This window comes from Hetaerina americana, unplaced genomic scaffold, assembly GCF_022747635.1.
Source record: "Hetaerina americana unplaced genomic scaffold, ioHetAmer1.1.p SCAF_8, whole genome shotgun sequence".
NCBI lineage: Eukaryota > Metazoa > Arthropoda > Insecta > Odonata > Calopterygidae > Hetaerina > Hetaerina americana.
The window spans coordinates 33,571,834-33,643,922 of record NW_027287427.1 but is presented as its reverse complement, the minus strand read 5'-3'; the positions used below and the strand labels follow the sequence as shown (position 1 = coordinate 33,643,922).

General features: G+C 36.4%; 2 protein-coding genes and 1 long non-coding RNA gene across 3 annotated transcripts in view; all 3 read right to left on the bottom strand.

Annotated features, from left to right (window-relative positions):
- LOC139697981 (cytochrome P450 1A1-like) overlaps nt 1–2,463 on the bottom strand; it is a 3,903-nt gene extending 1,440 nt beyond the window's left edge. Inside the window, exons 1-2 of the mRNA XM_071596834.1 lie at nt 2,457–2,463; nt 1,843–2,023 (exon numbers count right to left, since the gene is read on the bottom strand). Of these exons, the coding sequence (XP_071452935.1) occupies nt 1,843–2,023; nt 2,457–2,463 (188 nt within the window). The remainder of the gene's footprint in view (nt 1–1,842; nt 2,024–2,456) is intronic.
- Nucleotides 2,464–2,594: 131 nt separating this feature from the next.
- LOC139697527 (uncharacterized) lies at nt 2,595–10,787 on the bottom strand. Its single transcript, XR_011702787.1, has 3 exons — nt 10,737–10,787; nt 6,227–6,475; nt 2,595–2,678 (listed from the first exon to the last, which is right to left on the bottom strand). It is a non-coding gene; the product is annotated as an uncharacterized lncRNA (long non-coding RNA).
- Nucleotides 10,788–26,841: 16,054 nt separating this feature from the next.
- On the bottom strand, nt 26,842–54,679 carry LOC139697823 (methyl farnesoate epoxidase-like). The gene is made up of 10 exons (XM_071596679.1): nt 54,628–54,679; nt 46,645–46,784; nt 43,392–43,628; nt 43,061–43,239; nt 37,228–37,476; nt 36,992–37,106; nt 31,955–32,135; nt 28,897–29,029; nt 27,755–27,896; nt 26,842–27,514 (listed from the first exon to the last, which is right to left on the bottom strand). The coding sequence occupies exons 2-10, from the start codon at nt 46,727–46,729 to the stop codon at nt 27,333–27,335; spliced, it is 1,503 nt and encodes a 500-aa protein (XP_071452780.1). The 5' UTR covers nt 46,730–46,784; nt 54,628–54,679; the 3' UTR covers nt 26,842–27,332.
- Between the last annotated feature and the right edge of the window lie 17,410 nt (nt 54,680–72,089).

Here is a 72,089-nt window from a genome sequence, read left to right as displayed (position 1 = left end):
CTACCCAGATGTGTGAAGTTTTCATTCCATTAGGCTCAGCATGATGTTAGTTTTGGCATCACATATCAAACCAACTTTCTGGTTCATATTGGAGATTTTATATGTGGATGATTCATGTATGTTAATGAAGTATCCTACTAAACAAAAATCCTTGTAAAATCAAGGAATTTCATTTTTTCAATGCTTCTCTTTTTAGCCATCAACAAGAAACATTTCTAATTATCCCCAACAATAATTGCTCAGGCTTTAATACAACTTTTTTTCACCTCAGCTTAGCATTTTTAGGAATGATCTTAAGAACTGTCTCCAAGTGCATTAGGCAGGCAACAAATATTACAATGAACTCCCCAGATATAATCGTGAGCCACCTGTAAAGTTTCTAGATTACCCTAGAATTGGGATGACCAGAGAACTCCTTCTATTCGGTATTTCTACAAGTATCCCATAATGTGCACCATCAAAATTTGAAAGCAACTAAATACTTGAGGTATGCTTTTCTATATATATTATTCTCACAAAGAATTCCAATTCCCTTCTTGTTTGATGTATTTGCATACCTATTGTTCATTTCTGTAAACTTTGAAGATAAAACACATCATTGATGCCTCCATAATAATTCCTTGCCACATTAGAATTGGAGCACTTAGAAACAGAATAATAAATGAATAAATAGTGGATAATGGAAAAATAAGTGAACCGTTGTAACAGAAATGTCTTCCTACATTAAGTAACACTCACTCCCATAGTAGTTAATACTGTTATATTTTATCTAAAATCATTATAAAATATACATTGGTGCATACTAATTAGTTATGTATCAATTAAGGTAAATTTTGGAGGCACACAATCTACCAAACAGTTCAATGAAAATTCCCTTGTCTCTCCTAAAAAAACACAACCTGACATCCAACATTAGAATAAACCCCTCATTAATACAACATATATTCCTCCTTCCACCCTTCACTCCATCAAGCATTCCTATCCTATTCTACCCTTCCTCATTTGCCTAACATTCTCCACTCTATCACAGTTCTTGATATCCCATTGCCAATCAAAATGCTCTGCATCCATCTTTCCTGCCTCCTTTGGATTTCTCCAGAAATTCTCCTTTCTTCCCCATCATACATTGCACTTCGTCATTTGATTTCCTTTCTGTCCACGTACACCTTTCCCATCCTTCTCCTCCCTCGCACTTCAAAAACCCTCATCCTGTATGTACATCTATCATCCTGCTTCAATCACCATGTTCCCATGGCATAATAATGCATGCTTCAAATCAAATTTTTTACAAGCCTTTTCTAAGCATACATTACTAAATGTTTCTGTCATCAGTGCCCTCCTAGTTTTGAAATTTTCTTTGATTAACTTCATATCATGTCTCTACCAAGGTTTTAGAGGTTAGATGGAAGGAAGAGACTATCTAGTCTCAATCCCATTACAATAATGATGTTTTATCATTATTTAAATTATTACTGCTTTGATCATTTTGGCTGAGAACACCTCTGAGAAAGGTAAAATATTCCACCTACTCTGATTTTTTCCCACCTATTGTAAGGTGCACTTAACCTTACTCTTTCTCAAAAACTGCATAACCTTTGTTTTATTTACATTTATTCTCATCCCATACATTTTGCATTTTCCTCAACATATAGCTTGAACAGCACAGATGATGATGAACACCCATTTCTTTTTATGTCAAAGTGATGCAAGAATGGGTAGAAAAAATCTCTACAGCTATGTTTCTGTTTTGTACTCAAGGGTGAATATAATTAGAGTTCTATTCATTAGTTGCAACAAAATATTTTGATAATTGGAAAATGTTTAATTTTAGATTATACAAACCTGTCTCTGTCCTGGAAAGATGGAAGCCTGTCTTTGCCAATGGCATCATCCAGCTCCTCCTGAACTTTAACTTGCACATCAGGGTTAAGTATCATGTATAGTATGGAAAACACAATTGTGTTGAACGTAGTGTCATATCCAGCAAAAAATAAATCTCTGCCAATCCCCAGAAGTTGCTTATCTGTTAACATAAAAGTAGGAGAATGTTACAAATTTGTCTGATTAGCAAGATATGGCCAGCTGAGAATTGTTGGTTGCATTTGCATGGGTATTCCATGGGATGACAGCTTTTTACTGCCATTCCATCGGTACAATGTTCCCAATTCAGTGATTACTCCAAAAACTAAGTGACGTTTGCATGGACATTTGGTTGCAGACTAGGGTTCAACAAAAAGGTATCCAATGCTCAAGAAAACAATAATTGTTTTTTGCTCTGGCCATGATTTCTCTGATTTTTATTATGAACCTGAAATATCAATTTTCCTTTGGAGTAATCCCTTTAAAGTCTCAATATATGTGTATGTAAGTTAAGAATAAAAGAATACTTGGTAAGTAAGGATAAGATTCTCATTAGCCACAAACCATTTGAGTTTCCTGATGTATTCACCATTTACCTGACATTCATCATAGTATTCAGGAGAAATAGAACCAAAGGAAACTCATGCAAAATCATTATTAGAATATTATATAAATTTAAGTTTGATTAAAAAATTATTCTTACCTGTGAAAGTTGAGTCTAAATCCCCCTTTCTTTTATTCATCTCAGCTATATAGATATCCATGAAATCTCTGGGATTATCAGGATCAATATCTTTTTTGTGTTCTTGAATATAGGACTGAAATAAAATGTAGAAGCCATATCACCCCAGCAATTTTTCAATACAGCAATAACAAATTTTCCTCTGTGTGTAAGTGTGTACAAGACACAGCTGTTCTGGATGGTTGCCTGAATAAATCAGTTCAATTTGAGGACCGCAAGACAATATGTATAAAGTCTTACAGTTGTCAAATTAGCAATTGTATATGAATATATATTTAACCTCCCGTGAAGAATTTCTGGTAATATTAAGAGTTTAAACAGATTTGGAGAACAAAATAAATTATGTTTTATGTGAGGATCAACTGTGATCAATAGAGGTGGAGGATTATGGTTAAGGATAGCCATGATGTCATTGTCAACATGAGAATACTAATGCATCAAATTTATGGAGCATAATTAATACTTATGTTTTCATTTATTTATCCAGTGTTTAGGAATAATGAAATAGTGCAGAGTGGGCTAAGTATTACAAAATAGATAATATTGAACAATGGATAATACTGAGGAGTAAATGGACATATGAAATGCCTGCCCCTGGTTAATCAGAAGGAGCATTTAAGTATATTGTCAGGGAATAAGACTGGCTGGTTTTAGGGATGGCATTCATTTCATTCAGAGGGATTATTTGATAAACTTGAATGAGCACTTAACCAATGTGTAAGATTCATTTACAATTCATTATGATTCATTTTTTGAAAGCATCCATTACAATGCACATTTAGCGGATGACTCCATTTAAAGTTACTGTCGCTGCATCTTCTGCATTTTCTTGGAATTTATATTTGTAAACTAACTAAACAAAGTAATCTAAAAATCATCCAAATTAATTATGTAACAAAAAGCATTCAGAATGGACGTGTTGCACAGAATTGTATAGATAAGAGGATGTAAGCTCACTAGAAAAAATATTGTAAAAATAGCAGATACACAGAGTATAATATATTGCATTAATCATTTAAAACTTGCAGCAATTACAACTATTTACCAGAAACTCAGGAATACTCTAGAATGATTTTCATTGAAAAAAGTATTTTAATTTTTTCTTTGAACTCGGGAGTGATGTGATTTGACTTTGTTGGAAGGAATTTTTATAGAAGAAAATATGCATTGATGCTGTAAGCTGAGGTCTTCATGCCACCATGAAACCATAGGGAGGAAGAAGTCAATAGGGTAAATGATCAATTAGAATAAATGATTACTGATGTTCCTGCAATGAAACATTTGATAGTAATGAGAGATTGAAACCCAATGTTGGCCATAAAAGAGGTAGTTAGTGAGGTAGGGGACTATGGTTTAGGAACAAGGAATGACTGTGAGAGGAAAGCAGTAGAGATCTGCAGGAGAGAGAATGTAGTCGTAACAAACACTTGGCTTACACACAACAATATACAGAGGCATTTAGAAAGATATCAGTTGAAATATATTATGATTAGGTACTGATTTAGGAATAGCATTATAAATTCACAAAATTCCCAGGAGTGGATACCAGTTTAGATGATATTTTAGTACTGATGAAGTGTAACATCTAACTCATGAGGATAAAATGGGGAAGACAGATGAGGAAATGGAATTTTGAAGCATCACTAGGGCAATATGAAAGTAGTGTCAGCTGGTTGTAGAAAAAAATTGGGTGAGGAAAGGGAAGTAGATACAATAAAATAAAATGGGAAAAACAAGAAAGAGATATCAAAAACCTCAAAATAAATCATTGTAACTATAAGTAGGAAAAGAACAAGGAAACCATGGTTTGCAGGTGAGATAAAGATAGTGAGAAGATAGAATATAAACACAGAATAAGATAGGAGGAAGTTCAGAGACATAAACTGAGGTGGAATACTAATAGGTTAGAAAAAGCAAGGAGGAAAATGAAGTGTAAGGGTATGGGCAGTTTACTAAGGAAGGGTGAAATTGGGGCTCAGTACAAGAAGTTGAAGGCACTGGTAGGAAGTAAGAAGGAAAAATCTATGCCAACACAAATAATGCTTCAGGAATCTATAAATTCAACCAGAAAAGGCCCAAGAGAGATGGAAGAAATATAAAGAGGAGCTATGTGGTATATATGTGTATGTAAGGGACCAGCAAGCTTGGACATGGAAAGAAAATATGACATGGATGGAAATAACTTGGGTCCAAATACACTTGATTGTGAGATAGAAAGGTTGTTAAGGAAAATGTATTCAAATAAGGATATGGAGATAGATAACACCCCTACATAGTTACTTATTGGTTTAGAAAAATTTGGAAGAAAGAGATTTTATGGATTAATTTCAACCATTTATGAGCGAAGAATTTGGCTGGAAGATTTCATCAGATCAGAGTAAGTTCTCATCTCTTATCAAAAAGGTGATGACATATCGACGGAATAGGCAACTTATGCTCAAACTGTATATGCCTCAGACTGCTTGGGTGTGGATCATGAGTAGAGATTCAAGATTGGCACTTTTAGGGAGAGAGGTAAGACAGAGTTACCCATATTACCCATACTTTTCAATCTATATGCAGAAGAAATGGTCAAGGAGACTTGGAAAGGGCTGGAAATATGAATTAAAGTCAGTGGGGAATTCATAAAACTAGTTGAGTTTGTCAATAATTAAGCTTTAGTTGATCAGTCAGTCAAGGGGTTACAAGGATTGCTAAGAGCAATAGAAAATCAGAGTGATGGGCATGGAATGAGAATCAATGCACACACATGTCATGAGGTCTTGGAGACAGAACAGGACTGAGTTGAAATATAAAACAGGATGTCAAAAACTAGTGGTGGTTGAACAGTTTACCTATCTTGGCAGAGTTTTGGACTGAGATGGTCAAAGTAGAGCATACTTGCAGGGACATAAAAAGAATTGCATTAGGCAAAAAAATTAATACTAGAAGGATGGAGTTCATAACAGGAAATTAGAGCAAGTATGAAATGAAAAGATTTGTTAAAACTTTGTGCCTGGTTCTGTAAAAGGCAAGCAAGGAAGGGATAAGAATGTTTGATAGAATGAATGGAGGCTAGAAGTAATTGGAATTGGAAAGGGTTTACTGAAGTGTCAGATTTCAGTTTGAGTTTTGTTAGGAGAAGCAGAGGAAAATATTGTTTTTCAGTCTTATGCATTCAAAACCACCTTCCTTTGTTTACTTCTTTTAGTTATATCATGTGAAATAACTCAATTAAAATGTTTTAGGAAGGATATCAGGTTTTTTTCACCAACTTCTTAAGTTAAACCCATGGTTAACCACAAGTACTAATGAAATGGTAGATACCAAGGAAGGCTAATGGCCACAACTCTAGACACTGCTACTTGAATTAATATTAGCACTTTTGATTTCTGACCTTATACCATCCCCCATATTTTTGCTCTATGTAGGTACTAGTCTGATCTTTCATGTCAAAATCCTTATGCCATTATCATGAAAAAATCCATTAATATTTTGCTCAGATATAATTCTGTGAATGATCTGCAACTTAAGACTCCTACTTAAGGACTAGTCTTTAGTTTTCTTATTCTTTTATCAGCCCCTGGTTGCCATTGCTAACTAATTTCATTGATTAAATTTATTATAAAAGCAATGGATACATACCATCATAAAATCGTCAATTTCCTTTCCTCTTTTGTGCCTTTTGTAAGTATCAGTCAGGAATGGAAGTAGCAGGGCTAAGTTTGGAAAAGCAAACTCTAGCTTGCCTCCAAGCTCATTTTGTGCAATATTTTCTTTGATAAAACCAAGCAGTTTACTGAGGTATGGGTCAGAAAAACTAAACCTTACTCCTGCCAGAATATGCCAGATTACATTTATATTTGCAGTCCCAAGAATGTCATGGACAACAATCTGGAATAAAAATCAAATTGAACATTGTATTTTCCTTCCTCAAAACAAAAATATTAGAATTTTTCCAATCTATGTAATTGAGAAAATTATAATTGTAAACACTCATATATATTATAGTTACAGATTACTTGAAAATTAAGTTTAATCCAATGCAATCTTCAATCTTACCTCACAATCTAATATGCCGTGAAAATGGATCTCTCATGTGTGATATATAAAATAAATCTATGTTTACCTTGGCACCAATTGCTCTTTGAAGCTTTTACATCAAAACATTCCATGCATAGCAAATAAAAAGCTGGAAGTTGAGATCCAATTAAAGGAAGAGAATCAGGATTTTCTTTGTAAAATGGAGCTTAGTCTAAAAGATAATGAAATAAATAGCCTAAAGCTGAGTGATTATTTTCTTGTTGATCATTTCTGTAGAGAAAAAATGAAGGTGGTGGTTTTGCTTGTTTCACCAAAACTCGTTTTGAATCAGTCACCAGAGCCAATGAAAACTTAAAAAATAGAAATGGTAAAGAAAAGGGTTGAAATAACCTTGTCTAAATGGCCCAAGGCAAGTGAAACATATTTTTTTATCGGTCTCTTCAGATCTTCATGTGCACCAGGCTTCCTCAAAAAATTAATAAATTACTTGAGAAAGTCGTCAAGAAAAAAATAAAATTATCATTACTGGGGACCTGAATATAGATGTCTCAAAAGATAACAGCTATAGTTAGAAGCTAAAAGAAATAATTCCCCGCTGTAGTATTTAGCCAACTATTTATACCCCAACCAGAGAGTAATCTCACTAAAAAACTGCTGTTGGCAACATAGCTTCAAATCTAGCTGAGCACAACTTCAAATCTCTAGTTTTAGAAACTACCATCTCAGACTGTCATGCCCAAGTTATTGAATTCAACCCAAACACTTCAACAGAAAGAAGTGAGGGAAACACAGATGCAGGCAATACATGTATATAATTACAGGAAAATATGAATTTATTTAAATGGGAGTTGAAGAATGTTGGCTGGGCAGCAAAACTACATCCAAATCTTGTTACAAGCAAGTTCAAAGAATTTCAATCAATTATTGAATAGTCCTGGGAGTTTCCCATTGATAAAGCTAGCAATAAAAAATAAATCAACATATAAAGAATATAACTGGATAACAACTTAGGCTCTGGCTAATAGAAATAGGCTTAAATAATTAACTAAGGCTGGTAAAGTGGATGCTAGTCTGATATACTAAAGAAATAAGCTGAAGTCTGGGTACAGAATGCTGTTTAGGAAAGCAAAAAATGGCCAAGTCAAACAAATTATTTCATATTCTATTCCTGAAGTAAGCGTTGTGGTCTGTAAAAAATAATGAAAATGTCAGTAAAAAAATATCAGAGCCCAGAAAAAATATTTGCTTATCAATGACCATTAATAGGAAAGAAATCAGTGATCCTCAAAGCATGGCAAATGAATTCAAGAATTTCTTTGTACACATCATTGGCAAAACTAAAAATGGACTAAATGATTGAATAAAAAAGTAATATGTAATGTGAAAAAGTAAAAGAATAAGTGAATTGCTTTACCATAATCATACCACAGAAAGTAAAGTTAGAAATGTAATCAATAAACTAAAGAACAAACAACCTAGTGGACATGATGGCATATCAAATTATCTAATGAAATGTTGTCAGTAATCTTTCATTTTATGTATTACAAATATAGCAAATTAATTGTTTATAACTGGGAAGTTTCCTGAAGAATTAAAAATGATAAAAGTTGTTCTACTACATAGAAGGGAGCCAAAGATGAACTGGATAATTTCAGAAAAATCTCACTAATTTCATGTATTTCAAAGATACTTTAAAATTGATGGAAGACAGACTATTTAAATTTCGTATAAAAAATAAACTTCTGTCTCAGTCGCAGCATGGTTTCACAAAAAATAAAAGTATAGAAACTGCATGCACTGATTATGTTACTAAAATTTCCTAAGCTTAAAATGATGAATAGTATGCAATAGGGATAAATATGGATCTACCAAAAGCCTTTGATACTGTAAAATCTTGCACTCTTTTGACTTAACAATGGCATTATTGTATAAGCGGAGTAGCTCATCTCTTGCTAAACTGCAAAATAAGATTTATAGACAACCAGGATAATTGAAAAAATTTGGTTTTTTAAAATCATTGACTATTTTCAAACAGCTCCTCACAAAGAATTTAAACTATGTATTTGGCATAAATATCTGATTTTTTTTCTTTCGGCTATTCATTAAACGCATTTGTTTACCTTGGGAAATGCAGGTCCAATGCATTGGAAGATAATGGTAACACATGTGACACTATCACTACAACATCATTAATGAAAATACTTTGGAAATATCTAAATGTTTGCTTGAAAATCATTCTCCACATGCTTGAATTCTAAAGCAAAGGAGAAAATGGAATGTACATACGAGGGTCATCCGGAAAGTAGTACCCGTTCGTGCCGCATGAAGTGCTGACGACGCGAGTAGCCGCTGGACGAGGTCAGATAGCTTCAGTGGCTTGTCTGCCTTCTCTGAGCCAAGTTGCGTGATGCTAGCATTGCCTGTGTTGTTTCTGTGATTGTTTACAATGTTTAAAAAAATTGAGAACGCCGCCAGTTGTGAAGTGAGGGCAGTGATTAAATTCCTCAATGCAAGAAACGTTCGCCCATGTGATATTCATCGCCAATTAAAGGAGGTGTATGGAGACAATGTAATGGACGAGTCGTCTGTTCGGCGGTGGTGTCGCAACTTCAACATGGGGAGGGGGAACACACACGACGATGAGCGTTCGGAGAGACCGTCTGTCATTACAGACCAACTGGTGAGCTCAGTTGACGAATTCGTGAGGAACGATCGGCGCGTCACAATTGATGACATCTGTGAGCATTTTCCCAATGTTTCTCGAACAATTGTTCATGAAATTGTTAAACACCATCTGCATTATGCAAAAATTTGTGCAAGATGGGTCCCTCGCGTATCTCAATGAGCTGGCGGCGAAGGACTATGCAGCAGGAATACAGAAACTTGTCACACGTTATGACAAATGCCTTAATTTGCTTGGAGATTATGTTGAGAAGTAGTTTAAAGTATCCTCTTTCAAATAAAATTTTTTATGTTTGTTAATATTTACTTTTGTGTCTTTATTTCACGAACGGGTACTACTTTCCGGATGACCCTCGTATTACGGTGAGATAAATGAATATTTTTGCATAAATTTGGAAGGTCAACTATTCAAATGCAGAGAAAATTTTTTTGAGCGTTTCATGCTATAAAACCTGATTTAGCAAATAAGGAAGTCATGGTAAAAATTGATCTTTTCAACATATTGATTATTAGTCACCTACTAAAGAGATAGTGGGAAGTGCATGAATATTTCTTTTTTTACCTCTTGGCTGTAACAATTATTGTCAGCTAGAATATTATTTTCTCTTACAGAACAGATGGAAGATTTTCATTATTGGATTGTCCTCTCAACTTGAGAAGAAAATAGTGTTTAAGTGTTAGACCTACAGGTATTCTCATGAAGATTCTTTCAGAGGAAACTGGCTATAGTGAACTCTAATTCATGGCTACTTCTAAATTCTGTTGGGGCAGAGTATTAATCACAGGAGAAAACTTTTCTCTCTGTAAAATAAAACATCATGATTGAGAAGGGAAGAAAGGAGATTTAATGATTTACATGGGTGAGAATTAAGGTTGTGCCACTCCTAGGCTAAAAAAAGAAAGTTTCACTCTCTCTAAAAAATTTCATTCGAAATAACTTATCTTCATATTTTTTTATTCTTTTCTTCCATCAAATTCTACATGGAAATATAGACTTTTCCCTAATAATCATTTTTGCAAGGCAATTGATGAGGAAAATGTGATAAATATATTTTCAACCTTATATTTATGGGAAATATTTCTGAAAGAACAATATACCTGCACTGCTAATTTAAAAATATTTATTTAAAAGTTCCTAAACTGATCAACCCTGTAAATTACCCTAAAATCTCACTATATCCATTTGACTAATGTGGATTTTATCTGCAATTCAGGTATAAGGGTCCCATGTTACATATATTTTTCAAAATCTGCATGCAAAATGCACAAATGTTTTCTTCATGGATAAATAAGCATTAGAACTGGAATTACTGGTTTAATTACCTTTAAATCCCACTATGGCAATTAATCTGCTTGGGAGTTTACTAATTGGCTGAAACAAAGTGGGCCAATAGAATCAATGACAATGTCAGAATTTGTAATTACTTACTGGATTTGACCATTCATCTGGTTTTTTTCCTTCAAGACTCTTGTCTATCTCTGAAAACACAGATTCTATTTCTTCAATTGTTATACTTTCCATACTTGATTTCCCGAATCCAAAGTCGCGCAGATGACGGAGGCTGAACCTCCTTTGTTCCTTCCATCTCTCTCCATAGGTGAACAAAATACCTTTAAGTAATAATGGAAGTAATTTTGGTACTAACTTTTGAAACTTACTAAAAATAGATTTAATTTCAGTAAAAATAACCGTTGGAAACTTATTTCAGTGCTATGCGAGGGGTCAATTAAGAGAATCTTACTTCACAATTAAGAGAATAGAGGCAGGAAATTATTATTTATTTTATGAAAACAACGATTTTGTAATTAACATTAAAAAACCTATTTTGGATTACATCTTGTCATGCATCTACTATCTCCATGCTGTCAACTATATACATGCATTTAACAATGTTAGGACCTCTTACTTACTAGAAAATTTTGAGAACTAGGTTGATGGTCAACATAAAGAATGAATCAATATTTGTAATCTTACAACCAAGTTGATAAACTTTTTAATTTAATCCCTTAAATTGAAGCCTCTTTATCCATGCATACCCACTTCATTTATCCAATTTGTCAAAGATGTAAATTATACTATGATTCTCAAGATAAATGTCAAACAAATAAGCTCTCATCCTTTAGGCCACGACTATACTGGACATGGATCTGACTTAATCAGACCAAATGATCTGACATTCAAAAATCAAGCACACTAATGTATTCTGGGTTTGATATAATGGGTTAAAATGACCCATACTCCTATCAAAAATAATTACTGTAAAGGTGCCACAAAATGTTAATATTATCAGGGGAATATAAAAAAAATGTTCAAACATCAGTGGGAAAATTATTAAGATAGATATGTAAAATCCTGAGAAAGCCAGAGCATGCTTTCCTGAAAGTTCTAAAAATGTCAGAGCCTCCGAAAAGCTGAGGCCTCTGTAGGTCAGCCTATTTGGGAATGTTAATGCTCATCTTGGCATCAGCGTGATTTCAATGAGCCAAGAGTGCTTCCAATATCTGCAGTACTAATGATAAAAGTGATGAAAAAATCAATCAAACTTGAATTATATGCTTCAAAATGGCTATACCTTAATGTTAAAACTATGTGTCTGTACTATTTAATTATCCCTGACTCATATTGAATACCCTTTCTTTCGAAATTGCAAATGTAGAAGGGAATTTGTTGGATGAAACAAGCATTCATTTATTGAGAAATGTGGACAATAATGAAAAGTTTACAAGTTCCACTATATTTCAATTAAAACAACCAGTTTCAGTGAGCCATCACTTTACATCAAATTCATTGGAACTTTCAGTTTTTATTTTCTAATTTCATCATGGAGTTAGTTCCATATAGTAGAGGCAAGTGTCATAGAATACTTAATTCCTTGCATATATTGTTGTAGTCAATTATTGTAGAAGGAATCATATTTTCTTAAATTTTACACTATCCTATTGTTTTTTAATTGGCCATTTGTACCTATAGCCAAACTGCCTTGAGAATTGAACCAAGTATCTACCTAGTTCAATTATTTTTTTTTCAAAAAATGTTTTGAGTTAAATTGGGATGATAGTTTGATAAAAATGTATACTTACCATTGACTTCTTTTGTAATTCTATGCAACAGTAACTTTGGTCTCCCTGAACAGTCATCACGGAAGGAAAGTTCTTTGATTGCATCCAATCCAGAGACAAGGACTACTGGAGTTGAGCCAAGGAAGATGCCGGCAACATCACCATATTTATGTCTCATCATTGCCATTGACTGGTGCAAATATGGGCCCCATTTACGCAGATAATAAAAACTTCCAACTATGGGCCATCTTGGTGGACCTTGAGTAATATATATTTTCCATTATTTCTTCAGTTTTGCCTTTCAGGAATGATGTACTTTAAATGCACATCTTATAACTGTGTGAATATGTGAATTTGTTCTCAAAAACAGCTTTAAGAGTTTTTATTAATCTTCATATATTTAGATTTTTTAGTGAGGGGCATTCATTGATTTGTATCATTAATGAAATATTCATACATGGGATGAAACTTGATGGTTAACAAAGCAGTAATTCTAAATATTTTAACCAGCATGGATTTAAGAGATTTCATGTAACTTTACATTTTTTTTTGTTTTTGGTATTCATTCAGAATCAATAATCTAGGTCTCTCTTTTTCAAAAATTTCATCAGGGAGCAGAAACTACCCCAAAGTACAAGTAAAATGCATCAAATGCTTTACAAAATCAAACCACTTTTGGAATATTGCATGTTCTTCATCCTGTCATGTGTGTTATATATATGTTTGCTAATCAAGAGTTTTGATTTTTTTTGTTATTTGTGACAAAGCCCATATTTTTTTTTTTAATTTTTGGAGATTTATCCTTTGTCCATAAGGATTTTGTTAAATTGGGGCAAATGTACTGTTTTATGGGTTGAAAATAACAATTTAGGTAAGTTTTGACTTTTGGAAAACACGTTAGCAGAAGATTGTTGGCCATCATCAAAAGTGAATCTTAATGATGTATTTTTGTCAATTAAATAAATAGAGGAATATCTTTGTTGTTTACAGTGGTGAGCAACATTTTAAATTTGCGAATTATAATGTAAAAATTGATTCTGTTTATTCCTAGTAGTCCCTAAGCACTTTGTTGATGGATTTATTGAAGTAAAAATTCAGAAAGAGATTTTTTTCATCTTCCTTTCAATGTTATTTTTCAATTTACCCCTGATTCATCTTATTTCGTTAATCTTAAGGATTTTAACCCATAATTATGCTAATTGGAAATATTCTTGGTAAATAAAACATTTTTTAAAAACAGATCTTAAACAGGTTCAATGAGTAAAGCTAAGCCATTTAGGTACAGTGGAACCTCATTTAATTAGCACCTCGCATAGTGACTAATTTAAACGACAAAAAAAAATATAGTGCCTGAAAATGACTCACTTAACAAGTGACTTTTCTCATAACAAGTAATGAAGGTAGGGTAATTGCTGGAATGATTGTGTACCTGCTGCCTGTATTCCACTAGCATATTTGGGTTGCTAGTAATCACACATTTTTACAAGCTTGTGTTCCCACATTATTTGAATATTTTTTTCCGCAAAGTTTAGTAATATTTTGTGCATAGATTTAAAAATATCTCAGATGAAAAAGCTGCAGGAAGACAGCCATAAGAGAAAAAGCATAATGGTGGAAAGGAAAAGTAAAATAATTGAAAGGCAAAAGCAAGGTGTGAGCATGGTTGATGTAGTGTGATGTACAATCAGTATACATCAGCAATCTGTGCTATCTGGAAGTACGTGAACAGATTTAAGAAGAAAAATTTTTCAAGTAGACTTATGAGAAAATTTATGCCATAGTTAAGTTTTCACAACGATTTTGGATGATTGTCTCTGCAAAACTAAAGCTTTATCATCCTCAAACCTTTTTGTTTTCATGAATAATCCAACAAATTTCATTACTATCTCCAGTTCATCCCATGTCTCTTTCACCATGTCCTCCACAAATTCATCAAAGAACATAGTCGATAATGGACACCCCTTAATTAATACTATTGCTAACTTATTGCCCAGCCTGACTTTCCATCTGCTGATAGAACCTGAGCAGTTTGATAAATATTTAGGATGAGGATAGGTCTACTATCATTCCAATCTACTCCTATTTATTGAAATACATTAATTCTGCTCAACTTACTCTATCAAATTCCTCTACCAAATAAACATATACATCTTGATTGTATACCCAATTCACTCTATATCAATATCTATGAAAATGATGTTCTGATTAGATTTCATGTTCACTCTATTATCAACTTGGTTAATGGCTGTGCAATCACACATGCCTCTCCCCTTTCTGAACCCCAAGTGATCTTCCACTAAATTTGCACTGCTCTTCATTCTCTTATTCTTGATCTGGAAAACTATTTTAGCTGTGTGCGAAATCAAACTTATTGTTCTGTGGTCCTCACATATGGCCGACTTTCCCTTTTTTGGGATAAAGCAAAAACTTCTAGTCAAACTCCTCCTTCATATATGCTATGAGTTAAGCCATAAAATATCTTCCTCCCATGTTTTTCTAAATTTTAAAGTGGCTATGTGGGAATTTCATCCATCCCCTTGATCTTATTTGATTTGTATTCCCTTACTGTCCTTTTAATCTTGCCATCAAGTATAATTGGGCCTAGGTTATCCTCATCCATGTCATATTCTCTTTCTATGTACAAGATCGTTGGCCTAATGTCTTACCACAGAGTTCCTCTATAATTTTTCCCTCTCTCTTGAATATTTTTTTATTCAATCAGTATTTTTCCTGACTTATCTTTGATAGCTTGCACTGATTCTCCCTTCTTCTTAATTCACAGTGCTTTCACCTTTCTCTTTAGCAAACCAATTTCACCATTCCTTTATAAAATTTCCATATCCTTGTGTTGATTCTTCCAACGCAGTTCTTTCACTCTTTCATTTTCCTCCATAGTTAATTATTCAGCTCTTTAAACTTCCTTATATATAACTCTGTGTCTTCAATCTTCCAAATCCTTCTCTCATCTAACTTTGTAATTATTTTGTCTGTAATTCATGGTTTTCTTGTCCTTTTCTAATCTACTCATCTTTTTATTTCATTTTTGGCATTTGTGATAGGATCCCATTTTTTTCTGTTGTCATCTTGCTTTCCTTATTCATAATTATCTCCACAACCTGCTGATACTAATCTCTTGTTGTGCAAAGTTAAATCTTCTACATTACATTTCCTCTACCATTTTCCCAGTTTTCTCTCCTTTAACCTGATGTCCTGCTTCATTTGTACTAAATTTAAGGATAGCAATAAACTGAACTACACTAAAATAAAAAAAGACCAACATGACTCATCTCTTATTGTTATCCTGGTAGAAAGAGAAAGTTCCCCAGTTTATGTCTTATTGCAGAGATTTATTTTTTGGGGATCAAAATGGTGCAGTGGCTATCATACTGGCTTCCCACCCAGAGGGCCTAGTGGTGTTGAAATTTTAACCTTCCTTCCACCCTTCATCCTTTTCTGTCCATCCTTAATGTCACAAATGATGTTAGCTGCCGGTTGCCTCTCCTAAATACTACTAATATTATTTTTTTAAGTTGAACTTGAAGATAGATTAGCACAGCAGTGTGGCATATATAGAGTAGGATAGGATTGCTAAAAGAAAAAAGTTTGGTGGGGAAAATGGTGATGACAAACCATTTTCAAAATGATAATATACCCTGTCTATCTTAGCTGTTAACCTTTCCAATTCACCTTCCTTGTTTCCTCTACCTGCCCTCTGCTTGTCCTTGTAGCCATAATCAGCAAATATGAGAATAAGTCAATAAATAAATTGCAAAACTGGATAGAGGCAATAATGATGAAAGCAACTTCCTGAATTTTATTTCACCTTTGCATATTCACCCTTAACATTCAGACACTTATTCCATCTCTTTACAAATCCTTGATAGCTGGCAGCAAATAAGTCTTGTTTTTTATCATAGCTAATAAGTAACCTCGTGGATTACATTTCATTTTAAAAATTTAACCACCCAAATGATTTTATAGGGCCTGAACATATGAAAATCACTGGGGGCAAAGTCAGGACTGTAGAGTGAAGGTTACAAGCATTCACAATGAATGAAATATTTGTGAAAGCTCTTGTGTTTGTCTTGGTAATGTTTGTAACATATTTATTGGCTTTCTCTAGTTACTGATGGGTTATATATTTTCCTGCCTACTATGCCCCTTAGATTAAAGTTGCACATTCATTTCATGACGATTTTTTTAAATTTTTTTATTGATAGATGTTACATGAGATGCGGATGATGCCAAAAATATCACTGTAATTTATTTGGTCCTGCTGGAATAAAAGAGGCCATTCCACCAGAAAATATTAAGTTAATAATTTATGGATACCCAGAGGTAGCTCTTACAGAAGAATATCAATCTTTTACTTCATAATTTGCTAGGTCAATATAAATGAATGTTCAATAACAATTCCAAGTATATTTAATCGATAAAATCAAGCACACCTTGACAAGTGGCTATATCAAGTTCCAAAGCAATAGGAACCTTTTGGAATGGATGTGCTGTTCAGTAAATAGTGTTTACTAGTCAGTGAACACTTTTTTGACTCACATTTTCTCCAAAGTGATGGTTTATTCAGATAGGCAGACTAAAATGAGCCCAGTCCTCTGGGAATTATGTTTTAATATATGATATATGGAAACACTAAGCAATGATCAGTAAAATTTTCTTGGTTGGGAGCGTAATAGGTGATCTTGATTTGAAAACAAATACAGTTACTGAAATGCAGCACTGAAAACCACCTTTCCTGCCGTTTTGATGCGTAGAGTCCTTCTAGGTACAAAGCATGATTATATCTCAATTATAAACAGATTTTAATAATTTTCACCTCATGGTTGTCATTGAAAACTGGATTAATGAATTCATAATATATAGTTGAAATGGTAAAGTATGGAATATAAAGTAGTTATCAGCAGTAGTGCAATGCCAAGGGTAAGTTTTCTGTGAACTGTGGTGTTATGCAAAGCTGCATTTCTAAGTCCAGTCTAACATAATGTTCAGTACCCTCAAACACAATATTAAGTACTAGAATATATCAATTTTCGCTCTATGTATTTTCCTCCTCCATTCATTCCATCCAACTAGCTTTAATCCATTCTTCCTTATATTCCAGTCATTAAGAATCCATTTCCAGTCAAAATACTCTGCCTTAACTTTTCTTGATCCCTTTTAATTTATTGCAACAACCCAATCTTCTTTCCTGGCATGCCTAGAATTACCTCATTTGTTTTCCAATTTTTTATCTCATGTGAAATCACTATCTAATAATATCAATATTTAATAATAAACATGCTTCAAAAATTGCCATTTTGAAAAAAAAAGAAATTCAAACAAATTAAGACATCTTTTTCAAAAAAATATTTGTAATTTTGAAAAAAAACTCTTGTTCGCAACAATGCATGGAAGTCACTCATGTGCAATGTGCAAGCTTAGAGAAATTTAGGGATTTTCATCACATTCTGACATTTCTTATATTGTGAATAGCCTTGACGCCAATCTTTACTTCTTGCACATCTATGACTTTGTCACTCTATTTATGGTTTGCCAGAACTATCTCTTAATAATCAATGGGTAGAAATAAGTTATATATATCAAAAGATATTTGTCCAAAAAATATTATTTCCCATGAATGTACAAAGTATATACTTACCGGGAGGAAATCTTGAGGGCTTAGCAAGCAGGAGCCACCACAGAAGGAAGAGGAGGATGATTAGAAGTATTGCTTCCACAATCATTCTCTCTTCTTTTTCATATATTGCAAGGATCCACCAGGTTATAAGTGCTTAGTTGGGAGCCCTGGCCTTAGGAAATATAAATATGAGGTATCGATTAGGGCAGTTTTTTCGCTTGCGTTATTTTCGTTACTGTGAGATCAGCAAGGTTTGTTTATTTTTGAAAGTTTCCAGCAAACTTTGACGATGACACAGCCGTTATTATTTGCATTTTTTCATTTTCGCCGTTAAAATTTTCTATTGAAATGTATAGGGTAATATATAAAGTTTGGTATCATTATTTTCAATTTTAGTGTCCTGTAAAAATAAACAATTGATCGCAATGCAAATATTGCCCCTTAAAATTTGAGAGGACAAGAAGGCCTTCCCTAACATCCCTAGAGCCAAAAGCACAGCGGTCCTGCTTGCTTGTATATTTACGTAGATAAGTCCATCTCTTCATAAGCGGCATTCTTAGAGGCAATAATTGTGGGTGACTCTCAACTGGAGCTTATTTTTGATCTTTTTGGAGTTTAGGAACAGCAGAAAAAGATGAAAAGAATGGACCCTTTTAGTGCGGAGGCGTAAATGATGTCAACCCTTAAGCACGTTTCCCGAAGAGCTGTATTCATAACTCGAAGCCATTACCCATGTCCTACCAACCCAATTACTGCTAATGTTCTAGCTACCACTTTCTATCACGATCAATGACTGTTCAGCAAGTTTTGGCACAGCCAGTGTTTTCGAACTCGGCCCATAATTATGAATAAACAGCCAAATATTGCGTCCGAAAAATGTAGAATTTCTAAGAAAAATTACTTAAAGAATAGAGCTTACAAGCAAATGTGATAATCAATAAATAAAATGCATGTACGTCCTAAAAAATTGGTAATTTTTTAAAAATAAGGATTGCGCGAAATAATACAGGGTTTATTAAAAGCATTTTGAAACAGAAAAATGTGTACCTGTTCACTCTCAGAAATTTTTTGCGTTTGAAGGAAAAACCCTTAAAATGTATACAGTCGCATCGAAACTCGCGGTACGGCTGGAATGTGACATAGCAAAACTGGAAGTCGGCCATGCTAGTGAGTGCAATCCGGTTCCCGGGCTACCGCTCCAGATTGTTGGAATTTCTACTAAGGTACACTTCGGTATAATTTAATTGGCATGGAAAGTAATTTTTGTAATTAACCGAACTTGGAACTGTTGTATTTGACTATACATATGCAATACCCTTTATGTTCTTACCTTAACATCCGCTCAGTTAACGGAAAAACTTGTCATATCTTTCACGGGTTGACGGTTATCTCTGAATCACTTCCCTCTTCGCCACTGCACTGGGTGAGACTCAAGTTGGTCTCATATAAACTGCGATCTTATCATGCGACTCCGAAATTCTTCCGATAAACAGAGCGATTACGTATCTCGGGCGAGAAAAATTTATTGCACAATAGCTGCTCTTCATGCATACTAACTCAAATCACCCCATTAATGAATGAAAAAAATGAATGAGATACTATCGTAAATGGTAGGCTCAGAGAGTAGCCAAAGAACTTGAAATAAACTCGTTTAATGATTTCCTTCATGAGCAGGCAGCTCTTTTGTTCTAAAATTAAAAGTGAATTTTGGCATTTTCAAGTTGAAGCACACCGCTCCAATTAACTATTAAAACCGAATGGGAGATCTGGGAGCCTCTTAATTCTCGTAATCTTATCCCATGTCTATTAGATCGAGGTTCTCATCTTTGAACCTTCTTTTCCACGTATCTCAATCTAGAGAGTCCTCTATTTTCTACCCTGTCACCCTTAGATCCTCTTCCTACTTATCTTCCTATTTTAGCTTGAGCTTTCTTTCCTCTTTTCTACTATTTATATGTTTTCTATTACTTTCCCCGCGTATTCTTCTCTTCCGCATCACTTGTTCAAACCATTTTAACCTTCTTTCCTGTAGCTTTTAATGAACAGGTCCGACCGTGACTGTTCCTCGAATATAATCGTTCGTTGTCTTGTCCCTCGCTTTAATTTCTCATATCCACCTCAACATCCATATCTCAGCGGACTCCATCTTCCTCCTCCGGGTTCATAAAACTGGCTAGGTAAATCTACTCCATAGAGCATCGTAGAACTTAGAAATATCGTTCTTCCACCGGTACGTATTTATTTTTCTCATTAAAAAAGAAAGTACGTAATTGAATTTTTAGTGTATCATTTGAACCATTATATAGCGAGGGATTGAATTTTCTGGTTCAGTTCAAATTTAATCTAGTACGATAAATTGATGAAACGTTCATTAGCGGATATTGAAGTGTTTTATGATCCTTTTGAAAGTGGCCACTTTCAAAAGGATCAATATTCCATAGTTGTCATCAGTTCATTTTTATCAGTAATGTAAATCAGCTCCATCCTGGAAGAAAAGATTTTTAATGAAACATGTTTTTATAAGCAACCTGCAATGGGAGATGATTCCGGGACTATTCTTTCATTTCACCTTTCAGAGGGCCAATAAAAAGCCTTTAATTGACCTCATTAACGCAATATGGTATTGCATGAAGTCCTTATCCTTGGTCATACAATAGAGAACTCGTATGAATAAAGTATCGTGTTAAAAATATTAATAAATTGAGAACCTATGCTCAGCACATTTGATTTGCCGCAACTGTGGCATCATTTGCCATGCAATGCGCAAGTTGACGCTAACGGCAATTACCGATTGCGTAAGATACCATTCTGTGCGAACGACCTTCAATTATCCTCTTTGCTAAGGCTTCTTTACCTAAATTCTTATAGCGTCCGATTACTTTTATCAACTTTGCCTTTTAACTTACTAAATAAATAAACTAACTACTCTCCGAATTTGTTGCTTAACCTAGTCTTTTTATTTCTCGAGAATATAATTTAATTTTCATACCTATACTTTCTTATTATTGATTCTCTCAGCATGCCTATCAGTTCTGTGAACAAATCCTTTGATGTGCTTGGCAACAACTTCAATCCCTTAACTGACTGACCAAGAAAAGTTTGATCCACCGCAAATTTTACTTAACGAGTTCCCTTCCTAATTATATTCCTACGAACCATTCCTACTTCGAATACCAATTCATGTGGAAACAAATTGAAAACACCGATGACTTCGGAAAGCTCTTTGTCACTGCCATCTCGGTTTTCCTTCCGCTAACTTCACTTCAGGCGACGGAAAATAAGCAGTTTTCGAGAAGTTGCGTCTTCTCCTATCCTCTACAATGTGTCCCATCGCCTCAATTCACTTTTTTGAACGCCTTCTAGAACTCCAAGAAGCAGAACATTACACCCTGGCTGTTTCCCATATTCCTGTCGAACAGCGATCTGATTACTTTTATGCCATTACCCTATCCTTGCCATTTTTAGCCCAAACTGAAGTTCTAATAGTTATCAATTTCCCCTCTTCTCCACCTTTTTTGAAGATGCCAAGTGCTACCTTTGTCGAGTGCGAAATCATGAACACTCATGGATTTATATACCTCACAGTCTGCTGCTTTGCCTTTTTTGTTGGAATAATTACTAATCAGACGAAGTCTGAAGTTAAAATTCTTCTTTAATAAATGCTAAGGATTAAGGCCCCTTGTAATTTACGTTTTCTGAACTCTCGGCTATGCTAGTTCTGAAGAGACATCTGCCCCCAAAACTTTGTCCGTGTTGATTTCCTATATTGTCTCTCCTATCTCAGATTGAAGTGTGACTTCACCTATGCTAACCTCATCAGCATTACCTACTTTATCCATTTCTATATTTGGTTGTCTAATATCTTCATCAGATAGTTCTTTAATATGATCTTACCGACTTGGCGAAATCCCTTCTGCTCTTAATATTCGTGTCGACAAACATATTTTTACCGTTGTGAAATAGAAGCATCCAGAGGAGTTTGAGAAGTAGGTATTTCATGACGCCCGTACGGGGAACGGTGTTTTAGATTAGTAGAATCGCCTCAGCCGTTGGGTGGCGTTACCTTAGGCGCCACCTCAAGTACCATAGTTTTTTTTACAATCTAGGTTTTTTGATGAAAAGTATGACCTGGGTTTTTGAACTAGAGAAATTAAAGCTGAAGAAATCTGTGTTTCAGGAAATGCTTATTAAGAACTTGCATACTAGCAGCAAAGTTGATTACGATTGTCAACTCAACCATCATCTTTCTGATTTCCGCTATAGGCCGTCGTCTTTGGTTGGAAAAGTTAAAAGGGACTGCGAAAAAGACGGGAACATAGTTGAGTAAATTGTTAAAAAACAAGTCGTTTTTTACGGGCATAGTGGCATATGTTGATGTTCATTGCACAAACAGCTTTGATAATGCTTTTGGTGCGATTTTTTAGAGATACATTCGTTCTCCCTTTTTGTGTACGAACTGTGATAAAAAGTGGAAGGACTCTCAATTCTCGAGCAATACTTTTATCATCCACCATCCATCGTGAGAATTCTCTCATTACATGAATTATATAATTTTAGGAACCAATACGTTTTTTTACGAAAAATGGCATTTTTGGTGTGTGTCGATTCATGGCAAAAATCCTAATGAATGTTCTTAGCAGCGAATAGTTGGTATGTAGACTTAGTGGATTCAGCGGAATGTCATAACCTACGCTAGCGGCTACTGAAGCTGTCATGCGTATCCTGTTGGGTACGTGAAATTTGTTTTTTAGAAAATGTTTAAACTGCAGTTTATTTTAATAGAAAGTGCTGTTAGGAAATGCTTGCTAAAATCTAGACTCTGGATAAGAAACTCTATAATAAATGTTACAATTATATTTAAAAGTTACATAATAAATCTAAAAATTTAAGTTTAGAAATCACATTATTGGTTATACATATATTCTAATTAAACGCTGCAAAATCCATTTTGCTAACTTTCAGGGAAAATATATATCGTTTTTAATGGTCCAGGTTGACGTTTTTTTACAAAATACTTGTTGCCTCCTATTTATTACGCCCTATCTCCTGGCGATAAAGCTGAACGTGCACGATGCGATCTCGGTATTCGGAACTTCGGGGTTCTCTTCATAGGTGAATATTTGAAAAAAAATCGTCATAAGAAAACTGCTGAGATAGTTTTATCCAAGGATGAATGATTATGGTGATTACGGCGATTGATCTCTTGGTCAGGATTGAGTTTCATTGACCCTTATACTCATTTACAAATTTCTCTCTCCACTTAAAATTTGTGTAAAATCATTTTGTAATCTGGTTACTGGATTCTCTTCATTGAACATCTCCGGGATATTTAGCATCCATTCTCTCGGGAAGACGAAAGAAAATCAAGAATGGCTTTTTCCATACCATATGCTTAGTAATGCCGATCGTTACCACAGACTAACTTTACAATACAAGTGCTCTCTCGGCATTTTTCGTTATCTTCTTCTGCGCGAACTTTGCCCGGCGTGGTTTTATTTACATTGATTCCGGATTGAGCTGGGGGAATTGCCTCTCCAAAACTCGCAAACAGGCCAGCTCATTTGATTCACTGACATTTATGGGGTGAAGTTGATCAGCCAGAACGTGCTACGAGGGTAGTTTTAAAAGTTCTCGGAATGGAATAGAAATAAAAGGCTTACCTCCGTGAAACTTCTAATCACACAGCTTGGGTATAGCTGGAGGTACACAGAGGCATGACCCTGAATCGAATCCAGGATCTCTAGTCTATAGTCCATCACTCTAACCACTGGACTACTACGTCCTGATGACATTATTATTATTGGTATTCTACTGGTTTTGGTAGGTTATGGATGGGCACAAAGTGTACAGTGGCACAACAATACATTTCTTTGCCTATCCTAATAAATCAAAACCTGATATCAGGCAATAGAATACTCCCCTCTTCAATTCCACATACTTGCTTCCTCCCTTAATTCTATTCAACATGCCTATCTTATTCCTAACCCTTCCTTGTTTGCCTAATTTGTTCCCCTCTAGTACAGTCTTCAACATTCCATCATTAATGAAAACATTCTGAATCCATCTTCTCTGTCTACTTTGGATATCTTCATACAAACCTCTTTTTTTCAAATGCGTATGCCTAGCACTTTTTTTCTTTTTCCTTTCTGTCCACTTCACCATTTCCATCCTTCTCAACACCAACATTTTAAATGCTTCCAATCTATGCCTATCATCATGTTCCAGCGATAATGTCTCCACACCATACAATGCTATTCTCCTTGTCAAAGTTTTGATGAGCCATATCTCACCATCCTTCCTCAATGTCTCTGTCATCAAGTCCCTCTTTTTTTGAAAGCTTCTTTGCTTAATGTATTCTTTTTTATTTCCCCACTACTCTGAGCATTTTTGTCAGAAGCACTTCCAGTGTCCAAGGACTTCCAATTAACTGTTACATATACACACTCAAATCCATGAACTCTCACTATAATTTTTGACTCAGCTTTCCTCTTTGTTGAGAACTGTGTAGCCTTTGTTTTTTCACAGCTCAGAATTTACAATTCACTCAGCAATGCTTTAAACTACTTGGCTGGCTGACAAACTAAAGCTTCATTTTCTTCAAACTTAACTTATTTTATGAATTATCCACCAAATTTTATTTCTGTTTCCAGTTCATCCCATACCTCTAATATTTACCCCACAAAAGTGTTGTAAGTGTTAATACACACCCCTGTCTTATTTCACTTTCTAGCACTGATCATCCTGACTTTCCATCAGCTGCTCATACCTGAACACTCTGATACATGGAGAGGATTAGGATAATTCTCCTATCCTTCCAATCTACTCCTATTTTCTGCAATCATATATTCATCAATTCTAAGCAATTTGCTTAATCAAATGCAATTTTGAAATCTGCAAAACACAAAAATACATCCTGATCTTATTTCATGTTCCTCCCTAATAGTGACCTCATTACTCATTAGTGACCTAATCACACAAGTCTCTCCCCTACCTGAACCCAAACTGATCATTCCCAAAACTAGTCATTTGCCCTACTCTCCATCCTCTTATTGGTGATCCAGACAACTTCACCTGTGTGGGAAATTTAACATATATTCTTAAGTACTCACATACTTGTATGGCTGCTTTTCCCTTTCACGGAATATAAACTAATCCTGATCTGATGAAAACACTTTATGATTCCTTCTACTTAACTCAGTACATAAAATCCTACAATTCCTAACATTATCTATCTTTCTAATCATCTCATCCATTATCTATTCTTTCTTTGTCCTTTGCCCATTTACTGTCCCTCTAGTTTTTTTGCAGCTTTTGATATTCATTTTTTGATATGCTCCCATTTTTTTCCTCTCTATTCCATTTCCTACAATATCTTCCATGTTTTATCTTTTAGAATTGGATGCTATACTTCATTATTATTAAATTCAGATCTAAATCTGCATCTGCTTCCAGGAAGCTTTAGGAATTGATCACACTGTTCCTTATTCTGTGCCTAATCATAATATAGCCAAACTGATATCTTTCTGAATCCCTGGGTATTTTCCATGTGTACCTATGCCTTTTTGTTGTGTTTAGACAAAGTATTCATAATGATTCACTCCTTTCCCCTCCAGAACTCCATAGCTTTTGAATAGGTTTCATTAAATCATTTCTCATCTATAAACCATACCCCCTTCCACATTGCTATCTCTTTCTTCACCGACTGTTGCATTCCAATCCCCCTTCAATATCAAATGTTTCCCTCCAGGAACACCCAAAATTATGTCCTCTACCTGATAATATATCCTATTGACCTCAACCTCCCTGTGATTGCTTCATGGTACCCAAGTTCCTGCCATGTTGTTGTTGGGAATCATACTTCTTAGACCTAAGTCCATCATTGTAGCATATGATAAATTATTGAGATGGTTGGTTCAGTTTTAACTTAAAATAAACAAGATTATCCATCACTTGCTCTATTTTTACCATGCTTCTCCCTACCTTTCTATTTGATTGCCACCCCTTGCTGGTTCTCTTCCTCTCTTCTGTGCATTACTCAATGAATGTCACTCCATTAATTCTCTTTATCCTTCTATCTCACTTTGCAAAGTATTTATCTTTCCTCTCTGCATTTCTCTCTTTATATTCTCTACTTTCCCTGTGTATAATATAGTCTGTGCATTCAAAGTCCCAATTGTAACTAGTAGACTACTTTTCTGTGCTGCTTCTGCATTATCTTTTCAAGGATTTCATGAGTTAATGACTACTGAAGACTTCCCTCTCCCATTGCCAGGTAAAACACATGACTAATTCGGCTGAGTCCCGTTGTTACCAAGACAGGATCTATGTCCATTATAGTAGCATGTAATAAATAATTGCGGTAGTTTCCCATTACCTTCCTTAATAGTTGTTTTTAGTGTGATACCAATTCTCAATGACCACTCCACCTGGGTTAGACACCCTTTGCAGCCATGTAACCAAGAAACAAATCTTGGGTGGACTACAATTGGTGTGTGCATGTACTTGTATATACTACATACATATTCCACCCACACATACATTAAAAAGATAAATTATAGTACACATACCTTTGCTATGTCTGAAATGAAACTTAAAGCTTTATATTCTTAAATTACAGCCAACCCATTTTCATTTTGGGATTGTTAGTACTAATCAGATGAAATATTCCAGCAAAGGCATTTTCTTGGTGGACTATTATAATGCAATTTAATGATGGCCATGCTAGAACATTTGCATTTTGGTAGAGATGATATTTCCTTTGACCATCCTCACATTCAGGGCATAGCTCTGCTGGATGAGTAATAGTCAATCCTTATTTCAAATTATATAATTTTATCACTCAATTACAAAAATATTGCACAACATAGTACCATATTAACATGCTAGAAACTAGAAAACAGCCCACATATCATGATTAATACTGAAATGGGGTTATTTCTCAAATCTGAACAAAAAGTGTGAGTAAGTGAAGAATTCTTTCTTCTAGTTTGACTGAAATAGCATGCGGAAAGTTTTTTGTGAATGTCTTTGAGGAATATATGGGCACAGGTTATACATACATCTTAGGTAATGTACGGCCCACTCTACAGTATAGCTCTGTGTCCAATATAAGATTGAATTGGCAGACTTTATTAAATAAACTCAGAAGGTAGTGTACAATATATCTCTGTGAGGGTTCAAACTCACAGTTATTTAAAACTGAATTTGTGATGAGGTACTGATGGTACATCAGATGCCTTGAAAAAGTGATAAATTTTATGGCCTTTTTTATATTTGTGAGTGTATGTACTGAATATGTAGATCATGCTATACATATATTCATAAAAAATTAATTTAATGTCTCTTCTTCACTTGCACTCTGAAGGGTTTTGGCATAATGGTAATATTTCCAATTGGATCATCAGATGGATTTGGCTCTCCTTCAGGTACTCGCAATGAATACCTTTGCATCAAGCATGCAAAGAATAAAAATACATTGTTACGTGCTAGGGATTCTCCAAGGCATGATCGCTTCCCTGAAAAATGATATATTTGATGAGTGCCTGGAAATTCACTTTTCTTATAAAATCATGGATATCAAGGTTCAGAATTTTGTATAAATTTATCCATGAAATGCTCATGGAACTATAAAAACTTATTCTTTAATTGGATATCATAAATTAAATGCCTAGTACTGTCATGTTCAGCTAAAATTATATTTTTTAAATTTACATAGACTTTACAATAAAATGAAACTTGTAACATGGATAACTTACCTATTCCAAATGGTATTAAAGCTTCATGCCGAATCAGCTTTCCCTCATCATTCAGAAACCTCTCAGGTCTGAAGTTTTGTGGATCACCCCATATATCAGGATCATGATGCAGCTCGTACAGGTTGAGGAAAATCTGTGCATTCTATGGAAAGAATTTATAATTTCGATGCATGTTTTAAATATCTGTCAGTTATGAATTATTTGTTAATTATTCATACATTTGTAGGTAGGTAATGGAGAGGAATTCATAAATTGAATCTATGTTTTTAACCATTGGCCCAGTTTTATTGACAAAAATTAGTAAACCAGATTTGGTGTGTTTGATTGCTCAGATGTAAAATTGAATTGTGGAATAATAATACTTTTGTCCTTAATTATGCTTAAAATTAATGAAAAAATATATTCAATTGAACATCTTAAGGGTTAATAAAGAAAAGTACACATATTAGCATTATATTTATGAGAGAGAAATCTTTTAACCAGTAAATACTGATCCCTTATTCATTTAGCATTCTTTGATTAATTATCCATTCATCAATACATCCATTGTTTTTCATCAACCTTGCAAATAATTTTGCTGCAGAGTTTGATGCCATTTACTGAAATAACATATGGAACATATGGGACTGAAATTTTCAAGTGAAATAATGGAATAATTTATTGTTTCTCTGATAACAAAATTGTGACATGGTCTGTTATGTATATAAAGATCCCATTATGCATCCATTTCTTATCTGTTTTTCAATACATAATAAATGAAACAAATTTAATGGATTCCAAGAAACTACGGGATATGCTGTGACAGTAGCTTTTCATGGAATCAACTGCTAAATATGTATTACAATGCAAAAATTTTAGAGTGTAGGAATCATTAGAATTGCTATGGATCACAATCAAGCTTTTTTTAAAGAGTTACTATAGTATTTCACTCCAAATCTAGATTTTCATTACCTCAGTCCAAATTCTAGTGTCACAAATCTCTCAATCTAATAAACTTAGAATAATATTTTTCAATGGAATTGGCATTATCATAAGAATAATCTTTTTTTAATTTCTATGATGACCATACTTTTTAAAATGGCATTCTTACAACATCAGACCCAATGATAAGTGAAAGAAATAAAATTAAAGAATAGATTTACCTTTGGAATAACATGGCCTCTAAACTCAGTATCCTTCATAAAATGTAGAGGTGCATGAGGAACAGACATTGGCACAACAGTGCTGCACCGAAGAATTTCCAGAACTGTTGCCTCAGTGTATGGAAGTCTATGACTGAAAAATTATTACATGTATAAATGTTATGCACAGATGTGATAAGTGACAAATTTTGTTTTGTTGTTGGTATTCTACTACATACAAGTAAAATAAGCTTTGGATGAACATAGTTTATGCAACCAGTACAATGATACATTTCTTTACTTCTCCTAACAAATAACAATGATATCTGGTAGCACAATAAAATTCAACATACTCTCTCTCTCCTTTCATTCTATCCAACATGCCTATTCAATTCCTACCACTTCCTTGCTTGCTTATGCTCTGCCATTTCTCACAGCCTTTAAAATCCCATTTCCTGACAAAATGCTTGGATTACATCTTTTCTGCCTCTTTGGAATTTCTCAGAACAACCCCAACCATGCCTGGAACTTATTTTGTTTGTTTTCCCTTTTGTCCAATTCACCTTTTTCATTTTTCTCCACTCCCAAGTATGAGAACATGATATTTCTACTAATTATCTTTCTACAATGATTATGATTATGTAATAAATAATTTTTTAATGTTAACTAGTCTCTTTTTATGGCCCATCAAAGGTTGAAAGAAAACTGTCCTTGTACTTGTAACTTGCTTTACATATTTTAGAATGGCTATTACTCTGGTCAAATCCATTGAATTTCAGTCTATCTCAAGTCTCTCACATGGAAAAGTGAGAGACTTGGGATATCCCAGTGTTAGAAAAAACTGGTGACCCCACTTTTTATTCCAAGGATGAAATTTGATTACTGTGATGATGTATGCTTGAACAAGCCATGCCACCATGGTGATCAAGTTCATTCCCAGCCTCTGCTTAGGCTGGGAAGCATAGTTTGATATAAGAGAGTATAATATTAATGCCTATTAGACATTTGTATCATACTATCTTATACCAAAATGTTTTTCAACCGATTGCCTTTAACTTAGAGAGGTGAACTAGGGCTAGCTTTTGATGTAGATATATGTTTAGTCAAAAATAAGCAAATTATATTATACTATTGTTACTAGTGTTGATTACTCTATTGCAGAATTCAAGGTAAACTTGAAAAAATTATCTTTCTTTTGTTCTACTTTCTATGTACTAATTGTAATGTACTGCATTTACATGGATGTAGACAATGGTTTAAGAACTTTATGATAAAGTAATTAGGCCAACAAGGTAACATATAAAAAGAGAACTTAATGTAGAGGAATATAGCCTACCTCCAGACTTACTTGATGATGAGATAGAAAGGGCATTAAGGGAGATGAAATCAAATAAGGCTGTGAGGGTGGACAACATTCCTGCAAGACTTCTGAAAAGGTTTAGGAAAATGGGGAAGATAAGTCTATATGGACTGATTCGTAGTATCTATGAGGAAGGAATCTGGCCGGAAGACTTAGTGAGATCACTGTTAGTACCTATTCCAAAAGAGGTATCATGTGAGGACTACAGAAAAATAAGTTTGATATTCTACGCAGCTTAAGTTATTGTCAGGATCATCAACAAAAGGATGGAGAGTAGAGCAAATCATTACTTAGGGGATGATCAGGTTGGGTTTAGGATGGGGAGAGGCACATGTGATGCCATTGCAGCGATGAGATCACCAATCGAGAGGAACATAAAATACAATCAGGATGTATTTGCCTGTTTCTTAGATTTACAAAAGGCATTTGATTGAGTGAAATGGGAAAAACTAATGAATATATTGCAGAAAATAGGAATAGATTGGAGAGATAAGAGGGTAATCCTTTAACCTGTACATGTCTCAGACTGTTCAAATGCAAGTGGGGGATGAAAAGTCCAGATGGGAAATGTTAGGCAAAGGTTGAAGGCAGGATTGTCTATTATCACTGTTGATATTCAATGTACATGTATATTTGGGGGAAGTGATTAAAGAGGGATGGGAAGAACTGAAGATAGGAATGAAAGTAGGAGGGGAATTCGTAAAATCAGTTAGGGTTGCTGATCACCAAGCTCTAGTTTGTCAGTCAGCCTAAGGGGTTGCAAGCATTGCTTAGTGAATTGGAAATTCAGTGTGACAGATATGGGATGAGAATCAATATTAATAAAACAAAGGTTATGCGATTTTATAGAAAGAAAAAGGCTAAGCTAAACATTAAAATAGGAGGCCAAAACCAAAGCAGGTAGAACAGTTTACGTATCTCGGAAGTGTTTTGGACCAACACGGTCCAAGTAGTAGGTACTTAAGGAGAAGAATTGCGCTAGGCAAAGAGGCTTTCACAAGGAGGAGGGAGTTGATGAGAGGAATGTTGAGTAAGGATGTTAAGAAGAGACTCGTAAAAACTTTGATATGGAATGTAACTATGTACAGCACGGAAACGTGGTAATTGAAGCAGGAGGGTAGACGTAGACTGGAGACTTTTGAAATGTGGGCGTGGAGAAGAATGGAGAAGGTGAAATGGACCAAGAAGAAAACAAATGAGGAAGTACTTGTTATGGTGGGTGAAGAGAGGGGTTTGTTAGGAGAAATCCTATAGAGGCAGGAAAAGTGGATGAAGGGCATATTGGTCGGTAGTGGGATGTTGAACACTGTAATAGAAGGGAGAGAGAATGTTAGACAAAAGAGGAAAGGGCAGGTAGAGGATAGGGATGTTGGATGGGATGTAGGGAGGAAGGAAGAACCCAGTGATGGAGAGGGACTTGATGTAGAGTAGGTTGCTGGATTGTGCTTTGTTAGGAGTCACAAAATATTTATTTGGTAGTTGTGTCCATCCAAAACCTACCTTAACCGGAGGATTACTTAATAATAGTAACACAATGGTTTGAAAGCATCATAAATTATATGATTTCATAATTACAGACTAATGGATTGCCTTACTTTCATCTCTCATAAAACCACGTTAGTGTTTGGGAGGAAGTACTCAGTTGAGCATAGGTACATCCCTTGTGAAAAAGTGTAACGGTAAATGTTGATAAAATAGTAGAGAAATAATCATACAGACCTGTCTCTGTCCTGAAAAGATGGGAGTCTATCATTACCAATGATGCTATCCATTTCCTCCTGAACTTTGCTTTGCACTTCTGGGTTGAGAATCATATATAGCAACGAAAATACAATAGTGTTGAAAGTTGTGTCATATCCAGCTGCAAACAAATCCAGGCCTACTCCAACTAGCTGATCATCTGTAAAGAAGAAGGTAGGCATTGTTGATAATTGGGCTGTCAGTGACAATTTGTGATAATAATAATTGACACTCAACAGAATGAACTGATCAAACAGTAAAATTTCCTAATTAGAGCTCTTAAGATAGGAAAACTACACAAAACAGGCTTTATTAAAAGGATATTAATTGTAAACTGGGCAATGGCAATAGAATTTCCTATCTGGATTCCCGCGCAGATTCTTGGTAAATAATTAGATCTCTAATACTCTACTTAACAATGTATTGCCAATTGTTATTGTGACCTCTGCTTGCAATTTGTTCAATGAATAGGATACCAATTTCAGTGGAGTACTTTGCAGATGTAGTTTTAATTTATTCAATACATATGAATTGAATATGATCAGGATGTCTTGTTGTGCTCCATGGATTTTTAGAAGATGTTTGACCATGTAGAGCAGTCACAGTTAGTGGTATTAGAACAGAATATGGGAGCAGACTGAAGGATTTGCCAACTTATTCAAAGCTTGTGTATGAATCAGATGACACAGGAACAAGTAATAGAGGGGGAATCAGCATGCACAGTGATAGGCAGGGAGATTAGGCAGGTTTTCTCATTATTACTAGTACTTTTCAACATATTTGCTGAGAAAGTTTTAAAGCATAGAATGGGAAAGCCTTGATGAGGAAATAAAATTGGGCAGTGAGATAATTAAGTCATTTAGGTTTGGAGATGATGAAGAAATAGTGAGCCAGACAGCTAGGATAGAAAATTAAATAAAATAATAATAACAGTATTATAGACTACTCTGGTGTATTTCTCAAATTTTAATGGCAACACAAAAAATCCTTTTAAATAAAAATTTTTCATTTGTATTGAGGTGTGATCTGGTAACATGTATTCTGTTAAAAAGAAAGACTATGCCAGACATTTACCAAGGCAGATATTTTGTGGTTTAAAAACGCAGCTGAATTCTATGAATTTGTTCCACCACAATAGCCATTTTCAGGCTTTGCTGTAGATCCATAGCAAAGTATTTTACATCACATGTTCCTTGGAAAAAAAATGATTTCTTGATCCAGCGCACCCTGAAGAAATGTACCATTTTTGTGAATCACGGTCAATTGAAAAGATCAGGTAATAATAGGCATCTCTTGTCTTACTTCCTTTTTCTACTTCCTTGCCTTGAGCTACACATATTGACCCTTTTTTGCTTTGAATTTGCTATCTGCATTTTTGCAGGATGTAGATAACTCATCTATCCCTTCAGTACACTCCTACCTTTTGTGGAACAGTCATTATTTGTGCCACTCTGTCAAATGCCTTCTCCTAATCCATGGAGCATACAGATATAACCTGGTTATACTCTGTTCCATTCTATTGTGGCTTCACTATTGCTTTGGCATCATGTGCGGCCATCCCCTTTCTAAATCTAAGCCTATTGTCCTGTAAGCAGTCATTTGCTTACAGGACATCTCCCTCCATCCCTTTGTTGCTGATCCTAAGCTGTTTGTGTCGTCAAACTAATTGTGCCATAATATTCACATAAGACTACTTTATCATTTTTTAGTATGGAAAGGTCTAACCTTTGATTAATTATTTTCACAGTCAAATCCAGGAAATTTAAGGCACCATCTCTTTCCAACTCATTTGTGAATTGTATACATACATCTTAAGAATTTCACTGAGTCAAAAAATGGTCTAATTGTCATGAGCACATGAGCATTGAACCAGTCATAACACAGAAGATGTCGTCTACACATTGGAACCAAGATAACACATTTTTTTGGATGGTTTAAAGCATAAAATCAAATTTAATCATAGGTTTGACCTTCCCATATACAGAAAAAAGTGTTATTCCAACTATATTATCCACTCCACATCCAAGTATCACCATTCACAAAAACGCGCTGCCTTTCATTCCCTGTTACACAGGGTATGTGATATTCCAATGTCACCACAGAAAAAACAAGAGGAACTCCAAATTATTAAACAAATTGCAGTCAACAACAGTTACAGGAAAATAATGATTGACAACAAATGCAACAGAAAACAAACACGATAGCCCAGAAATCCATATACCACACTTCTACACTTAACAAGCACCGATGGCAGAGAATTCCATTTATTGGCCACATTTCACTCAGGATTCAACATATAACTCTCCAAAAACAAAATCAACACAGCTCTTTACAACACACATACTTTAAAAAAACATATTAGGTTCACCAAAAGACAAAATTGACATAATGCAACAAAGCGGGGTTTATAAACTAAATTGTATGGACCGCAATGCCATCTATATTGAACAAACAGGGAGGAGATTTGATATTAGGATCAACGAACACCATTCATGCTTCATAAAGAAAGACAACATATCCCAATTTGCCGAATACCTCTTAGATAAAAATTGCAGCAGTAACTTCACAGCAGACATTCTTCACACTGAAATGAAAGGACGCTGGTTGAATGCTTTGGAGGAGTTGGAAATTTGGCAATCCCTTCAGTCTGACAGGTTTGAGGTGGTCAATGAAACATTATACCTCTCCCATTCCCCCCTCCTAAAATTCTTAAAAGACTCCAATATCTTTCCGTACCAACTTTACCCCCAACAAGGCAGTGATGATCATCGACCGTCCCTTAATAAAGGCCAAACCATTGCCGACAAACACCCCTTCTAATTTAGAACACAATGTGTTTGTTTTTTTTCTGCTACTATTTCTAAGAACGGTGGAGTGTTTCATTGTGTTTTTCATTTAATTATCACTTAATTAATATAAACTTTCACAAATTTGGGCCAGTAACCTTCCAATACATAGCCTCCCCTCCCCTTGACCATTAATAGGCTACTGCACCTGAGCTCAACTTACCCCATCTCCCTTACTCCCCTCTTGGAGCCAGACTATATAAGTTGAAAAATGTTGATGTATGTTACCTGATGATGATGCGCAGCATCCAAACTATGGTCATGAAATTTTAAATTTTTGTGGTGGAAATCTTAAGTTTCTTTTTACCCTCATAATGATTTTGATTGAATATTTAATTGAGTTACAGGAGTAAAAGAGGCTCTGAAGTGGGAATTTGCAAGTACTTAAAAGTTTTAGGCAACAGCATCATGTGCTTGGATTCATAACCTTGTCACTAGTTAGATATTTCCTGAAAAAGTTACATCTATTCTAAAATAATTATATTTTCCAAAAGTCATTCGTTTATTTGAAACCTGCCTATTTTCCTTTGGGAGAACTATGAAGTTGTTCCTAATATATGATAAAATTATTATTTTTAGTGAGATTATATGCCAATTTATTACATGTTAGTCCTTTCAAAAAATAAAATGATTAATGTGATGAGAAGTTTGTATTAATAGTGATTGTATGGGGAAATAGTGAAATTAATGAAGTGCTTTTTGCTGATTGGCATACTGCCAAATGGCAGCAAAGTGAGGACAATCTGGGTTATGATCATCTGAGCATTTGAATATACGATGATTATGCAATTCCATAGGGTCACTTCTCGTCATGGGACAAATTTATCCTTTCCAGAGGCATTTTTTAGATCTGCCGCTACACTCATGAAATACAAAAATAGTGAACCTACTGAATGAGTGAGGCCTGTATGGATAAAACTTATGAGAAAATATTCCATTAAGACGATTCCCTGGGAACTATTATATACCACCTACTCTGCCTAGCTCCACCAAGGAAAGAACGAAACCTGCTCTTATTAAAGTTGCTCAATTTCCCCTTCTGCGGCTGGCACTATCCCTCTTTGGGAGTAGAAATGCTTTAAGATAAAAGTCATTTGGGGTACTACTGACTGATATGCTTAAAGTTCCATTGTATTTTACTCTTTGTTGATCTTTTTACTACAGTTCCCTCTCTGGAACCCTACTTCTCACATGTGGCAAAAAAGGAGGGTGTCATGTCTCAGCCTTTATTGCTGCCAAGATATTAAAATGATTTAAATAATAAAATCATAGACATCATAGCAGTAATCTAGATTCACTATTTAATTAATTGGAAATATTATTATCAATTTATTGTGATGAACATATTTTTTATTAAATTTCAAAGTATGATAATGCACGACAGAGGGGGTGAAAAATATGTTCTCACCAGTCTACCATGCAAATATACTAGGTGCATCCACCGCAGCAAAAGGGTTTAATGATGATTCATTGAAATCGTGTCACTCAAACACGAATTAAGTTATATATAACAAAATAAACTTTATATTCCTATCTTTAACAACACTAATTAAATTAAGAAAATGGGCTAGAGGGACTTTACCCTTACCTTTACATCCTTACCCTTAAGAGTCCGGTTCATAATTAAATACCTATTATAATTTTTTCATTAACCTGCTTTGTGATGATTTCAAGGCACATAATTAAAACCATAGGGTTGTGGTAGTCCTGGGAGTAGAGCATTGGACTACTGACTGGAGGGCCCGGGTTGAATTCCTGGGCAAGTCACTCTGGGCACCTACTGCCCCACCCAAGCTATGTGATTTTTTTCCTGAGAAACCATAACCAGCACAGGGAAAGGAACTGGCCCCCCTACCCTGATGTGTGAATTTCACGTGCCATCGGGCTTAGTACTGGGTAAACTCTACCATCACCTACCTAATTAACCTTCGGGTTGATTATTTTGTTAATGGTTTTTTAATTAGATTTAATCCCTGAAATTTACATTTTGAAAATCATCCTAGCTTTGAACGGCATTTGAATATTTCAACATATTTATATATGTTTCCTAAATTAAACCTCACTTTTTTAAAGTAAAAGTACATATTTTCCAGTTTCATTGATTTATTTTAGACCATTTCCTCTAAATGTTAACATATGGTGTCCACATTATGATAAACAAGGTTTTTACCTGTGAATGTGGAGCCAGGATCATCCTTTCTCTTTTCCTTTTCTGCTAAATAAATATCAATGAAATCTCTAGGATTTTCAATATCAATATTCTTCTTGTGTTCCTGTACATCTTTCTGAAAGGAAATGGCAAAACCGAAGTTCATATTATTAAAGTTCAGTAATAGAAGATCTTTCAATTATGTACATAACTTATTCCAATTGCTTTCCATATCGGTTAAGGTAGCTTGCACATACCTTAATAAATGATTTTACTTTTTCTCTTTTTTCACAGTTTGCCATAGCATCTGACAGGAATGGAAACATGGCAACTATTTTAGGGAATGCCAGCTCCAATTTTCCTCCAATTTCATTCCCTGCAATTACTTCCTTGATGTAATTCAATAATTGGTTGAGGTATGGATCAGAAAAGCTATACCTTCTACCAGCCAAAATGTGCCATATTACATTTATGTTTGCTGTTCCTAGTATTTCATGGACAACTATCTGAAAAGGAAAAGAATAAATTATGATTAAATGAGACTGAATGGAAGAATATATATATATATATATATATATATATATATATATATATATATATATATATATATATATATATATATATATATATATATATAATATTTAATATTCTATGCTACAATATAATGGGCAGGACTAGGGTATAACTTGGAAATGAGGAAAGAGTAATTATTGAATTAAGGATTAGCCCCATGTTTGAGGGAGCAGGGATGTTTAAGTGTAATGAAAATTGTTGAGTCTTGGTTGGTAGAATGACTAACAACCAGAGTATTGGTAATGTCATATTTTATTGACTATGTGATATACACAACATGAGCTAGAAAGTAGTGGATAATAATGGTATAAAAATTATCAAATGAAAGATTGTGAGTGAGGTAATACTTTGGAACTTGAAACTGAGAAAGGTATTTGGTGGTTGTTAATGTGAATGGAAAGGAGAGTAGAAGCTTCACCTATGCATAAAGAGGGGCACTGGTGGCACTGTAATAAGTAGGTGACCTTTTTCGAATATTAGGTTCAGTGTGATGAAATTTAAAGTGAAATTTGATTGTTTGGACAGGTGAAAATGGAAAGTGGATAAGAAGAAGTGTTTTACAACATGACTTGGGTATGACCCTAGAGTTTTGGAGGAGGGAGCTGTGGGTGGAGGGCAGTGGTAAAGCAGAATGTTGTGAAGGCTGGCATTGTCTATAATAGACAGTGGAGCATTTAGAAACAAAGTTTAAGAGATGATGGGAAGGGATGGGAAAAAGTTTTCAAATAATTTGGTCACCTTATGTACTATATACCAGAGAAAAACAAGGAGCAGAGGTTCAATCATGTATCAGTTTTGGATTTAGGGCAGGGCCTGCATGAGGAAGAGGTAGGGATATTGGGGTGATTAAGAAGGGAAAGTCGATAGCCACATTTAAGGAGGGAGGATTTGAGGTTATCTAAACGATATTAGTGTGATGAATGATTAATGGAAATCTGATAGGCAAATCCTAAATGTGGCACAAATATGGATGGGTATTCGAAAATTAATAGGAATAATATGAATGGTTAGTGTATGAAGGGTGGGAGTTCATGAAATGGAGATACTGGTGGTACGCTTATTATAAACTGAGGCAAAGAACTGGTGTTTGGCAAGGGAGATTTCAGTGTCTAAAATGGTAATATAGGTGCCAGAGGCAAAGGAGGTGAATGATGTGGAGAAAGAGGAGTTGAATTGGGAAATGAATTTGGAGTAAGACTTGGAGTCAACGATTTGGATTAAAAATATCTCTATCATCAATGAAACAAACCCAAGAAAGTTGTTCCATAGCCTGGGAAAAGCAGAACTCTCCCTCAAGAAGGACCGTCAACAGGTGTGCATGTAAGGGAGCTGATATTACACCCATGGCAGTACCTTTTATTAGTAGGATTAATTTATCTTTGAAGGAGTATACATTTTTTCCTGATGCAAAACAGATCACGTTGAGGAAGAAATTGGTGGAGGGGATGAGGTGAGTCGAGCATTGAGAAAGGCAATGCCCAAGTGCAGAAATGCCTTCACTGTGGGGAATGTAAATGTGTAAGGAGGGTACATCCATAGCAGCCATTATTACATTGCTTTGCAGAGGGAGTTGGATACTGCAGAATTTGGTATTTGTTGACAAATACTGCAGAATTTGGTATGTGTTGCAAATGAAGGAAGAAAGTGCAGAGACTAGGGATTTAAGATGGAAAACAATGTAATCAGAAATGTATTCTGTGAATGAATTGATATTTGAAATAATAAGTTAGCCTGGGTCTTTAGGTTTTTTTATTTTGGGAAACAGGTAAAAATGGAAAGTATATGGGTTGGAGGCAGAAAGAATGGTGATATCAGCTTTCGTTAGCTATTTCTTGGGTCCATGGGTTTTGAGGTATGGGGATATTTGTGACTATAATACAGGATTCATGGGAAATAGGTTGATAAAATGAAGTATTATTTCACTCGGCCAGCAGGCTTACATTAGAAAGAGAATATAACATGGATAGAGATAGCTTATGCCCAGGCACATTCGATGGCAAGATAGAGAAGGTATTAAGTGTTTAAAATCAATAATGCTATGGGGGCAGATGACATAACCATGGAACTATGGATAGGCTTAGAAAAATGGGGTTGGAAGAGTTTTTATGGACTAATTCATTTATATGGACATTTATGAGGGATGTATTTGGCCCTAAGCTTCATTAGCTCATAATTTCAATCCCAAAACAGGAAATGATCCATGTTTGAGAATTATTGAACAATAAGTTTGATTTTGCTCGGAGATAAAGTAGTAATAAGAATCATCAATAAAGGGATGTAGTGTAGTATGAATAATAATTCAAGGGATGGCCAGTTTGGGTTCAGAAAAGGGGGAGACATGTGCCATAGCAGTAATGTCACCAATAGAGAGGAACATAGAATAAAATCAAGATGTATTTGTTTGTTTCATGATGAAATTCAATAGAATATATTCTGTCAAATTAATTAATGTATTGGAGAAAATAGGTGTAGATTGTAGATATTGGATGAAAGACTTTTCAGCCACCTCTACATGTCTCAAAGTGTTCAGGTGTCAGCGATGGGTGGAGAGTCGGGATGCTCAGTAATAGGAAAAGGGGTGAGAAATGGGTGTCCTTATCACCCGAGCTTATCAAAATATGTGTGAAGGAAATGTTAAAAGAAGCATGGGAACTACTGGAGGTAGGAATGAAAGTCAGTGAACAATGCATAAAATCAGTTAGGCTTGCTGATGGTCTAGGTTTATTTTTCCATTAAGCCATTGAGTTTCAAGCATTGCTGAGTGCCTTGCAAAGTCATTGTGATAAATATGGGAAGAGAATAAATATAAACTAAACAAAGGTTGTTCAGTTTTCCAAGAAGAAAAAGCTAAATTAAATATTAAAATTGACGTTCATGAACTACATTAAGTGGAACAGTTTACCTATTTCGAAAGTGTTTTGGACCAAAATGGTCAAAGTATTAGAGAAATAAGAACAAGAATCACATTATGTAAAGAAGATTTCAAAAGGAAAAGAGAATTCATGATAGTGATGCTAGTAAGTATGTTAAGAAAGACTTTTTAAAGATTTCATTTAGATCTTGGTTTTCACAGTGTGGAAACATTGCCTTTGAAGCAGGATAAGCATAAATGGAGGCTTTTGGTATGCAGAGAAAGATGGAAAAGGTGAAATGGATTGGAAGGAAAACAGACAAGGGAGTACTGGACAAGGTGGTTGAGGTGAATGGGTAATCTGGAAAAATCCATAGGAGGCTGGACAGATGGGTGCAGAGTATTTTGATTGGCAATCAGTTTTTGAAAACAGTAAATGAGGGGGGAAAATTAGGCAAGCAAGGAAGGGTTATATATAGGATATGCATGTCTATTGAATGAAAAAGAAAGTAACTAAGAGGAATTGAAGTGGGGCTTATGAAGAGGGTGTTGGGTGTCCGGATGTTTTTTAGGAGAGGAAAGGGGTGTTATTTTTGTACCATTGATTAGCCTTAGTCCATCAAAAATGCACTTAACACATATAACAACAATAAAAACTAAAGTTTTTACCAGTCCTTTCATAATATCTGTACTTAGTGTTTCTGGCATCAACTCCTGCTTCTTTGTGAAATTTTTTTTACAAGATGAAATTTTTCTTTTAATGCCTAATAGTTTGCACAATATCTTCTTAAACACTTCCTAAACAGTTGAACTCTTCTATCTGGTCTAGTTCAGCTCCCATGACTTCAATGTAAATTTTAGCCTTCATATATATTAAGAATGCTGTTACGTTTGTTTTCTTATGATTAATTCTCATCCCCAACCTAACAAAATGATTTTGCCACCAAGCATATGTTATAACCCTCTGCTGATTGGCTAAATGGCTTGGTCATTCCTTAATCTAACTAAATCTAAGACTTCCAACAACAACTTTCATAGTCTCCAGAACTCTGCTTACCTCCTTTACCATTTCCTCCCCAAAACACACAGTCACTTGGAAAGAGCAGTTGATAATGCACAGGCATGTTGTATTCCCCTGCCTAGCACTGCCCATCCCAGGTTATCATTCATTATCTGCACTTGTTTTTTCTGATTATTAATAGAACCGGTCATATCTCTCGCTGGAATTGTGTCCAAGAAAACAAAAAATAAACTACAGCATAATGGTCAGTTCTAACACACATTTTATGGAGGAAAATATATAAGAGCCTCTTGTTATCTCCTGCATACATTTGTCTTGCCATCTTTGACTTGCAAAAGTGGCAAAGTGTCATTTTCTTTTCTGTTTGTCACACATTTTTATCAAAATTTAATTCATTTATTAATTTAGAAGCATGTCAAGTAGCTAGTAGAGAGTATGATTATTTTAAATGTCTGTTTATTAGTGTTTTGTTTTATTATTTTATATGTCGATATTATATATTGTATTTTCTGGTCATGTGATGCACACTGAGATTTTTCAGGTCAGATTTTATAAAAAATACTTGGATCAGGCAGAAAAAATCAAAATGTTTTGATGCTAACATTTAATACGAAGAAAGTTGAACTCTTTCATTAAAAATTGGCAGCTACATGTGTATCAATGTTTATTCATTGTAAAATACCAAAACTTCATTATGAGTGGGCCAAAACATCTTTCGGCTGCATTGTTGCTGTGCTCTGAAACATAGCTGAGACATGAATTTGAGTTTAAATGTAACATTGTATCACAATTTTCTCTCTAAAGGTCCCATGAGATTATAAAAGTTTAAACTTTTTTATGCGATGCATACTTTCTGCTGATATTTTGATATAATCAAAATTTGTACTAAAAGCTACTATTACTATTACTACTATGTACTATTTTTTATGCCTATATGGGATCGTAGATTTTTGCGGCGTTCAGATGAAAGACTCTCCATTCTCGGGATGTCACGGCGTAGGTTGTTTTTCTGACAACAGTTTCGCCCGTGTTTCAACGGGCGTCTTCAGGTCGAGCTTCGACCTGAAGACGCCCGTTGAAACACGGGCAAAACTGTTGTCAGAAAAACAACCTACGTGGTGACATCCCGAGAATGGAGAGTCTTTCTATGCCTATATTACACTCACATGCTACTTAAGGTTGAATGCCTGTATACTCCAAGTTTATCAGGAGATATACTATGTATTAATGTATTAGCCAAGGGGCAACATCCCCTTTAGCCTTATGTGTGTCGTCATAAGTTTCACAGCAGCACCGTATGTGAGATGACATTAAACATGCTATGTTATATGCATTTTTGATTTATATGGGAATTTTTTTTAGGGCCCTCATTCAATGAAATATGAAAACTTTGTTGTATACTAATGACTTAAAACAGTGATGTTATTGAAATTTGTAATCAGGGTAACCATTTTCTACACCTGATGTGGGAAATTTACTTAATATTACGTATTTTTCCAGCAAATTGGTTTTTCCTTGTAGGCTGAAGTTGTACACATGTACCCTCGGCTCATATGAAGCAGACTGATTTTAGAGTACATTTTGGAGTTAAAAAAGTGTGCTTTATGGGTCAGGAAATAAAGTACTTTAATTTTATTTCACTCACTGGCTTTGACCAACTCTTTTCCATTCCTTCAAGACTCTTGTCTACTCCAGCAAACACAGCCTCTATTTCTTCAATAGTTATGTTTTCCATGCTTGTTTTTCCAAATCCAAAGTCACGCAAATGGCGGAGTGTAAACCTCCGCTGTTCTTTCCATCTTTCTCCAGTGGTGAACAATATACCTGTCAAAAATGATTGAAGACTTATATTCACTCAAATTTCAACATGTATTTTCTCTGTACCAGAGAATTATTTTTACCTGTTCTCTTGAACCAAGGATATTGAAAAATTATTGATGTACTGGGCATTTCAAGGTGGTTCAACGAATACGTACCATTAACTGCCTTATCCATTTTGTGGTGGAAAAATAATGGCCTTCCAGATAGATCCTCACGGAAGGAAATCTCCTTGATTGCATCCAATCCTGAGACAAGGATAATGGGATTTGGACCCACAAAGAAGCCTGCCACTTCGCCAAATCGCCTTTTCATCTCAGTCATTGACTTGTACAGGTATGGTCCCCATGTACGCAGTTGATATATATTTCCAATAAATGGCCATATTGGTGGACCTCAATTATTAAATTTGGTGTAATCATTATTTTTCATACTAAGGTATTTTATTTAATAATTTTATAGATTAAAAATGAGTATGTTAAGTACTAGTAACAAAAATTTTCCAATATGATCATTATTACTCAAATTCATGGTGAAAAATACCTGAAACAGGTTAATCCTAGGCAGTAGAGTTTTCAATGCTTAGATCTAGGAAATTTTTCTCAAACTAGATACATTTTTTTGCAGAATGTATTTTCTGAATATTCCTAACATTTTTTCAACTTCTATTATACAAACTTGTACAATACTAATATTGAATATATTAAAGACAGGGGTTGCTGAAAAATTGATACATTATGCCCCTTGTATTCTTGATTTTAATTTCTTGAATATCATTGCAATTCTACTATTGACCATGGTAATGATAAATGATATTCCTTCACCATTTTCATCAAATGTCTTGCAAATAAAACCTCATGAATAACATTTATTTTTCAAAGGAACATGGTGACAAATTATCTGTAAAAGATAGCATGAAATTTTATCCTTACTTTAAGACTAGATAAGTGCAAGATAACATTTTTATAGCATTCACATACTTACTTAAAAAACAATGTTCCATAGTGGCTTAATTTAATGAAAAATTAATCAAATGTATCATTGCAAAATATACAAATAATAAATATTTGAGGTAGATGAAGAAGTAGGCCATCGTATTTATTCTGATGCATAATTATATCTATCATTGGACAATTAAAATGATTTTAAGACACTGGACTGGTACATTAAAACAACAATTTAATGAATAATGCTCATATTCTTTTAGGGAAATTTCAGCCTAAAGCAAAAGGGAGAGAGTGATTAGGCTGTATGATGGAAAGGGGGGGGGTGAAATTTTGTTCAAATAGGACAGATGATCAATGACTACTCAAGTATTTAACCTGGTTTAGTGAGGCTCTGTGGGAGAGAAAAAAGATTTGCTGAATTCTTGTAACATTGCTGGATAACACTCGATGAACTCCTAACGTTATACGAGGGTCCCCAAATTAAGGTCTCCAATTTTAGAAATAGAAAAAAATCATTTATTTTCTATGATATATGCATCATTTTGAAGATTGATTAATTATCTATTTTTCTACCTAATTGGTATTTTGGTAAATCCATTTTTGTAAACCCTGTGACAGTTTTTGTATGTCCATGTTGCACCAGCTCGCCGCCATGAACGAATCAATTCTTCATGTGAATATCTTGAATGCTCTGCAGATGAAGAGGATAGATTTTTGGAGTCGATTGTCATGAGTGATGAAACTGGGGCATTCCATTTCACACTTGAGAACAAATGACAATCATGTGAGTGGCGGCATCCCTCTCCCCCAAGCCGCGAAAATTCAAACAAACACAGTCTGCCAGTAATTCATAATCATGGCAAGATAAGTCATGGCAACTGTGCTTTGGGATCAGAAGGGAGTATTGTTGGTCAACTTCATCCTAGCTGGGACCACAGTAAATGCTGGAAGGTACTGTGAAACATTGAAAAAACTCAGACAGGCAATTCAGAACTGAAGAAGAGGAATGTTGAGCAAGGGCATATGCAATCTCCATGACAATGATCACCCACATGTTGCCCGCCAAACCATTGCTCTCCTGCAAGACTTTGGTTGGGATATTGTCAATTTCCCACCCTATAATCCAGACTTGGCCCCCAGGGACTTTCACCTGTTCCCTAAGTTGAAAGAACATTTGGCCGGAAGGCAATTCAGCTCTGACGAAGAGGTTGGAGATGAAGTTCCAGTTCAACGTTTTCTCAAGGACATGGTGGCTAGCTTGTAGGGGCATACAAAAACTGTCACAGCATTTTCAAAAATGCATCAGTCAAAAATGCAATTATGAAGAAAATAGATAATTGATCAATCTTTAAAATGATGTGTATATCATAGAAAATAAATGGCTTTTTCTACTTCTAAAAAAATTGAAGCCTTACTTTTGGGATTACCCTCGTACTTTATGTCCTTACTTATATTCTGATAAGATCTATGTCATATATATGTAGCCTAATGGATCAATAAATAGTATCCTTACAATCATTTAGTAATCACCAAAATTGCTAATAAGAAAGAGTATTTCACAACTTGAATAGAAATGGAGAGCGAAGATGTATGCGATGTGGTAGTTTTTGATTCAATAATGAGGGACGTTGCTTATTGGACAAAGCTGGGAAGTTTTTACAGAGGAGGGGATAAATGACATTGCCAGATGAGCCAGAACAATTTGAGATGCTAATATATTTGCCTTTTGCACTATAAAGAGGCAATGGATTTTAATATATCAGATTTGATTACGAGAGACCTGTTTTAAGAGTATCTGGAAAGTCAATAGGGCACTTCCAAGACAGAGGTTGACAGTGATTTGTTTATATGACATGTTGAGGAGTGGACATTTTAGAGTTAGAGAGAAGCTATGTGTCAGAAAAATAAGCCACATGGAGACATTTTTGTTTTTAGATAACATATAGTTACATATCTGCATATTTATGTAAATGCATAAAAAACAGAAAACACTAGCATACAGATAAGTTTTTGAGGGAATAGGGTAAAGGAACTGAGGTTTGAAACTTGAAGGGTCATTTTGTCCATGTAAATCTACTTTAAACTTTGCATTTTTTTGTTAAAATATGTTTCCTCCAATCAATTACAAATATGTTTTCAAATGATTTAGTGTACTTGATTATTATTATAAGGAGCTCAAAGAAATTTTAATGAACACCGTAGTTAAGAAAACTTACATGAGTATTACATCAAAATTTGCTAAGGGTGAATTTTCCTTCCCAGGATATTGAAATATTTAGGTCTAAATATTTGCGTCACCCAATGACAATTGGTATTTTTCCTTGTAGATGAAAGTGTGAAATGATATTTTCCATTTGAAGAATATACTGTTTCAATTACATCTGTACTTCTCATTTCCAAAATAAATTCTTGGTGACCTTTTATTGCAAAGGTGCCAGCACCATTGTCATTGCTGCATATTTACCTGGTGGAAATCTTGAAGGTTTAGCCAGTAGTAAGAGCCAAAGGATGTATATCAGGATTCCTGTGAGTATCAAATCAACAATCATTCTGCACCCCAATTTTAGTTGCAGTGTTTACACTTAGTCCAGAAGAATTATAAACCTGTGTGAGAAATAAATGTAAAGTGTTAAAATGACTTCTGAGTTTAAAACTTATGCATAAAAGGTTATCCAAATTTAAAATTTAGGATATATCTAACACCCTGGAAAGTATAAATGCCTAGAAAAAGTCATATTTCTTTTTCCTGCTCCTGTCACTTTGTCTGTCAAAAATCCTGAAACTCATTTTCTATGGATAGCTGTTCCTTTTTACTATAAGAAATTTAAAATAAATTTAAGGTATTTAAGGGCCTATTTTATTTCATATATGGGTCATATTTGTTTATCCTTAGTGAAGTTAGAGGTATGTATCAGATGAAAATAGGCATCTTGGGAAATTCTAGAGTCCTTAAAATATTCAAAGATATGTGTTTTGTTCTATTTCGGGAAACTGACAAAGAGAAAAATTGGAAATTTAGATACATAAGTAATGTAAGTTTAATATACAAATAGAAAAAAGTGCTAAAAATCGATTATTATCGAGTAAAGGTGATTCTATGTTTTAGAATAATCTACTTTTTCCTGTAATTTTTCCATTTTTATTTCAAGTTTACTCATATTAATCATCCATTGACTGAAGAAAATCTGAAAAATCATTATGTTTTAGTCTTTATGGTGAAAACAATGTGAATAGAATTTTAACTTCCCAGTATGTGGGGCTGAATTGAATCCATTTTTATTTGAAATTATACAAATAATATTGAGTTTTTGTCTTACTATCAAATCAGCTCAATCATGCTGTTTTTGTTCCCTGATATGCTTCAATGAATGTCCATAATAAGCTGATTTGATTGTAATTCTTTGTTCTTCAAGTATTTTCTGAGATCACACAGTAATTAAGAGTCACGGGTGTAGCTATTAGTTTGAGACTGCTAATGAAGCAAGTTCTAGCAAATATAGCTTAAAAACACCAATGTATATGGTGGTATCAGTATAGCAATTTGCCAAATTTGATGCTTCTTTTTAAATCTATACTTGGTTTTTATAATTACTGCTTCAAATTCACCTACAATTATGTACCATAATTAGGAACATGAAAGATTGTACCTTTATGACGATCTTATTTGGAGAATTTTTAAAAATGTGAATTCAATTTAATTTCTGGTTTGAGCATCTCTACTTGTGACCAAAATGGATTTCGATGGAATTAATCAAATCTTTCTTGGAAATTTACTTAGCTAAACTTAACAAAAGATTTTTAATTGTTAAGTTAAATCTCTGGACAGTATGGTTATGTCATGTGTGTGAATTAATATTGCTCGCTTTACTGCGCTTACAGCTTCTGATTTCATAGGCATGTACTTAATTTCCCTCCCATAGACTACAAGCTTGACAAGGTGAAAGGGCTTGGACATTCCGATGACCTTGGAGCTGTACTGGCGAGAGTAATGATAATTACTCCTGGTACGGTCACCCATGCTAGATAGTTCGAAGGTTGGGATTCAGACGAAAGGTAGTCCATGCAGCGTCAGTTCTTCAGAGAGGCAACTGAAAGGGCGTCTGGCCCCAGTGTGACGGCCATTGAGTGATGGTGTCACGTTAAAAACACTATTGAGGAAGGCAACGGGATAAATCCTCAATTATCATTCCCAAGATTAAAATGATGGACCCTACAGAGAATATGAGTCCGGCCAACTACGGGACTCGCACCAATCGGCCATGTGTCGTGCCCGGCAGCGGTAGAGGGTAGGCTTCCGCGGTCGCTATCCTACGAGATCCATGCAAAGGAAAAACGGCAGCAGCAGATCAGAGGACGCAAGAGAAGAAGACCAAATTATTTAGAATAGGATCTTGGAATGTCAGGACAATGTTGAGGACAGGGAAATTGGAGAATGTTAAGCAAGAGATGGATAGGGGAAATATAGATATTTTAGGTCTATGCGAGGTGAGATGGAAGGATAGCGGGGATTACCCGAGTAATAGTTAAAGAATAATATACAGCGGCGGGGACGAGAGCTAACGAGGGGTAGCCTTAATATTAAATAAAGGGATAGAAAGAAGCGTAGTCAACATAGAACAAGCACGGGTAGAATATTAGTAGTAGAGACAAAAGCATAACTGAAGAATTTGGTCATTGTACAGGTAAACGTGCCACCGAGGAATCATAAGAAGGAAGAATTCGATAGGATGTACCATCAATAAGAGGACATAATGGCATGTGTTCCTGCAGGGAAGCATTTGATAGTTATAGGGAATCGGAATGCGACGGCAGGCGAAGGAAGAGATGGTGCTGAGGTGGGAGACTACGGTTTAGGCGCGAGGAATGACCGCAGGGAGAAAGCAGTTGAGTTCTGCAGGAGACAGGGGTTAGTCATCACCAGTACTTGGCTTGGACACCAAATGAGGCGTAGGTAAACATGGAAAATGCAAGGTAACTCAGAAAGGTATCAGTTAGATTATATTATTTTAGGCACAGGTTTAGGAACGGTGTGATAGATTCGCACAGCTTCCCGGGAGCTGTTGCGGACTCTGATCACAATTTAGTTGTTATGAAGTGTGGCGTTCGCTTCAAAAAGATAAGGCAGGGGCGGCGGGGTGGGAAATGGAATATTGAAGCATTCAATAGATTGACAAGGAAGAGGTATCAGCAGGCTGTAGAGAAAATCATGGATGGCTGTTAAGTACTTGGTAGTATCGAAGAAAAATGGAAATGTACCAAAAAGGGATATCGAAAGCTGTAACAGACACTAAGGAACCGCCAACGCGAAAATGACCAGGAAACCATGGATCGCGGATGAGATTATTACAAAGATGGATGAGAGGAGAAAATGGAAGAATATAAACACAGAGTTAGGCAAAATGAAGTACAAAGAGTTAAACAATAATTTGAGGCGGGCAACAAATGAGGCCATATAAGCATGGTGGAGGACGCAGTGCGAGGATGTGGAATGTTTGCAGAGGAAGGGTGAAATTGGTGCGCTCTATAGCAAGGTTAAATCACTATCGGGAAGCTAGAAGGGAAGATCTATGCTGACAGTAAGAGATAAGGTGGTTAAGGTAAAAGTAACAAAGAAAAGATCCAAGAGAGATGGAAGGAATATCCAGAAGATCTGTGCGGCAAAGATCTTAGGCCAATAAGGTTGAACACAAAAGAAGAACATGACGTAAAGGCACATAGCTTACCTCCAGACATGCTTGATGATGAGATAGATAGGGCATTGAGGGAGATGAAACTATGTAAGGCCCTGGGGGTGGATAACATTCCTGCGGAACTACTAAAAGGTGTCAGGAAATGCGGGAGGAAGAGACTATATGGCCTGATTCGTAGTACCTATGAGGAGGGAATCTGGCCGGAGGACTTTGTGAGATCAGTTTTCGTTCCTTTTCCGAAAGAGGTATCATGTGAGGACTACAGAAAAATAAGTTTGATATCCTACGCAGCTAAAGTTATTCTCAGGATCATCAACAAAACGATGGAGAGTAGAGCAAATGGTTACTTAGGGGATGATTAGTTTGGGTTTAGGAAGGGGAGGGGTACGCGTGATTCCATTGCAGCAATGAGATCACCAATCGAGAGGAACATAAAATACAATCAGGATGTATTTGCCTGTTTCTTAGATTTACAAAAGGCTTTTGATAGAGTGAATTGTGAAAAAATAATGAATATATTGCAGAAAATAGGAATAAATTGGAGACAGTAGGGTAATCCGTTAACATGTACTTATCTCAGGCTGCTCAGATGCGAGTGGGGGGCGGAAAGTCCGGATGGACAATGTTAGGAAGAGGTGGAAGGTAGGGATCTTCGTTATCACCGTGGATGTTCAACGCACAGGTATATGTGGAGGAAATGATTAAATAGGCATGGGAAGAACTGGAGATAGGAATGAAAATAGGAGGGGAATCCGTAAAATCAGTTATGTTTGCTGATCACCAAGATCTAGTCTGTCAGTCAATCAAGGGGTTGCAAGCATCGCTTAGTGATTGGAAATTCAGTGCGACAGGTATGGGATGAGAATCAATATTAATAAAACAAGGGTTATGCGATTTTCTAGAAAGAAAAAGGCCAAGCTTAACATTATAATAGGAGGGCAAAAACTAGAGCAGGTAGAACAGTTTACGTATCTCGGAAGTGTTTTGGACCAATACGGTCAAAGTAGTAGGGACGTAAGGAGAAGAATTGCGCTGGGCAAAGAGGCTTTCACTAGTAGGAGGGAGTTGATGAGAGGGACGTTGAGTAAGGATGTTATGAAAAGACTCGTAAAAACTTTGATATGGTGTAGTTATGTGCGGCGCGGAAACGTGGTCATTGAAGCAGGAGGATAGACGTTGACTGGAGGCTTTTGAAATGTGGGTGTGGAGAAGAATGGAGAAGGTGAAAGGGACAGAGAAGAAAACAAATGAGGAAGTACTGGGTATGGTGGGCGAAGAGAGGGGTTTGTTGGGAGAAATCCTATGGAGGCAGGGAAAGTGGATGAAGGGGGTATTGACCGGCAGTGTGATGTTGAAGACTGTGATTGAGGGGAGAATGTTAGGCAAACGAGGAAAGGGAAGGAACAGGGTTGGGATGTTGGACGGGATGAAGGGAGGAAGAAAGTAATCAGAGATGAAGAGGGACCTGATGTAGACTAGGTTGCTGGATTTTGAGTTGTTAGGAGTCACAAAATATTTATTTGGTGGCTGTGCCCATCTAAAACCTACCTTAAACGGTAGATTACTTTATGATAATAATATTTAATTTTTCATGGGATATCTTGGGCGTAGCTAACTCTGTTACCAATAGCTATGGCTTTATTATGATTGAGGTATCCACAAAGTGTGACGTGAATTAGAGGCATACTTAAGGGTTTCGATTTTATATTGTTTTAAATGGTAGTATCATTAAAATAAAAAAGATATGGACAAATTAGTATATTATAGACTAAAACAGATAATTAATGACTCATTAGAAAATTAATACATTTTCTAATGCTATTTTTAAAAACAAACTTTTCAGCATTTTACCCCATGGGAATCAAATGCAAAGAAATGAACATCAAATAAATTAAATTAAATGGGGATCAGGTTGGTACAGTGGCTGGTGCCACTGCACCAGCGAAGATATCCACTGTTAGGGTCCTGGTTTGATAATGGCAGAATTTTTCAAAATTATTACAATTCCTATTTGGGTACAATTTGGACAGTAGCTGAAGTAAAGTACCTTGTCCATAAGGTGGCACATTAAACTTTGATGTAGACTTTGTTAGGAGTAGACTAATGGCAAAATCATCTCTTGATCCTTCCTAAGATCAGGAGTATTGCCGTATTGCCTGAATGTCCATTCTCTACCAAAACACCCCTAATCAAATATGGTGGAAATAATTTCAGTTGTTTTTCTCCTCCCATTATTACTATAGCTTATAATTAAATATCTCAATGCCCTTTGCATGTCGATAGGAGGTGTAATTATCTAAAGGAAATTCTGAAACAGGAGGCATGATGTAGCAATGCATTGCTTTTTGTAAATAGGTTCAAAAGGAGACGCATTTGTAATCAGCAGCGTCATTAATCTGATTGATACTTTGGATGAAGGGGAGAAGTTAATTACTTTAACTTCTAAAAAATTACTTCTAGTTAATATTTTAACTTACATAATATTTTTCAACCCGCTATGTATTTTTTATAGGCACTAGACTGAAATATGCATATCATATTTTACTAAACACAAGTTATTGATACTTCCTTATCGCTATTTGAATTGAAAATATCGCTTTGGTTCTCTCTTTTATTAATATTACTTGCATTAATTGTCTTGAGAAATCTCTGCACATTATATTTTAAGTTTAACAGTATAAGACTCGAATTTTCTCAATTCGTTACTCGGTAGTTTTTTCCCCTTGATATCTGTTTGATCTTTGGTAAATATCGTATTTCGAAGCTATCTGGATTCGCAAGTATCTAGCGCTCTTTCGTGTGATAACGAAATTGATTTGTTGGCATTAGAGAAGAGCACACAAGCGCCGCACCCCAATAACTTCTGGTATTGATGTAAAACCTAAATATGTACATATTGGACATATGTGTGACGTTGGACCTGTGGTAAAAAAAATTATTTTAACTCTAGAGGTTTTAATGCTGAAGTTGTGTCTGCTCAGCTTGCGGGAAGTCATCAAGTGTAAAGGAAATAAATAATATTCAATAAACCTTTCTTATGCCAAAAATTTAGTTAAACCAAGTTAAATAAAATCAACCTTAGTTGAATCAGCCAAAAGGGTTGAAAGCATTGGTTTAAACATAACCTGTGTGGTAGGTATGGGATAAGAATTAATTATAAGAAAACATGACGTTCGCTTGAAATGAGAAGCCTAAGCTACCATTAAAATAAACAATGCGAGGCATATTATGGTGATTCTGATCAGTTCTCGCAAGTTTTAATCGATTTGTTTTTCTATTATATTCGCTTAATTAATATGATGCTTCCTTCTAAGTCAATCATGATATATTCTACAAAAGGTTTGTCTAATTCAGAATAAAACCTCTCCCTACCTATTTTTTCTAAAAAAACCTAAGGGTCATTTGTGTAGTTTGTGTAGTTTTGTAATGAAGTTTCATTTGTGTATCGCCACAAATATTCCTTAAATAGCAAGCCTCGGGGTTAGGGACAAAACATTTAAACACCCTTTATCCCAAACGTAGACATAAGGGGATCGTTTCAAAGAAAATACTCCATCATCTAGCCCAAAAGCCTAATTCTCTTTGATTTTCCTTCAATTATTTTTCATCTTCCCGATGAACACCGGACCCTCTAGGTTATCGAAAAATATTTTTACTGGAAATGAACCGTTCCTTAATCACATCTGGCCCGTCTGCAAAAAAAGGATGCTCTCACACCGCCCTATTTTTCCCATTTCTGCGTTTATATAGCTACCAATACAGGTTTAAAAGCCTAGTGAACGCGTTCAAAATTAAGAAAAAGATTATCATGCTATATTTTTACAATGACATTAATATGCAGCAATCTTTTTGTCACTTGATTCATGCCTAAGATATTATTATTTTATTATTAGGTAATCTACCGGTTTAGGTAGGTTTTTGGATGGACACAGCTACCAAATACATATTTTGTGACTCCTAACAAAACAAAATCCAGCAACCTAGTCTACATCAGGTCCCTCTTCATCTCGGAGTACTTCCTTCCTCCCTTCTTCCCGTGCAAGATCACTATCCTGTTCCTTCCCTTTCCTCTTTTGCCTAACATTCTCCCCTCTATTACGGTTTTCAGCATCCCACTACCAGTCAATGCGCCCTTCATCCATTTTTCCTGCCTCCATCGGATTTCTCCCTACAAACCCCTCTCTTCACCCACCATAACAAGCACTTCCTCATTCATTTTCCTTTCGGTTCATTTCACCTTCTCCATTCTTCTCCACGCCCACATTTCAAAAGTCTCCAGTCTACGTCTACCCTCCTGCTTCAATTACCACGTTTCCGTGCTGTACATAGTTACATTCCATATCAAAGTTTTTACGAGTCTCTTCTTAACATCCTTACTCAACATTCCTCTCATCAACTCCCTCCTCCTTGTGAAAGCCCCTTTGACAAGCTCTTACTTAGAAACTATCTACTGATTTTTACCTGATTAACATGCGTAAACGCATTATTTTGGATATTCCTTGTTGTAATAAAGGGCGGATGTCACAAAATTTAATGCACTAAGTTGGGCTCTCATCCGAGTTTTATACGTTCTCCAGGAATCTACATAAAGGTTTCTTTGTCTAATTACAATTTCACACGTTTATGTATGTAGATTTTATTTCTATATCGGGCTTTCGCTTCTCCCCTAAGGAAAATTCAACATGCTTCCACTCGTGTAAGGTAGCTTTAACTAAAACATACTCGTAATAAACTAAGCTATTCGAATGAGTACTCACCGCCTTTCTGTTGCGTCAGAGATGCCCGACTCTTTCCTCTGTGAGAGCTCAGCTGCTACTGTCCGCGCGCTTCCTTCGCAGTCGTCATTTCTTGGTAGTACGTGACCGCCATAGGTTCATCGACCTTGCGAGTAGGCTGTGACTACCTCCACTATCTCCCAAATGCGCTTTAGTACGGCTGTACTTACCCTGATTCATGCATGACATCACCAAAAACGGCTTAGTTTCGATAGCGAAATTTTCGGAGTATCCAGCGTAATGATTGTCTACGATAAATTCTATTTTCTTCCATGCCTGTGAAGAAGAGCCACCACAGCAGATGGCGCAAGATTAGCAAAATCATGGTAGTCTCAAGGTCATCAAGAGCATGGAAACAGTTTAAATAGGAGGGACTTCTACGTTGATAGAATGTGAGTGATTATTTTTCTCCAGATCAAGGGAAGAGAGTCATCTACTCGTAGAGTATTCTGAAAGCGGATGTGAATTCAAATGACAACTTCATGATAATGAGGTGAAACGTCAAATTCAAGAAAATGTCAGAGGGATGAAGGATGAGAAAAAGAAATAAAAAGCTTTCACCGATGAAAAAATCGTGAGTGATAGAAGAGGCTGGGCACAATAGAAGAAAAGTGGGAATATCTTTGAAGAGGGATCCCAAAATGTCCAACAAAAGGATGTAAACAGAAAAAAGGAGAAGGACTCAAGGAATATGTGATTTTTCAACCTCAGCTAAAATACAGGTAGTACTCTTAAGATCATCAAAAAAAGATGGAGAAAAACGAGTACTCAGAATAGGATCAGTTTGGATTTAGAAATGGTAGGTGATAGTGCCATAGCAGTAAAGAACTCGCCTATATAAAGGAATACCTGTAAGTGTGTTTATGAAATACCACCACGTTATATTTCATGACGACAGAGTAAAATAACTGGGAAAGGTATCTAGAAATGTTAATGTATCGTTTTAAACGTAAAATATTGCCATTAGGTAACAATTGATGCAATTTTAAATGCATGTAAGTATATTTAGTGTGTGTTTGTTTACTTAGTGGTTTTCGAGGAGGCTAGTGGCATGGTAAATTGAACTAAATTATAAATATATGATAGAGGTTAACCGGATATATATATATACATATATATATATATATATATATATATATATATATATATATATATATATATATACTCGTATGTGGGTCGCGGTAGTCCAGTGGGTAGAGCGTTGGACTGCTGACCAGAGGGTCGAGTTCGATTCCCGGGCAAGGCACTCTGGGCACCTGCAGCTCCACCCAAGCTATGTGATTTTTCGGGTACCAGATCTTCCTGGGAAACCATAACCGGTGTAGGGAAAGGAACTGGCCCCCCTACCCTACCCTAATGTGTGAATTTTCACATGCCGTATAGGGGTTAGTACTGGGTGATCTCTACCATCACCTACTAAACCGACCTTCGGGTTGATTACTGTGCTTATATATATACATATATATATATAGATACATATATATATATATATATATATATATATATATATATATATATATGGTAATACAGAGACCTTGGAGTTTCTCAGGCTTCACAAAAGCGATGAGGGGTCAAAGAATCAGTTTGGGTCATGATAGGCAACGGATTAAGAGGCTTGTTGATTATCACCATTACTATCAATGTTTACGCTGAGGAAATGGTAAAGAAATCCATAATATGGGATAGAGTAAGGACTGAAAGTAGTAGGGTAACTCAACAAATCAGGTTTGCAGATGATCAAGATTTAGTTGACGAAGCAGCCAAAGAATTGCAATTAATTCTGAGGACATTTAAGAATGTTTATGATATTTATCGAGTTTGTGTCAATTACGAGTACAAGAAAATTAATTCAATGAGGTTCTCCATAGATAAAAGGCTGACTCAAACATTACAATTTAAGGGTATAATCCAGAATAGGTAAAACAGGTCATCTCCCTTGGAAAGTGCTTGGGTAAACATAGGCAAAGTAGTAGGTAGGAGGAGAAGAGGGAAGCAGTAGAGCAGTAGGAAAAGAAGAATAATTCAACTAATTAAGGAAGCTTTTATGAAGACGAAGTTGATGACAATGATCTTGAGTAAAAAGGCAAAAAAAAGATAAGTGAAAATTTTGAACTGAAACGGGTAAAATAGGTTTAGAACAGGTAAGAAACTTGGTTTTTGGGGCAAGAAGATAAGCTTTGATTGGATGCTTCTTAGATGTAGTTGTACTGGCAAGGTAATAGCCTCTCCCCTCTCCTTTTGAGTTGCAGACCATATGTTCTTAAGTGTTCTTCCTACGCGCGTAATGCGAATTTATTCCGGGCGTGTTTGCTGTATCATACCAAAAGAGATACAGGTTTTTGTAATGAAAGTAATCAGGTTTGCAGATTTTGAAAAATTTGTAAGCCAGGCTGCGGGTAGATTGCAGTTATTCATCAGTTTGTTACGGATTGGATGCGGGAGAGTAAGGCTGAAGATTAATCACAAGAAAATGACGGCAATGAGATTTTTAAGAAGTTCGCAAATAACTTAGACAGTAGGGAATACAATGGACCAGTTCATCTATTCTGGCAGCATTTTAAATTATAAGTGACTTTGTCGTGGACACCTTAGTGAAAAAATTCGTTGGCGAGAATAGTATTTGTAAAGATGAGTTATATAACGAAAAGAAAGTTAAGTAAATACGAAAAGAATAAGATTAATACTTCAAAATGGAGTGACTTGAATGCAGTTCGGAAATCTGGTCTCTGAGTCAAGTGGATGAACTTAGTTTAGAGAATTTCGAGAGGTAGGCGTTGTGAAGAATATACCAAAAACATATATTGAGGAAGACAGACGACGAAGTTTTAAATATGTTAAAGCAGAGGAGGTTAATAAATGAAATCCGAGAAAGGCTGAATAGGTGAATGGAGGAATCAGTAAATAGTAATGAGATCCTGAAGGAGGTGTCATTAGAGATGACTAGACAAGCGAGTAAAGAATTAAAGAAGATTTAAAGAAGACAACCATTTTTGGGTTGTACGGAAGCTAAAAGAATGTATAAACTTTAGAGGAAAATACCGAGGAAAACTAGACTTTTGCCTGAGAGACACAATATAATATAGTTGATAGGGACTGTCCAAAACTTTACTTTTGTGATTTATCTTTGATGATGATTGCTCCGCTATTATTATGAAAGATCATTCTGAAGACATACTTGGAGTGGATAAGTCTTGATTTTGAAAAGTGGGAAAGCCCCCGTTCGGTTCTGCAATGGAGGTAACCTATTCGTTGACGGCATATAAAGGGAACTTAAAAATTGATGTGGGTACATTAATTGCTCATTATTACTAATTTATTATTTAGCGTAATGTGCCTTAAGTGGCAAAAAGCTCTTAACCTACTGACACATCGGACGAATCACATATCATGCCACGGAGAAAAATGTATTTCAACCATAATTTTCTCAAATAACTCACAGGATATCGCTTTCTGGTGAGAATTTTGTTGATTAATCGAATCTTATCACTCTCAGAAAGTTTTATCTTAACGGTTAGTCATATTAAAATTCTTTCAGACGAATTCTGCCGCGAACATCCTTCTCATGCGCTTTTTCTAGCATTCACTTAAACGATAAAGCTGGCTGTTATTGCTGCAACACTGATAACTATCTAAAATATGCTGGGCACGCTCTTCGTGGCACCACGACCTAGGTTTTATACACTTGGTGCACGCACACGTGGCCCAAGTGAGATCGGCGGCGTAGCTTGGTGTTCGGATGGCAGATGGCAGGAGCATCCAGCTGTTGCCTAATTGATATCTGCAGATGACTGGCGGCGCTTTTATGGATTTAATCCGAACTGATGCTGCGAGCTTTCCGTTATTTTGAAGCCCATTATAAATTACATCTTTTGAAAAACCTACTCGTTCGTATCAAAAGTGAGCGGAGGAAATACTGTACAGTAGTGGGATGTTAATACTGAAAGAGAAAGCGAAGAAGGAAATAATGTAGGGCAAATGAGAAAAAGTCCATGGTCTAAGTGGTACTTTTACGTATAATTTAGTATTATCAGATGATCCTAATCCATTCAATACAACGTCTGTGCGACGCATTGTAGCTAGAATCAAACTTTAAAAAAGGTACGAAAAGTGAAGAGTCAGGCGTGATATTGTGGAATCGAGACATAATAAGAACTTCGTTGCAATTTTCCACAGTTAACCGTGGAAAATTGCAACGAAGTTCTTATTTAAAAAAGGTATAGTGATAAATTTTTGGAATGGAAATAGTTGCCTCCCGTACGCCTACTGCATAAAAAATACCGAACTAGGTAGTGCAAACTCTATTTAGTACCTACCATCGCTACCCTTAATTGAACATTTACCGCACAACAGCTGTCGATTACCTCCATTAATAACTACTACTGCTGCTAAAAAAGCCAACAATAATATTTTAACGTTCAGTAAAATTTGGAAAATCATAGAAGTCCACTTACGTCATTTTGTTTTCTCGCTTACGGATTTTATTTCCTTCTTGTTGATGTTCATATTATATTCCCCCAGTACAGTGTCCATAGCACTTAGAGTTGCTTGCAGGTCCTCTCGCGTTTCCGCCACTACTGCGATGTCATCTGCAAACCGGAGCATGTTGATTTCTTCTCCATTTACCTTGACCCCTTTGATACCCAATTCTTGTGTTTCTTTTATTGCCTCTTCCAGGTATACGTTGAATATTGCTGGCGAGTGGTTGCATCATTGTCTTACTCCTTTATTTATTTTGGCTTCTATTTTTGTTCAATTTTTCATTTGCATTGATGTAACCAGATTCATGTATAGGTTATGGATAATTCTCCTGTCCTTGTAGTCCAATCCAAGTACTTGTAGTATCTTGAACATCTTGTTCTATTCGACTTCGTCAAGGGCCTTCTCCAAGTCCATGAATGCCACATATAATGGCTTATGTACGTTTATCATTTTTTCGGCCAGCACTCTCAAGCTGAGAAGCCTCTCTCTCGCTCCTCGGTTTTGGTTTTATGAGAGGTTTGCTTCTTCCCACCTCCTCTTCTAGGGCTAATAAACCGAGCAAGGATTTTTTATGCTAGAGTCAACAGGCGCAATGTTCTGTATTCTTCGCATTTATCTGCTTCCGGTTTCTTCGATATTGCAATCATTATACTTTTCTCGAAGTCTTCTGGTATCTTTCCGCTGTATTAGCTATCTTTGATTATTCCATAGAGGGCTTTTCTTCCTTCGCTTTGACTCTGAGTGCCTTGGTTATTTCTCCGTTTATTATTATTTCTCCACGACAATAATATAAGACTTAATTGTAAAATGGAAATTGACCTTTAAAAGCTGGAGAGGGACTGGATACAAGGTCTTTCCCAAAATGAGTAGGACTGAGTCGATTAAAAAAACATTAATTGCCAGAAATGATATATTCACTCAAAAGTCTTCTGAGTAGAACCCTTGTGCGTCCACTCACCGCTGCCAGAGAGTTTTCCACGCCTTCTGAAAGGCGGTGACGAAATGCTGCTAAGCTCCCTCGTCACGGCCTATTGTGACGCTTCCATGTAGCCGTGGTGACGTCCTTTCAGCAGGATTTGAGGCCGGAAAAGAGAAAAACATTTGGTGGGTTTTGATGGGATTGTCTTACAAATTTGGATCCTCACTCACATGGCCAAGAAGCTCTTGGAAGATCCGCAGGCGAGATTCCTTTTGTTCGACCAAGAATACTCACGGCAACAACTTCGGACACAACTTTCTCATACCCATGTTGTCGGTCACAAGTCGATGTACATCTCTTTTAGGGATTACATGTTCATGAGAAACCGTGCAAATACTTAATCTGCGATCTCTATCAACAAAGCATTCACTCTTGCCAGATTTCTGTCAGTTTTTGAGGTCGTAGGGGGTGGGAGGGGATATGTAGGCAGCTATTGGATGCATTCAGTGGGGTTGGTTCAGCCCAAGGGGTTTCAATGACTGGGACACCCAGATTTGCGCAATCTCGCGGGTTGTCACCTCCCTCCAAATGAATAACCACCGCTATTCCACCAAATCTCCCACCTTCCTTTATTATCCCATCCCTACTCACAGTGCTTCCCACAACCAGTATTTTGATGATTGCTCCTCCGTTTCGGTGATTGAAACCCTTAACAAATCTGCCAGTATCATATAGGTGAGAACCTGGGAGATGGCGCATATCTGGGTGTCCCAGTCATTTATACCCCCCGGGCTGAACCAAGCCCACTGAATGCATCTAATAGCTGCCAAAATATCCCCTCGCAAACCCTTTTTTTATTTCCTATTGGTCCCTTACCTCTCCTTCCCTCACCCCTCTCCCGCACATGTCCTCTCCGCTCTTCTTCGAGAACGCCATTCTGATGACGACGGTAGAGCCGTCGAAACGTCAAAACTACATATATCTTCAGATGAAGACTGATTGTTTCCGTCGAAATATCTAGAAACAACGTGTGAGTGTTCTTCTTTTTCTATGTTTCTATAGTGTGTGTTACTGTGTATTGTACTATTCGGCACTTCCGTGTTACGTCTACGAAAGTATATATACTATTGTATATATATATATATATATATATATATATATATATATATATATATATATATATATATATATAGCATAGGCTTGAGCCTCCGTCCGGTAAGTGGAAAGATCCGGTGTTGGAGTCCCGTTCAAGTAAATATTTTTAATCTTGTGGTCCGTTCGATTCCGCCTTCCTCACCTGTCCTGCCTTCGTCCTTTATGTGTGTTCCTATCCGTTTTCCTTATATCTATTTCCATGTGAATGAATATTTGTTCGCCGTATGGCGAGATTTCGTTTTTTTATGTGTGTATATATATATATATATATATATATATATATATATATATATATATATATATATATATATATATATATGTGTGTGTGTGTGTGTGTGTGTGTATACCCTCCCCGGACTACAACCTTGACGTGGTGGAAGGGCTTGTGCGTTCCGATGACCCCTAGAGCTGTGCTGGCGGGAGTAATAATTATTGCTCCTGGTAGGGTCACCCATGCCGGATAGGTCGAAGGTTAGGAGCTAGACGAAAGGTAGTCCACGCAGCGTCTGTTCCTCAGAGAGGCAACTGAAGAGGCGTCTGACCCCAGTGGGGCGGCCATTGAGTGATGGTGTCACGTTAAAAACACTATTGAGGAAGGCAACGGGAAACCACCTGAATTATCATTCCCAAGAAAAATGTGATGGACTCTAGAGATATTTTGAGTCCTGGCAACCACGGGGCTCGGCCCAATCGGCCGTGTGTCGTGCCCGGCAGCGGGGGAGGCAAGGCTTCCGCGGTCGTCATCCCACGAAACCCTTGCAAGGGAAAACCAGCAGCAGCAGGACAGAAGACGCAGGAGAAGAAGACGAAATTAGTTAGAATAGGAACGTGGAATGTTAGGACAATGATGAGGACAGGGAAATTGGAGAATGTTAAGCGAGAGATGGAAAGGGGAAATATAGATAGTTTAGGTCAATGCAAGGTGAGATGGAAAGATGGCGGGGATTACTGGAGTGAAAAGTATAGAATAATATACAGTGGTGGGAACGAGAGCCAACGAGGGGTTGCCAAAGTATTAAATGAAGAGGTAGGAAGAAGCGTAGTCAACATAGAGTAGGTAACGGAGAGAATACTACTAGTGGAGATGAAAGCAGAACCGACGAACTTAGTTATTATTCAGGTATACATGCCACCGAGCAACCATAAGGAAGAAGAGGTCGATAAGATATACGATCAGTTAGAGGACATGATCGCGTGTGTTCCTGCAGGGAAACATTTGATAGTGATGGGGGATTGGAATGCGACGGTAGGCGAAGGAAGAGATGGTGATGAGGTGGGGGACTACGGTTTAGGGACGAGGAATGACCGCGGGGAGAAAGCAGTTGAGTTCTGCAGGAGACAGGGGTTAGTCATCACCAACACTTGGTTTAGACACCACAAAAGACGCAGGTATACATTGAAAATGCCAGGTGACTCGGGAAGATATCAGCTAGACTATATCCTGGTTAGACACAGGTTTAGGAACAGTGTGATAAATTCCCACAGCTTCCCGGGGGCGGATGCGGACTCAGACCACAATTTAGTTGTAATGAAATGTAGCGTACGTTTCAAAAAGACAAGGCAGGGGCGGCGAGTTAGAAAATGGAATGTAGAAGCATTAAATGGGTTGAAAAGGAAGGAATACAAACAGGCGGTAGAGAAAATCATGGAGGATGGTAAAGGGCTTAGTACTATCGAAGAAAAATGGGAAATGATCAAGAAAGGGTTGTCTAAAGCCGCAAAAGACACTATTGGAACCGTTAACGCTAAAAGGACTAGGAAACCATGGATCACGGATGAGATGATTACAAAAATGGATGAGCGGTGAAAATGGAAGAATATAAATACAGAATTAGGCAAAATGAAGTACAAAGAATTGAACAATAAATTGATGCGGGCAACAAATAAAGCAAAAGAAGCCTGGTGGAAGACGCAGTGGGAGGATATGGAGAGTCTCCAGAGGAAGGGTGAAATTGGTGCGCTGTACAGCAAAGTTAAACCGTTATCGGGAAGTAAGAAAGGAAGAGCTATGCTAACAGTTAGAGATAAGGCGGGTAAGGTAATAGTTGACGCAGGAAAGATCCAAGAGAGATGGAAGGAGTATATAGAAGAACTGTATAGTAAAGAACTCAGACCAACAAAGTTAGACATTGAAAAAGGAAATGACGTAGGGGAAGACAGCTTAGGTCCAGGCATACTAGACAATGAGATAGGAAGGGCATTAAGGTAGATGAAACTAAATAAGGCCGTGGGGGTAGATAACATTCCCGTGGAACTTTTAAAATGCTTATGAAAATGTGGGAGGAAGAGGCTATATGGGCTGATCCGTAGCATTTATGAGGAGGGAATCTGGCCGGAAGACTTTGTGCGATCAGTTTTAGTTCCTATTCCGAAAAAGGTAAAGGCCACATCATGTGAGGACTATAGGATAATTAGTTTGATATTCCACGCAGCTAAAGTTGTTCTCAGGATAATAAACAAAAGGATAGAGAGTAGGGCAAATGATCACTTAGGGGATGATCAGTTTGGGTTTAGGAAGGGGAGAGGTACGCGTGATGCCATTGCAGTAATGAGATTATTAATCGAGAGGAACATAGAACACAACCAGGAGGTATTTGCCTGTTTCGTAGATTTCGAAAAAGCGTTTGATAGAGTGAATTGGGAAAAACTAATGAGTATATTGCAGAAAATAGGAATAGATTGGAGGGAAAGGAGGCTAATCCGCAACCTGTACATGTCTCAGACTGCTCAGGTGCGGGTGGGAAACGGGGAGTCGGGATGGGTAGTGTTAGGAAGGGGTGTAAGGCAGGGTTGCTCATTATCACCGTTGCTGTTCAACCTGTATGCAGAGGAAATGATCAAAGAGGCATGGGAAGAACTCGAAATAGGAATGAATGTGGGCGGGGAATTCGTAAAATCAGTTAGGCTTGCTGATCACCAAGCTTTAGTTTGTCAGTCAGCCAAGGGGCTGCAAGCATTGCTGAGTGAATTGGAAATTCAGTGCCACAGGTATGGGATGAGAATCAATATTACTAAACAAAGGTTATGCCATTTTCTAGAAAGAAAAAGGCCAAGCTTAACATTAAAATAGGTGGGCAAAAACTAGAGCAGGTAGAACAGATTACGTATCTCGGTAGTGTCTTGGACCAACACGGTCAAGGTAGTAGGGACGTAAAGAGAAGAATTGCGCTAGGCAAAGAGGCTTTCACAAGGAGGAGGGAGTTGATGACAGGGACTTTGAGCAAGGATGTTATGAAAAGACTCGTAAAAACTTTGATATGGAGCGTAGCTATGTACGGTGCGGAAAGCACGAGGATAGCATTGAAGCAGGAGGATAGACGTAGACCTGAGGCTTTTGAAATGTGGGTGTGGAGAAGAATGGAGAAGGTGAAATGGACAGAGAAGAAAACAAATGAGGAAGTACTTGGTATGGTGGGCGAAGAGAGGGGCTTGTTGGGAGCAATCCTATGGAGGCAGGAAAAGTGGATGAAGGGGGTGTTGACCGGCAGTGGGATTTTGAAGACTGTGATAGAGGGTAGAATGTTGGGCAAAAGAGGAAAGGGAAGGAACAGGATAGGGATGTTGGACGGGATGAAGGGAGGAAGAAAGTACTCAGAGATGAAGAGGGACCTGATATACAGTAGGATGATGGATTTTGTGTTTTGTTAGGAGTAATAAAAGATTTGTTTGGTAGTTGTGTCCATCCAAAAACCTACTAACCGGTAGATTACCTTAAAAAAAAAATAAATATATATATATATATATATATATATATATATATATATATATATATATATATATATATATATATATATAAACCATAAACACAGTAATCAACCCGCAGGTCGGTTTAGTTGGTGATGGTAGAGATCACCCAGTACTAAGCCCTATACGGCGTGTGAAATTCACACATCAGGGTAGGGGGGCCAGTTCCTTTCCCTGTATATATATATATATATATATATATATACACACACACACATTTTTATGCATTACTTTCAGGTTTCACAAAATTTTTTAGTAAAACTGTTTTTCTGGTAGCTCTGATCCACTTCCCTTGTAATTTTCCTATCCATATAATCCAACCGCCACAATATTTGGTAGCTGACATTTCTGATACACCACGTTTTTCAGCATTAGTTAAAAGGTGAAGAAAACGTATTGAAGGAAGGCTAAAACCAGAATTCCTCCATCGAAGTCTAAAATCGGGAAATTCTGGAATTAAATGTGTCGTAGCCACGCGGTTATATGAGCACAAAGTAGTTGGCAGACTTAAAAAACGACTTTGTCCGGACTAACCAGCTTTTTTTACTTTGAAACTTCTAAATTTGAGACTTTTCTTCACTGATCGATTGTTTCTCCCGAGGAAGTATGTAAATCTGGAATATTCTTCTTTCGAATTAACTCCGTAAACATATAATAAGAGCCTTTAAAAGTTGAGATTTATCTTATTTAATTGTTGTGCAAACTTTATTGATCTTACCCTAAGAAATAAAATATGGATAACTCGCAATGACGAAGTTTCGAACAAAGTCTTGTTTTTCTCATTACAAAATGCCCTGAATTAGGGAACTTATTCCCGATCGAGTCTTTTCCCTATGCATTAAACTGATGTGTTAAAGCTATCGCTTACTTCTGTAGCTGAAGATGGAAATCTTTCAGTTCACTCATTCTGATGTGTACTAATTTGAAATCCCTATTTGTAACATTTCTCGTCGGTTTTATTTCAACCAAAATATTATTGAAATTTATACAAAAATACATTCAAAAAATCAGGAATTTAAATTAGATAATATTCACTCACTTAATCTTTCCCTCACCACGGTAAGAGTATCTGTAGCATTGTTTAGCCTTTGTTCCTGGCGAACGCTACATCATCGACATTCATGGGAACTTATATTCATTTATTCTCTTTGGGGCCAGATTTTCGTAGACCTTTAACCGTAGGCATATACATTCTGGCTAATGGAGGGAGAAGATTTTCCCGGGGGTGCAATGCAATGCTTTACATCCATCAAAATCTCCATTACTCAAGTCCAGTTCGTCACGCCGTAGTGCTCAAGTCCTGAGGGAGTACCTATGTTTCTACTGATTCCATCATCCTCCCTTTTTAAGACAGAACAGAAACCCTTCAATCAACTTTTATTGCATAGCCATCTTTGGCATTAGTAATTTTTCTAATGGTATTTTTCCCAACTTTTTTTGCTAAAATGAACTTTGATTAAACGTTTCCGTTTGAAGTATTTTCTGTAATAATAAGCCTCAATCGTTATTGGCCTATATAATAGCTGCCTGTAGAAGTCCTGACAAAATATGTGGATAAAGAAATCCATAGGAATGACGATTTCTTACTGAATTATGATATTGATGGTGGGAGCGGGGATATAAAAACCTTTTCGATTCATGTAAACATGTAGCGATAAACAGTTCGGACCTTATCTGAATTTTCGAAGCTGAGGATTTTTTGGAAAAAAAGAATGCGACTGTAGAAAAAACCTAAATTAAATTGGGACGCTTTTAACATGACGAAAATTAATGGAACTGATTTTGCAAGCACGAGTCATTTACTTACTCTTCTAGTTGTCGAAATATTTTCATGCATGTTCCACCCATAAATTGTAGAATGTTGGCTAGTGAAAGAAAATAATTTAAAATGCCAATATGGAATTCATTAATAAATTAAATAAGTTTACTTCAAAATTGTTGCAATAGCTTAGCAAATTAACTCTTTTTAGGATCGTTTGTAGTTTTATGAATTTCGTCTTCTACGAGCTGTCTTGCTCCTTAAAATAGCCTTTACCTGCCGACATCACTTCTTCACGGTTGGGGAATCTTTGACCACCGAGCCATTTTTTCAAGTTTGCGAACAGAAAATAATCCGAGGGGGCTAAATCTGGTGAATAGGGTGCATGAGGTAGCGATTCAAACTTTAATCCATAAATTTTGGCCATTGCAATAACGGATTTGTCAGCTGCTGCATTTTCTTGATGAAAAAACACTTTTTTTCTTAGCCAAACGCGGCTGCTTTTGCTTGAATTCTTCACTCAAAAGTTGGAATAAGTTTGCATAATACTCGCCATTGATAATTTTTCCTTTTTCAAGATAGTCAATGAAAATTATCCCACGCGCATACCAAAAAAACGACGCCATGACCTTGCCTGCAGATGAAATGGTCTTCGTCTTCTTTGGAGACGGTTCTCCCATTTGAATCCCTTATTTTGATTGGAATTTTTTCACGGGTGTTAAGCAATGGTCCCATATTTTATCCATGGTTATGAAATGGTGCAAAAATTCTGCTTTGTTGGTGTGAAACTTTACTATACACTGGATTGGAATGTTGGACACTGGCGTCTTCAAACTTGAAACATAGGCTTTATAGATGGCATAATTTCTAATACCGTGATATTTTTCAAACAACTACCGCCATCTCTGGGTCAGGCCGGGTACTTACGGGACCACCCTATTATATTCTATGGTTCGTTAAATTTAGAACAACGAAAGACAAATTGCACAAACGTATAAATATGCAATCTTGCCGCAGAGCAACAACGGTGAAAGATTTAAAAAGAGTATCACTGGGCAGTAAGAGTTTATTACTATTGTGTTTAATTAATTTTTGAAGAAGAAACGTAAGATAAAAGATACCTGCCAACCAAAATTATCTGAAGATATAAATGCACTTATGTGAAAAATGTCCGTGGCCAAGATGGCTCAAAATGTCTTACCTGATTGGGGTGTGACTATTCTCGGAATGACATGTTTTTCCCTTGTGTGTGTTGGCTTATGAATCGTTTTGTGCATATAACACGTGATCGGGATATGTACTTGCTTGTGAAGCATGGATCGCCTGCCAAATGAAATGGATTTAAAAATCAGTTATGGGAAATAGATAAAACAGGAAAAATATTAAACATTTCTTGTAATATTTACATTCATTGCCGAAATTGGCTGGATCAAGAACTTGTTTACAGTGTTAAATATCTTTTAATTGTTTCGGAAGAATGAAGAAACATATATTCATACAGTTACACGACTGTCAACCCATCCTTCTTTATTTAGACAGTATTACTGCACTTTGGTGGCAGTTTGAGCATTCATTTAGCTGGCGCGTACATAGTGCAGTGGGTTACCAACTCGCACTACGGTGAGTTAAACCATGACTTCTTCTGAAAAATAGAAACTTAGAACTTGAAAACCGGCCAAAGTCAAATAAATTCGCGAATTCAGAAATGAAACAAAACGTGACGAGGGACAGGGGTGGCGCCGAAGTCCTCGCTAAACGGGGCGCGTACGAGACAACCAAAGTTGTCTCGTACGCGCTCTCGAATCCGAATTACGTCGGACGCCCGTCCCAGGCAGAAGAGAAGCGTCAACCCGTAAACTTCCCACGGTATTTTGACCATCTCATATAATCAAATTAAACCGTCCTCTTGCCTCCTCCATCCCTTGCCAAACTCCCTCCTCTCCATCCTCACTGGCATCCGTCCTTCTCGCCCTTCTCCCCGTGGCCCCATGTTGCGGGCGCCCCGCGGCCTTGCGTCACATACAAACTTTTTGACGAAATTTGCCGCGGCGGCAGCAGTGGCGGCGTAGAACAGCTAGCTAGCTCCCCCGCCTGGGTCGGGCGGGTGGGGTTGGAGGAAGTTGGCTTTGGATGGGGGACTAAAAAATGAGGAGGCCGTGAGAGGAGAGTCATAACGAACGAAGGGAGTGGGTTGGAGTGGCGGGTAGCGGGGAGTAGTCGACGGAGTAGTAAAGAATGTTGGAGTGGGTAGAGTGGGAGATGGAGAGGAGAGTAAAACTGCTCTTGTCGGGGAGAGGGGAGGGAGCGGCGATAGGAGACACTGGAAGCACAACAGGGATAATGCATAGAGGGTCCGTGAGTTGCTTGCTTTCTCTGCCCGTCTCCTTCCTTCGCCTCTTCCTTCTCATCCCTCGGGGACCACCCTCCCCAGAGCCTCCCCCTCCTCCTCTTGCTACGACGGCAAAAAGGGGTCCACTCAACTGCCCTCCAGGGGGGAGGTTGGTGGCGGAGGTAGAGGGAGGGGGGGTGTTTGTACGCCACAACCCTTCTCCTCCCTCTTTCGTCTCAGTTGGCCGGATGGGGGATCGAGGGTCGCCAGGGGGTTGCGAGTGAGTGAAATTGGGTGAGGAAGGAGCGAAAGGGGTCGCAGAGGGACCCGAGGGGGAAGCGTGCATAGGAACGGAGATTGTGGAGAAGGAGAAAGAGAAGTGAGGTGGGAGGAAGGAATAATGATATGAGAGGAAGCCGGGAAAATAAAGACAGGAGTGGGCAACACCAAAAAGTGAAAGCATTAGTGAAGAGTGGCCAAAGGAGGAAGCCTACAGAAAGAATGAGATGGCAATGGGATGAAATATCAGACTCATATTGTGGCATCATTCATTGTTGCGCACAGTTACCGAAGACAAAAATAAAGGGAAAAATTTCAGAGGAATAGACCGGATACGATAATTGAAATGGGAAATGGAAGACATGAAAGCGAAGGAGCATAAGCGTATAAATAGATTAACTGTATGGAGTTCCGAGAGAAGAAATGATTGAAACCAGTGCTCAGAGATACGTGAAGATAGCTTACCGTAGGCTTTCAGGCCGTAGGTTTACCGGTTAACAATAGTTTCACTAGCTGGGAGAGCCTTCGAAATTTCTTACGTGGTGAAAACCGACGGAATGTAACCTTCACAATCTACACGCTGTGGGAAACTCATGAACCTAAAACTTTCAGGAAAGACATAGGCGATGATAGAGACGTTTTGTCGTAAAGTGTAAACGTGTATATGAAAATGTCTCTGGGTGCATATGGTGGCGTTGAGTAGCGTACGTAAATTACTCAGGCATAGCTAGAAATTGGTGTTTGGCATTGGCAAAGGTTATTGAGCTGAACAGTCAATACTTAAAACATTTTGCTATTTTGCATGGGATTCTTAAACTTGCCTAAGAAATTAGAATGAGCTGGATGGGGGAAGGTGGAGAGAAGCCTGTTTGGAGTCTTAGATGCCTCAAAAAGAAGCACCTGTATATGGCGTTTATCTATTTACACTACGGTAGGAATTATTCATTGCGGAACTATCCGAGAAGAGTGGCATTTAATGGTTTTGGTATCTCGGGGTAGTAAAAACCAGTACCCTTGGGTCAATATGTCTGAAAGTACAAGTTTTTGGCATTTAATATATTTATCAAATTTTTGACTTATTCATTTCTTGAATTTTGAGTTTTAGTTATAAAACCTAGTGAAATCGCCTGCTATAACATTTAACATGCCATTAAAGTTTACGCAATACGCGCTTAACAGAGTGATGGGATGCTGGTCTTGGGAGCAGACGCTCCAATGCAGGACAGTATTAATTCATATTCAAAGGTGGTCATCTGAAGTTCGCCGAGCGTGACCAAATTGATGGCTTTCTTAAGGAATTTTCACTGAAGCGAAAGAATGGAAGTTGTTAGCTTCAGTTTTACCTCCTGAGATTGACATAATTTCCCATTCATTTACGTTAGTAAAAACACTGAAATTGGGAACCATTTGATAAAGTCCTTTATTTCTTTTAGAAAGTACCTTAAGTGCATCTTATCCCATGGTTTCGGATTCAATAATGTGATTATAACTCAAATAAAAATAGGGAGAAATAACACCCAAATAGGTGAAGGACCTGGGCGTAATACAACCAATTAATTTCAGTAATTAAACATTTTTTCACGTCGTTAAGTACATGCTTAGCGTCGTTCCACAACGTTTTCAGTATTCAGTTTGTCTCTACCGTATTTCCTCCAGCATAATACGCCATCAGATATAAGATTCGCTCATGAGTGTTTTTGCACAGATGGAGTTGAATCATAAAACAAAATTTGAATAATATTGCATCCCAAAACAGTGCGATGGAGAATGTGAAGCATATTATAAGGTCCGGTTAAAGGTAAAGTATAAAACAAATCATTAACATCTCAAAAAAACATAACCATTCATAAAATACAGGTATATGTAATATACATTTATATTCAAAATACCTGTATATTTAATTTAATATTTCCACACATAACCCTAATACCCCTTCGTCACGTCCTTGCGGTAGATTGCAGGTTATTGTGCAGGTTTAGTTGTAAACAATATGACGGATAAAATTCACTATTAGAAAGTCGGTATCTAGTAAGTTTCTTCCCTTCCTGCTACTACCAGCTATTAAGGAAGTTCTTTCTACGAAACCACGCGACTTGGATTTAGTTGACGGTGTCCAGAGGCATGACCTTAAATTGAATCCAGGATTTTTGGTCAATAAACAACTATAATTCTCATTGGACTCCTACGGCGACCAATATTTAATTCACGATACTGTTTTTGGAAATGTAATCATATACAATCTCCGTTTTATTTATTTTACGAAAAAATGGGGATGATTGAAGTTTCGGTAGTAGTAGTTATTAGGTTAGTAGGCGGAGAAAAATCCGGCTTGGGGTTAACCTACTCTTAAAGAAAGGCGTCACGGCGTCCACAATATAATGTCCCATTTGGAAGACGGCGCACCATACTTGAAGTGCTCTCCTCTGGGTTTTTGATTCTGTTCAACGTGATCTGATCTTGAAGTCGCAGTTAATTTTTCGTGTGTCATAAATCTCCACTTTTGGCCAACATTCTATTAGGTACGACTTTAATCTCTTAAGATTTCTGATATTTCTTGGCAACAACAAAAAAACTAAACGAAGAGGGAATCTTAATCAAATAAAGAAAAAATTTATACACTGTGTAGTGATTAAAAGGCCAGTTATTAAATATTTCAATCGTAAGGAAATCGATAGATTTATAATCTCAGTTGGAATAATTTTTACCAATATATTTCGATTGAGCCAAAAATTTATTTCATTTCAAGATTTTATCACACAAAAATATGTAAATTGAAATAG

Coding starts and splice junctions, on each gene's coding strand:
- LOC139697823 (XM_071596679.1), bottom strand. CDS start 46,729: ATGATTGTTGATTTGATACTCACAGGAATCCTGATATACATCCTTTGG. Junction 43,240..43,391: donor AATGGATAAGGCAGTTAATG/GTACGTATTCGT, acceptor CATTTTTGACAG/GTATATTGTTCACCACTGGA. Junction 27,515..27,754: donor TTTAATACCATTTGGAATAG/GTAAGTTATCCA, acceptor ATCATTTTTCAG/GGAAGCGATCATGCCTTGGA.